The sequence below is a fragment of the Grus americana genome, chromosome Z (assembly GCF_028858705.1).
Source record: "Grus americana isolate bGruAme1 chromosome Z, bGruAme1.mat, whole genome shotgun sequence".
Taxonomy (NCBI): Eukaryota; Metazoa; Chordata; class Aves; order Gruiformes; family Gruidae; genus Grus; species Grus americana.
Window position 1 is genome coordinate 63,607,563 of NC_072891.1, and position 60,948 is coordinate 63,668,510.

General features: G+C 41.6%; 1 protein-coding gene across 1 annotated transcript; it reads left to right on the forward strand.

The window, feature by feature from the left end:
* Nucleotides 1-22,314: 22,314 nt before the first annotated feature.
* Nucleotides 22,315-60,678, forward strand: WDR36 (WD repeat domain 36). Its single transcript, XM_054810948.1, has 23 exons — nt 22,315-22,494; nt 23,652-23,679; nt 27,537-27,637; nt 28,138-28,255; nt 29,153-29,285; nt 30,958-31,012; nt 31,846-31,978; nt 34,499-34,674; nt 35,227-35,347; nt 40,469-40,534; nt 41,487-41,570; nt 42,949-43,103; nt 44,263-44,377; nt 45,642-45,807; nt 46,094-46,202; nt 46,985-47,064; nt 51,506-51,613; nt 52,813-52,910; nt 54,412-54,554; nt 55,203-55,319; nt 55,550-55,631; nt 57,885-58,072; nt 59,701-60,678. Exons 1-23 carry the CDS (start codon nt 22,348-22,350, stop codon nt 59,848-59,850), a joined length of 2,673 nt encoding a protein of 890 aa, XP_054666923.1. The 5' UTR covers nt 22,315-22,347; the 3' UTR covers nt 59,851-60,678.
* Nucleotides 60,679-60,948: the final 270 nt, after the last annotated feature.

The window sequence follows — 60,948 nt, forward strand, 5'->3', positions numbered from 1 at the left end:
TTCCAATATTTGGCATGATATACTTGGATGTCTGTCTCAACATAGGAATGGGAGAATGTCTAAATGTTTAACAATTGTGCTTTCTCTCCCCTACAGCTACATTCAGGCCAGTGGTTGCTCAGGCACATGGTTTTTTTCTTCAAAGTTAAAAACTAAATGAAGGCTGCTTTACCTGTGAAGTTCTCATTTGATTTATTTTAAAATATTTGAAGGGGCTCTAAAGGTCAAGCTTATAATGTTCATCTTAGTGTGATCAGATGACCAACTCAGGTAGCACTGTTTTATGCCTGCCACTGAGAGAATAATTAGATTGCCTGGTATTAAGTACTACCTAAAGGCAGTCCATGAAATCAAACTCCCTGTCTTGAAGCTCAGATTCCCCTAGATTTTTAACGCTGACCTGGAGGTGTGCTCAGAAGCACGACGCTGGGGAAGCTGTGGTAAGAACCTGCCACCACTCCAAAACTGGAAAGCGGAATCAAAATTCTCCACTGTTCTTGGGGTGGCCTGATTTATTAGGCTTACACAAAATGCAGTTGAACAGAGCTGGCTAATTAGGCCAGCATTCATGCTGGAGGAGTGCAGAGAAAGAAGCAGCAGCAGATGGTGTTTGAATGTGCTGTTCATGTGAAAGGACCTGTGTGATTTACCCTACTCAGCCCAAAAGAGGTTGAACACTTTGGTCCCCCTCAAATAGGACATTGTCTTCGCCCTAAGGCTTCCATAGGACTTGTTCCTGAAAGGTCTCCATCCCATTCTTGGCCATTTAGGCAGGCAGCTCAAGCACTTTTGCTCTCTCTGCCAGAGTGAAGAACAAGTTTTTTAGGCTGTGTTGTAATCAGGACTAAGATGAAAACTATCAAAATCAGAAAGACATTAACTAGTATGTCACAAACTCAAAAGAAGTCACCATTTTCATGGTCTGCAGAGTTTCAAAATCACAGAATCACAGAATGGTTGAGGCTGCCAGGGACCTCTGGATGCCATCTGGTCCAACCTCCCTGCTCCAGCATGGCCACCTAGAGCCCATTGCCCAGGACTGTGTTCAGAAGGCTTTTGAATATCTTCAAGTATCTTCTGCCTCCCTGGACCCTGGTTTAAAGGTGTGATGAGAAAACTTCCTATCCTCATATGGCCCTCAGATTATTATCTATTATTGATTTTTCATGTAGGAAGTGATAAGGTTGCAGTAAGGAGTTCAAGAGCAATCAAAAGAGACTTCAGGGCCTTAGGATGTTAAGGGATCAGGAGCACAAGTAGTGTTCTCCTCTATCCTTCCAGTTGCAGGGAATGATGAGGGAAGAAACAGGAAGACCCAGCAGACCTGGGTCCATGACTGGTGTCACCTGCAGAATGTTACTTTTTTAATCATGGCTTGGTTTACACAAGCCCAGGCCAGCTGGCAACAAATAGGATACACCTGCCTCAAAAAGGCAAAAGGATTTTTGCAGTTAGCAGGGCTCATTGTGAAAGTTTTAATCTAGATTTGAAGGGGGAAAGGGATATAGCCAGGCTCATTAGAAATAAGCCTGGAGGTGGCATGCAATGTTAGAGGGATTGTGTGCGAGTGAGGTCCTCTGATGTGCTTCACGATGTGCTGAGTACACTGGAGCACATTTGAAATGTCCCTGTACTAATGGGTGCAGCAACCTAGCTATCTCAGTGGAGGTAGGGGATGGAGATCCACATGGCAGCAAAGGCATAAGGGTTGTTGATGTGTTAGAAACCGCAGAAACACCTGAAAACAGTCACACAGGAATTAGGGCTTCTTCCCAAAAAAAGGGGATGGGATCAATAGCCCAACTGAAGCACATCTACACCAATGCATGCAGCATGGGCAACAAACAGGAGGAGATGGAAGCCATTGTGCAGCTGGGAAACTATGATGTAATTGCAGTCACGGAAATATGGTGGGATGGCTCACACAACTGGAGTGCTGCAATGGATGGTTATAAACTCTTTGGAAGGGATAGACAAGGAAGGAGAGGTGATGGGGTGACACTGTGTGTTAGGTAGTGGTTTTACTGTTTAGAGCTTGAAGATGGTGATGGGTAAGGGGGAAAGACCAACACAGCAGATATCACAGTCGGAGTCCCTAACATACAGGGCTACCCTACTCTCCTTCCTAGATTGTTTCCTCTCCACTATATTGTAATTCCAGCAGACATGGTAAGTTAAGTCCCCCACAAGAACAAGGGCTCACATTCGTGAGACTTCCCAGCTGCCTATAGAATATTTCATCTGTCTCTTCATCTTGGTTGGCCTGTTTAGGGGCTTGGTGGGCAAAGTCCCTTGGGATTCAATCCTGAAGGGCAATGGAGTCTAGGAAGGCTGGGCGTTCTTCAAGAATATCTTAAAGACACAGAAGCAGGCCGTCCCCCCGTGCTAAAAGACGACCCAGCAGGGAAGAAACCGGCCTGGCTGAACAGAGAGCTTTGGCTGGAACTCAGGAAAAAAAAGAGAGTTTATGACCTTTGGGAGACAGCCAGCTCAGGGGGACTACAAGGATGTTGTGACGTTATGCAGGGAGAAAATTGGAAGGGCCAAAGCCCCACTAAACTTAATTTGGATACTGCCATAAAAGACAATTAAAAATGTTTCTATAAATACATTAGCATCTCCATCCTTTGATAGATGTGAGGGGAAACAGTGACAAAAGATGAGGAAAAGGCTGAGGTACTTCATGACTTCTTTGCCTCAGTCTTTAACAGTAAGACCAACTATTCTTGGGTTACCCAGCCCATTGCACTGGAAGACAGAGACTGGGAGCAGAATGAAGCCCCCATAATCCAAGGGGAAATGGTCAGCGACCTGCTACACCACTTAGACACACACAAGTCTGTGGGGCCAGATAGGATCCACTCAAGGGTACTGAGGGACCTAGAGGAAGTGCTCACCAAGGCACATTCTATCATTTATTAGTAGTTCTGGCTAACTGGGGAGGTCCAGTTGACTGGAAATTAGCAAATGTGATGCCCATCTACAAGAAAGGCCAGAAGGAGGATTCGGGGAACTACAGGCCTGTCAGTCTGACCTTGGTGCCAGGGAAGGTTATGGAGCAGATCATCTTGAGTGCCATCATGCAGCATGTACAAGACAACCAAGTGGTCATCCAGTATGCATTTATGAAAGGCAAGTCCTGCTTGACTAGCCTGATCTTCTGTAAGAAGATGACCTACTTAGTGAATGAGGGAAAGGCTGTGGATGCTGCCTACCTGCACTTCAGTAAAGTATTTGATACCATTTCCCACAGCATTCTCCTGGAGAAACTGGCTGCTTATGGCTTGGATGGGCATACTCTTCGCTGAGTGAAAAAATTGCTGGATGACCATGCCCAAAGTATGGTGATGAATGGATTTAAATCCAGTTGGTGGCTGGTCACAAGTGGTGTCCCAAGGGCTCAGTATTGGGGCCAGTTCTCTTTAGTATCTTTATCAATGATCTAGACGAGGGGATCGAGTGCACCCTTGTGCAAACTCAGTAAGTTTGCAGATGACATCATCTTGTGCAGGAATAATGATCCACTTGAGGGTAGGAAGGCTCTACAGAGGGATGTGGACAGGCTGAATTGATGGGTCGAGGCCAACTGTATGAGATTCAACAAGGCTCAGTGCTGGGTCCTGCACTTGGGTCACAACAACCCTATGCAGGGCTTGGGGAGTGGTTGGAAAGCTGCCTGGTGGAAAAGGACCTGGGGGTGTTGGTCAACAGCTGGCTGTTGGTAAACAGCCAGCAGTGTGCCCAGGTGGCCAAGAAGATCAATAACATCCTGGGTTGTATCAGAAACAGTGACCTCCTGTGACCAGCAGGACCAGGGAAGTGATTGTCCCCCTGTACTTGGTACTGGTGAGACCACACCTCAAATACTTTTTTCATTTTTGGGCCCCTCACTACAAGAAAGACATTGAGGTGCTAGAGTATGTCCAAAGAAGGGCAGTGAAGCTGGTGAAGGGTCTAGAGCACAAGTCTTATGAGCAGCGGCAGAGGGAACTGGGGTTGTTTAGTTTGGAGAAAAGGAGGCTGAGGCTGAGTGACCATATCACTCTCTGCAAGTACCTGAAAGGAGGCTGTAGCCAGGTGGGCGTTGGTCTCTTCTCCCAAGTTACAAGTGATGGGACAAGAGGAAATGGCCCCAAGTTGCACCAGGGGAGGTTTAGATTGGGTATTAGGAAAAATTTCTTCATGGAAAGGGTTGTCAAGCACTGGAACAGGCTTCCCAGGGAAGTGGTTGAGTCACCATCCCTGGAGGTATTTAAAACACATGTAGATGTGGTGCTTAGGGGCATGGTTTAGTGGTGGACTTGGCAGTGTTAGGTTTATGGTTGGACTCAATAATCTTAAGAGTATTTTTCAACCTAAATGATTCTATGATTCTAAGTATGGACACTTCAGCACATCCCTGGCAACCTGTTCCAGTGCTCAGTCACCCTTACATTGAAAAAGCACTTCTGGATATCCAGAGAGAACCTCCTGTGTTTCAGCGTGCGCCCATTGCCTCTGGTCCTGTCACTTGGCACAAATGGAAAGAGCCTGGCTTTGTCCTCTTTGTACCCTTCCTTCAGGTATGTATATATATTGATGAGATCCTCCTGAGCCTTCTCTTCTCCAGGCTGGAGAGTCTCAACTCACTCAACCTCTCCTCCTAGGAGAGATGCTCCAATCCCTTCATCACTTTTGTGGCCCTTCACTGGACTCTTTCCAGTATGTCCACGTTTGTCTTGTACTGGGGAGCCCAGCACTGAACACAGTACTCCAGGTGCGGCCTCATCAGTACTGAGAAGAGGGGAAGGATCACCTCCCTGACCTTCTGGCAACACTCATTCTAAGGCAGCCTAGGATACCCTGTGCCTGTGCCACAAGGGCATATTTTTGATAGTGTGTTTGACATGCCTCACTAACATGCTAATGTTTTTATTCAGTTTGTGTCCTAGAAACGAACCATGCAGACATTTCATGCTTCCTCAAGAACTTCAAGAAAGTCTACATGAAGTGGTTATTAAAACACTAGACACTTCCAGACAATGAATCTACATGCTGATGAACTGGCAAAACTTTAATAAGACTAACCCTGACATTTGCGTTAAGAACATGAGAAATGATGTCTTGGGACTCATGAGCCATCTGACTTCTCCAAGCGTTAATTGCAGAAAGAAGATAAATCTAATTACATATCATAGCTGAGAGGAAACCTGTGTTTATTTTTTTTTCAGATTTCAGCAAATAGTTCAAAGAAAATTGTTGTGTGCAAAGTATGATGCTGGGATGCTGAGACAGATCAGTGTCAAAATCCTTTTGGAGGGCTATGTGATATGTCATGGAACATAAAGCTTTTCCTCCTATCAGCCCAGAAAAGAAAGAAGTACTTTCCAATGCATGTGATGGAAGATGATTGCTATGAACCCTGAGAATCCAGGTTTCTGTTCAAAACATAGGTTAGAAAGGAGAGGTTTTTTCTTGCCCATGGATTTGTTGGAGCTTTAGAAACATTAAATGTGGTTTGAAAGCCTGAGAACCATGCAGACATGGGAAAGTAGTTTAGATAAATGCAATGCTGACCAGAAAAGGCCACAAGAAAAGATGAACAAACTTGAGAAGAAGCTGGAATAAAGCACTCTAAAGGAGGAACAGCAAACCAAAGTATCAAAGTTTGAGAGTAAAACAGTTGGCCCTCTTTAATTGCATTAGACTTTATTAATTAAACAGATGCCAATTACCGAAAGAGTCATCATATTTGTAAAATTCACAAGAATTTATAACATTCACAAAACTATCAGGTACAAACAATTAGGTCAGCTATGCAAAAATGGTTTAGAAAAGATTCGAAATGGTTTGAAAATTAGGTTTTTGACACTGACCTCTCAATGCATGGTCACACAGTGACCATGAAATGGTGGAGTTCAAGATCCTCAGGGCAGTGAGGAAGGTGCGCAGCAAGCTCACTACCCTGGACATCAGGAGAGCAGACTTTGGCCTCTTCAGGGACCTGCTCAGTAGAATGGGACAAAGCCCTGGAGGGAAGAGGGGCCCAAGACAGCTGGCTAGTATTCAAGGATCACCTCCTCCAAGCTCAGGAGCGATGCATCCCAACAAAGAGGAAGTCATGCAAAAACACCAAGAGGCCCCCATGGATGAACCAGAAGCTCCTGGGCAAAGTCAAACAAAAAAAAGGAAGTCTACAGAGGGTGGAAGCAAGGGCAGGTAGCCTGGGAGGAATACAGAGAAACTGTCCGAGCAGCCAGGGATCAGCTTAGGAAAGCCAAAGCCCTCATAGAATTAAATCTGGCCAGATTCATTAAGGAAAACACGAAAAGTTTCTATAGGTATATCAGTGATAAAAGGAGGACGAGGGAAAATGTGGACCCCCTCCGGAATGAAACAGGAGACCTGGTTACCCAGGATATGGAGAAGGCTGAGGCACTCAACAACTGTTTTGCCTCAGTCCTCACTGGCAAGTGCTTGAGCCGCACTGCCCAGGTCACAGAAGGCAAAGGCAGGGACTGGGAGAATGAAGAACCTCCCACCGCAGGAGAAGATCAGGTTCGAGAATATCCAAAGAACCTGAAGGTGCACAGGTCTCTGGGACCTGATGAGATGCATCCATGGGTCCCGAGGGAACCAGCAGATGAAGTGGCCAAGCCACTCTCCATCACAATTGAGAAGTCGTGGCGCAGTCTGGCGAAGTTCTCGCTGACTGGAAAAGGGGAAACATAACCCCCATTTTTAAAAAGGGAAAAAAGGAAGACCCCGGGAACTAGAACGGCCAGTCTCATCTCTGTGCCTGGCAAGCTCATGGAGCAGATCCTCCTGGAAACTATGCTCAGGCACATGGATAATAAGGAGGTGACTGGTGACAGCCAACATGGCTTCACTAAGGGCAAATTGTGCCTAACAAATTTGCTGGCCTTCTGTGACAGGGTTACAGTGTTGGTGGACAAGGGAGGAGTAACAGACGTCATCTACCTGGGCTTGTGGAAAGCATTTGACATTGTCCTGCATGACATCCTTGTCTCTAAATTGGAGAGACATGGATTCGATGGATGGACCACTCGGTGGATAAGGAATTGGCTGGATGGTCACACTCAAAGAGTTGTGGTCAACAGCCTGATGTCCAAGTAGAGACCAGTGACAAATGGCGTTCCTCAGAGGTCAGTACTGAGACCGACACTGTTTAACATCTTTGTCAGTGACATGGACAATGGGATCGAGGGCACCCTCAGCAAGTTTGCCAACGTCACCAAGCTGTGTGGTGTGGTCGACACGCTGGAGGGAAGGGATGCCATCCAGAGGGACCTTGACAGGCTGGAGAGGTGGGCCCTTGCGAACTGCATGAAGTTCAACAAAGCCAAGTGCAAGGTCCTGCACGTGGGTCGGTGCGACCCCAAGCACAACTACAGGCTGGGTGGAAAATTTATTGAGAGCAGCCCTGAGGAGAAGGACTTGGGGGTATTGATTGATGAGAAGCTCAACATGAGCCAGCAGTGTGCGCTTGCAGCCCAGAAAGCCAACCATGTCCTGGGCTGCAGCAAAAGAAGTGTGACCAGCAGGTCGAGGGAGGTAATTCTGCCCCTCTACTCTGCTCAGGAGACCCCACCTGGAGTACTGTGTCCAGCTCTGGGGGTCCCAGTACAAGAAGGACATGGAGCTGTTGGAGAGAGTCCAGAGGAGAGCCACAAGATGGTCAAAGGGCTGGAGCACCTCTTCTATGAGGACAGGCTGAGAGAGTTGGGGTTGTGCAGCCTGGAGAAGAGAAGGCTCCAGGGAGACATAATTGTGGCCTCTCAGTACCTAAAGGGGCCTACAGGAAAGCTGGAGAGGGACTGTTTATCAGGGAGTGTAGTGACAGGACAAGGGGTAATGGGTTTAAGCTAAAAGAGGGGAGATTTAGATTAGATGTTAGGAAGAAATTCTTTACTGTGAGGGTGGTGAGGCACTGGAACAGGTTGCCCAGAGAGGTTGTGGATGCCCCATGCCTGGAAGTGTTCAAGGCCAGGTTGGATGGGGCTTTGGGCAACGTGGTCTAGTGGAGGGTGTCCCTGCCCAGAGCAGGGGGGTTGGTAGTAGATGACCTCTGAGGTCCCTTCCAACCCAAACCATTCTGTGATTCTATGATTCAATAATTCTTATGCAGAGGTTCTCCGTGTCTGGACATTTGTACCTGTCATTTTGGGAAAGTTGTGTGCAAAACTTGGCCCTCTGGAATTTGTATGAAATGCCAGAGTTTATGCTACTTGAGGTAATAACTGGACTTAAATACAGTTAATACATAATGTATTAAATACCAGGAAAGTTGTTTTATGAATGAAGTCTATAGCTATTTTCTCCACAGCCATAAATGAATGAAATACATTAGAAGGAGATGATTCACACTGAGAAAATTGTTCTAGTGCTGAAGACAAAGTATGACATCATCAGCACTCAGCAAGTGAGGGGGAAAAGTATTTAAAATCCACTTTACATCTGTTTTGGGGAGCTTTAGCTATCAACATTCATGTGTACCTGAACCAGACTGTTATTAAATTTCTGAAAATTTCTCACAATTGGAAAATATTGAGAAGAAAAAAAAGATCATAAAAAATTCTGTAAGGGAAGATTATAAGGGAGAGAATGACTAACAACAGATTTCAATAACTACAGAAATGGTTTCAAAACAAAATCTACTGTGCAAGTACAAAGGAGAGAATGTATGTCTATTAATAAAAGAATATTGAAGCTGTGCATGGCTTCCTAGCTTTCCAGGCACTTTTGAAATAGAGTTTTTATAGGGTCCATTCATAATGTCTGCTCCTACTGCAAAACCTTCGCACAGGGTCTCAATAGCTGCTTTAATGTCTCAAACTGTTTTTGATTTTACCATTTCAAAAACTGAAAATAGTCTTGACAATTACTCTTAGCTTAGTACTTGCATTTCTAAAGGGAATTGAGCAGGATGATTTCCAAAGTTTCAGGTTGGTAGAAATAGCGCACCAGAACACGAAATCTAAATCTGCACATAGTTATGGTTCCAAAAAATTTCAGACCTGCAAACCATTAGGAATGTCAACTTCATAGTTCAACACAAAGAAGATGGACACAATTGGGATAAGGTGTGATATTAAAATGAGCGTGTAGTCATTTCTGCCACAGAGCTGGTTCTTAGTGCAAAACCAGAGGGAGACCTGCTTGAGCATCTTTCTCTGAGGTTCAAGAGAAGAAAATGAAGTTCTGAGGCGACCAGAAAACTAGTGGGTTCAGGCTGGTGTTCTGACCCCTGTCATGACATAAAAGCGGAAGCACAAGCACTTCTTTCCTTCTTTCTACAACTTCTTTCCATAGCCTCCAGGAAAATGAGATTGTGCATACATTCCTTGGAAGTAAATAGAACTGCACAAAAGGAGTAAATAATTTGTGCCATCTATATTTCTTCTCCTAAGAGAAACACATCTTACCATTCAGGCAGTTGTTATTATATAAATGAGAAATATTGCCTTTCAATATGCAAAATATCTGGTTTAAACATTTCTTGGCATTTAACATCTAAATGTTTTCATATAAATAAGTTATATACTGTTTAGCTCCAGCAGAAGGATAATAACTCGTAAACTAAGAAATTAGAAAACACTCATAATAATGGCTTGTTGTCATAGTTTAACTCCAGCCAGTAACAGCACCACACAGCTGCTCACTCACCCCTCCCCCTGCAAGGGGGTGGGAGGAGAATGAAAAAAAAAAAAAAAAATCATGGGTTGAGGTAAAGACAGCTTAATTGGATAACAAAGGAAGAGAATAATAGTAATTACAGTAATAACAGTAACAACAATAATAACAAGAATATAAGTAATGCACAAATGTAATTGCTCACCACATGCAAAAGCCAAAAAAACCAACCCAATGCCCAGTCTGCTTCCGAGCAGCGATCCTGCCTCCTGACTAGCTTCTCCAATTATATATAGAGCATGATGTTATATGGTATGGAATATCCCTTTGTGCACCTGGCTAAGTCTTTGACTTAGTGCAGACACAACAACTACCTAGCAACAACTGAAAACATCAGTGTTATCAACATTATTCTCATACTAAATCCAAAACACAGCACTGTACCAGCTACTAGAAAGAAAATTAACTCTATCTCAGCGGAAACCAGGACACTCATCCTTCAAAAAACTTAACTTTCTAAAAAATGTGTTTATCTGAAAAGTTTATCACATCTAAATTACCTAATGCCTCATTGGTTTATATACATATACATATGTATGTATTTTACTGGTAAGAATGTACTTAAATGTATACTCTGCAGTCTGTTTTTCCCAGTAAAATATGTTACTTTCTAGACATTTATTAACATTTCTAGTATCTCCTGTTTTGCAGTTATTAAATCTGTACGCTGTACTTCTATTTATTAATGTTTCCTTTGCACTATTTTGCCATATACAACGTGATCCTAAACTTTGCATTAATCTTTCCAAAGACTATTGTCGCAAATCTTTCTGCCTATCTGTCAGTAGCTCTCTATTTTAAGACCATTTGTGCATATAGAATATAACGAGATCAGGGTGAATTTCAGTTTCTGTTATCTTTTTTATTATTATTTTATTTTTATTTGGGTTTTTTTGAATAGGAAAAGAGTATTTTGAACTGAAAAGGCAAAAGACCTGTTGTCAATCAATCTCTGACCAAGCTATTCTTGTGTGAATGCTTGTGTGGCACACACTGAAGTCTGGCACACGGCGTGTGAAGTACCCGCTTGATGTGGAGTCTCAGACAGCAGGGTCCCTTCCAGTTCCACAAACTATGGTTTTGCTGCTTCTCCATTTTCTTACCACAGTTTGAAATCAGAGTGCGGTTCTTTTAAAACAATGCTGGAGTTGAAAGCAGCAGGTTTGGTTGGTTGGTTTTACACAAATGTCAATGCCAGAGGGTTTTATGTTCTTTTTGGAACAGCCCTTGAAAGTGTGATTAAGATATTGATTGCCAACTTATAAATAGTTATAACTTTAAAATGCCTAAGTGAGTTGGCTCCAGCTGCTCATAATTTTCATCAAGAGACATCAAACAGAGATACACTTGCATGAATAAGCAGGCATTTCCCAGTAGCAACCTTTCTGAACCTGCTCATCCAGGCTGTAAGAACAATGTCCCCCAGTTTAGTTTAACCCACCAGACCCCACTCCCACCTGCAGCAGGGACTGGTTCCCAGTTTCCTCTTAGTCCTTGCTGCCTATGAGCCGGCGTAGAGCAGCTGCAGTCGAACAAATATTTGGCTTTTAATTCACTTCAGGTCAGGGCCCTACTATCCAAGGGCAATTCCCAGTAAAGGCATCCCGCATCTCCTGTGCCACGGGGAAGGAGACAGAAAAAATCCCCATGGTTTTCCTTTCCTCTAGCTACGACCTCCCCCTTTCCCACTTCATTTTGAGCAAAACAGCTCCCTCACTGTGACAGCAGAGGATGCAGGTTTACTCAGTGGTAAATCACACGGGTGTTTTTGTTACGTGGCCACCTGTCAGGCTGCATGCAGGCAGTCAGTACTGTCCTGCCACATGGCTCCCATCATGCTTCCCATGAGTCTCCAGGGATGAGGTTTCTGTCTCTCTGCAAGGAAGAATCTTCTCCCTAGCACCGCTTAAGCACAGCTCTAAATTCAAATTCTCCTTTTCCCGTCTGTCTTACTTACTTCACATCCTGCTTTGAATGCTGGGCAGTTGTCAAGACTACGCGCAGGCCTGAGCTCAGGGTTCCACCCCCTCTGCCAAATTAAACTTGTCTTGGGTTCAAGCTCTGTTTCAGTGCCTCTACCAAATGCTGTTTTCTAATCGCACAGAACTCAGGTGGGATACATTTTTCTCCAGTCAAGCCACGACTGCAATCGATCCACGCAAGCAGCAGGTCTGAACTGGTGCTACCCAGCACTTGGGAATGCGTGTGAAAGCCACAGCATCCCCTACTTTCTGCCCTTTACCCAGCCTGGCTTGTGCCAGATGGCACGAGCAGAAACGTGAGAGGAAAGTTAAGGACAGGAGATGGGAGACGTTTGGGTTGTCTGAAAGCAGATTTTCGGAGAGAGCAAGCGGGGGTGGCAGCAGGGCTGAGAGAGCACATGGCTGCCTGCAGCCAGGCTGCAGCATGGGGAGCAGCTTGGGGCCAGCAGGCAGGGACTGTGCGGCGATGTGGTGGGTGCCCAGGGATCAAAAGGAACATGAAACTTCAAACAGGACATAATATGTGAATAAGGTGAAATGAATATGGACATTTTACTCAGACTCCAGCTTTGTTAGCCTCACAGAAGCTACAGGTCACCTTACCCAATGTAATACTTGAATGACTTTTGGGATGGACATATCTTGGAGGAAGCTACCAGGTCAGCTAGTGACGGAAGTACCAGCAGGAGGGGTTTTTTCTGGCAGGAGGCAAAAGCTCCATTTCCAGGCTCCTGTCCCCCCGGAGTGATACCAAAGAAGCCACCAGCTCTGGAAGGCAGGCAGCAGCTCCCCGCATCACTGCTCTGGGCTCAAGGGTGGGTGGGAAATGCTGCTGCTGTCCCCAGGTGCAGGACAGGTAGCTTGCCTCTCTCTGCTGTTGGGCTGGTGAGGGAGGGAGCCATGAACACAGGAACAAAGAGATGAACCGCTGTGCTTTCAGTGCAGATATTCCTCCAACTCTCTCAGGCTGACACATAGGGCAGTACAAAACAGTGTCCTGTAAGGCGCTGACATGTGCTGTAGCTTTCCTGGACTGTCTTGAGATCATGGGTCGTTTGCAGCACCAGATGCAGGTCTAAGGCCATGAGATGCAAGTCCTTGACATTATTTGGGATGTTACTAAGGAAGACTTCTGGGTAGAGGGCTTCCTATAGCGAGTGAATATCCTTGGGATATGCAACAGCTGAGCAGCAGCATTGAGGATTGCAGTTCTGAGTGAAGGTACTTTAAACCAGAAGTAAAGTGAGAGTTAGACATCCTCTCAGTTCTAGTTAGCAGGAATTTCCATTTGCTTTCCCTGAGGCTGTACTACATCTATCCATTGTGCTACTTGGCAATCTTTGCTGGCAAAATACAATTCAGCATTATTTACATAGAGCAGATTTCTGGCACATTGCTCTTTTTGAGAGTAGGGGGAGATAAAATTCAGGTAAATGCCAGGTTTCTTTAATAAAAAGGAAAGCATATTGGGTATGAAACTGGTCAGGTGATTACAAAGAAGCTTAATTCTGATCATTTCTGCAGCCCTAGAAATACAACATCTTAATCCTGTTTTGATCTGAACCTTCCAGTACTGGCTAGACCTGCTCCAAACTTCTACCAAATCAGCACAAACTCACAAGCTTGTCAAAACTGCACTTCAGTCAGAAATACCAAGATAGGAAACTGTTTTGTAGCAAGCTGTTTGTAATGTTTAGGTTATGTTGCTCCCTGTAGTGAATGTGATATCTCAGTATTATTACTGCTTAATTTAGAGCTTATCTTCTCATTCAGTCACAGGTCATATAAATAATTTACTTACTTTGCTAATACCTGTGAGAAAAAAATCTTAGAAATTTATCTTTTTCTTTACAGTATCCTCCAATAATGTCAAATTCATAGCAGTGTTTGATTATATTCTCGTTAAACATTGTGCAACTGAAATGTTCAGAAATGTTTTATAAAATTGTCATTGCATAAAGTTAAAGTAAGCAACAAAAGTGTGTGGAGGAGGAAATACAGGAGAAGGAACAGGCTACTGTTGGGTTTTTTTAAAGATTATCAGTTGTGTATCAGAAAAATGAAATGTTATTTGGTAATCAACATTTGCAGTTGGATGTATATCATTCTTCAGCTTCTCCAGAAGTTGTGGATCCAGTGGCTGATCAAGGACAAGGATGTCCTTTCAGTTTCACTGCTTTCAACAGCAGTGAGACTGACTTTCTCAAGAATTCAGAGTTTTTAATTCACCTTGCTGAATAAGGGCCTCAGGGTTTCTCCCTTGACAAACCACTTCAATAATCCAATGGGGTTTCTGCCGAAATAACTACTGGATGAGACAAACCCTAGATATTTGGTGAAATATTTCAAACGTAGGGAACTGATGTTTCCTGATCTTTGCTGGTTGGAAAATTTTTGATCAACCTAGCTACGTGTGGTGGCTTCAAAGTTAGAGTTTGAAGGAAAAATGATTGAGGAGTAAAAATCAGCTGAGTTTCCTAGCCCTGCTTCGGTGATTTAAAAAGTGTTTCTCATGTGATTAGGCATACCCAGTTGTAATGATAGCCAGCAGATATCCAATTCTGATGCAGCACACTGAAAGTTATTTTGTTATCAAGCTGAAGTGATGTCTTTCATTTGTTCAGATTTTGCATGCACGCTAGACTTGGTCAAAGTACTTCCGTATGCTTATTTTTAATTTCTCCTTAAACCCTACATTTCAAAGCATAGGGACAGTAAGTCACAGTGTAAGTATATTAAATTTGAGAGAAGAATAGCAGTGTTAAACTGGAATACTACTGAAAGGAAGGGGTAAAAAAGATGGCAGCACTGTTGTAATGACCATTCATTAACTCAGGAAATGCAAGCTACATTTCATTGAAAGTTAAACATGTTAATAAGGTGTGAACATGCAAGACTAAAATACCTGAACAGACTTAACTCCAGTGAGCTGAGAATCCACAAAATCATGACATGGTTAGAATTCTCATATTTTAGCATTGTGAACCAGAGTAGATGCAACTAATGTCTTATAACTTCTCATGGGACGTCAAAAGATGAGGAGTAGGAGAAAGCAAGGGAGGAGTTTGACAGCAGGTAGAATCTTCTCTACCTAGGAAAGGTAAAAGCTTAAAAATAAGCATTGAAGGGTAGACTTGGAAAATGGTTGGGACTGGATAAGAATAGAAGGGTAAAAGGCTCAGAGGCTGTCATTGGGTATGTGGAGGCAGAAGATGCTTGGACAGATGAAATGGAGATGGCAAGAGAGCAGGGGATGGCAGTGGGTAAGACAGTAGAGACAAATGTGTTTAACCCACAGACCACAATCCCTTAAGCAATCCCTTAAGGGCCATAACATTAACCGCAAGTGTGCTGAGTCTTTGCAGTCTTCTTCTGACAATGAATCATTATGACTTCTCCTGGGAATGTGTATTTTCTTCCCCCTAGCAACTGAGAGTAACAGATCTCCACTGCTATGATTAGTCAGCCTGGATGGAAAGGATCTCATCTGAGAGTGCGGATCCTGACAAAGCAAGGTGGCTGTCAGTCTGGCTCATGGTGCTGAAGCTTCTCTTCCTTCCTAAAGAGCCAGGAAGTTAATTTTAGAAACAAATCATCCTGAGAATGATGTTAAGATCTGTATGAAGTTCTTAAAAGAAAGGATGCGCCAGCTGTTGATGTTCTGGGACATAGATGCCTTGGTGTTCAAACCTGTGTTTTCCTGTGTGCCATGTACAAGCCACCAGCACTGGGAGGTTTGGGAGAAAGGTATTCTGTATTCATCTCAGGACCCACATGCGTGCTGATGTGCTGATGGACTAGTCAGCAGCTACCCAAATAAATAGCATCATCATGGCCTATTAGATCAAAAGGGTTAGATTTTTTTTCAAAAAATGCAGCCATACTCCTGTGTTTTGCTGACATGTCTTTTGATCTCTGGGGGAAGCCAAGGAGTACCAAAGGCAACAACTGCTATACTCTCTCTGAGCTGTTTTGTTCATTACCAGCCACCACCCAACCTCAGGTGCTCCTGACACACCTCTTCCAAGTGGCATGTGGAGGTCATCACCAGCATCTGGCTGCTGCTTGCGTTCAAGAAGGTAAGCTCCTAAACACACGTAGGGACAACCAGCCAGGCCTATGTGTCTGTGACCAGGAAGAGCAGGGTCCAGGCATCAGATAGAAATGTGGAAAAAATGTGGCCAACCCTTTGAATTTCCATCATGTAGGAAATAGTTACTTAAAAACAAACAAAACAAACAAACCCCACAAAACCCCACAACACAAAACCAACATAATTTGCTAAAATACAACTGTTTTAATGAAAACATATGAAAAAATGTGAGGTTATTGAGCTTTTACCCCCATACTCTGCATGAAGGGTATCTCTAATGTCATCTTGATCTTTGCTTAAGTACAAGTTTCTTGATGGTGACATTCACACACCCAAGCTGCTACAGGCAAGGCATTTTTGTTTAGCTGGCTGGGTGCTGTCACCAGTGATTAGAGGATGCTAGGCACCACAGAAGTGTGCAGTGCCTTCTGCACCTGGGGCCAGCAGGGAACTCTTCAGTCGCAGCCTGATCCATCAAAATGGAAACCTGAGCAGTGTTTGCCCAGGCAGATGGAGGATCTCCTGTGCATGTGGCTGCTGGGAAGGGTGGGCAGGTCAGAGACAGGTTGTGTGCATCTGCCTTGCCCCGGGGTAGCCTGTGCTGGGCACTTGGGTGTTGACGTGCACTAAGCATGTCCTCAAACACCAACTCACTTCCTTCCCACCTCCCCAGCTTCCCTCAGGTAATCACTGTCTCCCCCCACCTGTCCTTTCCAAGTACATAATTTCATAATTTAAGAAATTCCCAAATCCTACATATCCAAACTATAATTATGTTAAACATCCTGGATATGACGGCATTTCCGTAGCAGTGAGGTATTTTAGGAAGTAATATATTGCTTGTGTACAAAACAAAAAACACATAAGTTTTGCCTTTCAGCTACATGTACCAAGATGTAACAATCAAAAATTGGCTCAGCAAATACAAGTCAAACTGGCAAATTATAATGCCGGTAATATAATCATATTGACCAGAAATGTCTACATAAGTCAGTGACTTCTTGTTGGCTTTGAACTCCTCCTCTCATGGTGAGGGCTGGCAGCAGTCCCACCCACACAGATATCATCTTGACCTGCAGCAAAATAGCAACAGCTATTTCTCAATCCCATCTTTCTGCTGCTCAAGCACGGTCACAAATGCAAGGTCTTCAAAGCCACCAGGCAGCAGGGACTGGGGAAGAAAGTAGGTGTGCTGTAAATATAAAGCTCCATCAGAAAAATGCCTCTTGTCATGAGTTATTTCTCTTAATGGAAACCACTTCCAAATCCCTTAAATTTGGCCAACCACTCAGGTCAAAAGCTGCTGTCAGAAGTGAGGCCTCAGCATTTTTATGGCTGGAGCAAGTAAAAGTTCAAAGTTTTGAATTGCTGTAGTTATAAAAATGGACAGATTTTTCTAAATTCCTCTTCCCCTCCCTCTCCCCTGCCTCTCTGGTACATATGCCAGTAATTGAACCTGTATTTCTGAAGAAGTTAGAATAGAAAACAAACTTTAAAACATATTAATCAAAATTTGCCATTTCTGAGGTTACTGCTGGGTGAAAATTAGAGACTAGCAGAGTTGACACAGACACTGTTTATTCATAAAACTTTTCACATACAAAAATGTTAAAGAAAAAGTGAATTCCTTTTTTCTTAATAATCTTTCATTTGAACTAACTTACAAGCATGTTTTGAATGTCAAATTGTCTTTTATAGCCATATACATTTTTTGCTTCATTTAAAAAACACATTTTTCATTTGCTGATCTAATTATATTGCCAGTGTCTGCTGCAACTTTGTTCTACTGTTAACGTCAGAGACACAACTTTGGAAATAAAAGCATTTGCATATTAACAGTGATGGAAAAGAATTTCAACCCAGTGTTATTTGCATTAAAACAAGTTGTACCCTTTACCTATACACAGGATTACTGTGCCATGTTCAGTAAGAACAAATAAACACCCTTATTTAACTAATCACAGGGATGTTGTGTCCCTTCAGTAAAGACAAATGAACAATGGACAGTAAAAAATAACATGATCCCGATCCTGAATTCCTTCTTTAGTTCGGTATTACATTGAATTCATACCAGGAACAGGCTTTTCATCAGTTATGCTGCTGGTTTTCAGGAGTACAATAAAACTCACCTAAAGTGATTCCCTTTATGCTAGGGTGCACCTTTGTTTATACAGCTGTCAGACAAGAAAAACAAAGCTATTTAGAAGAATTGTATTTTTATTAACTTACTAACTTTTATGAAGCCCATTAGCAACTTCAGACAAAAAGCCCTGCGGGAAGATGGAGACGTAAGGCTTTGCAAGTAAAGAAAACCCCAACAGCTTCTGCAATGTGAGAACAAGACATCCTTTAGGAAACCGGGATTTTGTTGGTTTGTTTGGCAACACTGTGAGAATGATGAAGGGAAGCACCCTGATAAGACTCTCTCAAGTGCTAAGGGATACCCGAGCTCAGCTAAAGCTCAGTGCACCTGCTCTGCAACTGCATCTCAGCGCAATAGCTTTTAAAGCATCGATTTTAAAACGTCGGGTTTGACTAGAATTAGATTTATATATACACACACATACACAGAGTCACAGGACTAACGCCACACTTGGAACCAGCGACTGTGAGCTCTCAGCGGCGAAGCCCGAGAAACGCCGCGCCCCGTTCCGCGCCTCCCGAGCCAGGCCGGGACCGGGGCCGGGCCCCTCCCGCCGTCCCGCTCCGAGACCCGGGTAGGGCGGCAGGCAGCACCCGGCTAGGCTGCGGGATGGACGGCGGGAAGAAAAAAAGACACAGAGAAGGGAGAGATCCGGAAGGGCGGCGGGGAGGGAACCCACTCAAGCGGGCAGGCAGGCAGTATTAACTGATCTGCTTTGGCTCGTCCCCAGCTCAGCTGGCCAAAAAAGCCCTTTCTGCCGCGGCGGTGGCAGTCCTCCTGGGCTTCCCTAATGACTCATTGCCGGAGAAGCATTCCCCGAAAACGAACACGAACTTTCTCTTAAAGTGAGCTGAGGCTGGGCTTAAAGCCTCCGCAGCCGTGCCCGCGGCGGGACGGGAGGCGCGGCTAGGTGCGGCTGGGCTCGGCTCGGCTCCGCAGTGCGAGCCCCGCGCCCCTGCCCCGCCACGTTCCGGGGGCCGCGATGCCCCGGCTGGGGCTTTCGCAGCGGCTCCCGGGGCACTTTCCGTGAAACACTTTCGCGGGACCAGGGAATACCTGGTGGTGACCGTGACAGCGGCGTCGGTGCTGGCCACTCTCGGAGAAAGGGGTCCAGGGGCTCCTCGGGGCGAGGGAGGCAGCCTCCCCCGGCACTCCGGGCATCCTGGTCACCATTGTCCGGGGCAGCCTGGCCCCCGACGTCCCAGGCATCCTGGTCCCCAGTGTCCGGGACTGCCGGTTACCCTGTCAGCTAGGCTGCATCCGCGGCAGAGCAAGTGCCCCTCGGCTGCGCTTCCCGCAGCCGGCGCGAGCGAAGGGGATGACCGGGAAAAGGGATTTGGAAGGTAAAACGTTCACTTTCGAGAGGGAAAAAACCAAACAAAAAACCAACCCCCCAAAAACAAACAAACAAACAAAAAGCTGTAGGCAGCACAGGGAAATGACCACTACCCTCCATCTGTTCCCGCGCTAGCGCGTTGAAATGATGCACTAGAAATGCCCTGCGACCTCAGTACGGAGAGTATGAGCGTCCACCTCGGGCAGTACGTCCGCAGGTGCCCTGAAGCGTTTTATCTCGCCCTTGAGAGAAAATCACGTGTTACTGCGGTAGTCCACGCTGAAAGTGGACGCCGCGCAGTTATGGGGAGGTGTATTCACACTTGTCTCAAGCAAGATTGGCTGTTGTGGAGTGTTTTGGTTTGGTTTGGTTTGGGTTTGGATGCTGCGTTTGATTATTATTATTCATTATCCCGGTTTTCTTTTCGAATCAGTGACACAACTTCAAGTTTGAATAATTATTATTTACAGTTCTGGAAAGAGATGCATGAGACGTCCAAATGAGCCCCGGTTATGGAATTGGAAACCTTCATTTCCGTAGGCGTACAGGTACATATATGAAGCCAGCAACGATCTGAAGCCCAGCAGGAGAAAAACAACGTGTAAAGACACCATGGATAATCACAAGGGTAACCAACCAGTTTCTCTACTGCTCCCGAAGCACCGGCATCCCTCTATTCAGATCTCCGTGCCTTGTCGGGTCACGTAGCGGTGCAGGAGAATTAACCTTTGGCTTTTTCTTACACAGTCTTTTGTGGCTTGATCATCTTTCTTCAGATCGCCGACTTACCGCGAGGATCCACCTACAATTTCAGCCTCTGTAACCACGACAAGATACAAGAGGATCTCCTAAACGTTTTGGATCCACTCATGACCTTTAAAAAAGAGGTTGGTGGTTTCTCTGGTGGCATCGGAGGGAAACTGTCGGGACGGCACTGCCTCCACGATTTTACCCTTGACCGCCGGCAGCTACTTTCTGAAAAATCTCGATTAGCAAGCCGGGAGTTGGCTAGTTTAGTAAACCGGTGCCTGTGAAACAGGACGGGGAAGTTATCTCCTACTCTCCTCCGGCGACCTTCCTAAAAGGTGCTTCGCTGAAGCTGGGACTGGCAGGGACGGAGAGCAGGAGCCCGGGCGGCTGCTGCCAGAGCGCTACCTGACTCTTCCCGGCGCCTTGCAGACCCGTAGGACTGAAAGTCGCTTGTGTAATGCTTCACCGACGCTGAAGATGGTTTCACGGTTGCAAAGGTGATAAGTGGTTTAGAAGCTACGCGGATGGTTCACACGCGCAGCCGGCGCTTAGCGGAAAGATCAGGTGGCGGCTTTCGGGGCGGCGCACGGTACGAGCAGCCCTGCCGCTGGCTCGGGCGGAGCCGCCCGGAGCAGCCCAGCACCGGCTGCTCTGCTCCGCGCCGCCGCCGCCCGACTCCCGCAGCTGCCCGCACTCTGCGCGGCCCCGGGGGGGGTGCGGCAGCGCGCCGGGACGGTAGGGACGCTTATAACGGTGTGTCCGAGGCGGGCTGGCAGCCGGCGACAGTAACGCCAAAGGCCGTGGCTTTAACGAGCATCCCCTGTTGTTGTTTCCCTCCAGGAGCTACAACTCGATTTTCACACCTGCGAGGACGCGCCCTCCCCGCCGGCGGGCCTGCAGCAGTCCGAGGTTCGCCCGGGTGCACGCATCTCCCGGCGGCTAGGTGGCATTCCCTTTCCATGGGGAAAAAAAAAAAAAAAAAAAAAAAAAAAAAGAGAGTGGGAGGGAGGGAGAAAGGGGACAAGGGAGGAAAGAGAGGGAGAAAGGAGGGAAAGAGGGGAAAAGAAGGAAAGGGAAAAAACGGGGGGAAAGGGAGAAAAAGGGGGGAAAACGGGGAGAAGGGGGAGGGGGATGGGGAGCGAAGGGAGACGGGGGGGTGGGCAACCTATTTAAAGGATGCGTGGGGAGGTGCTAAAGGGAAAGGGCGTTGAGGGCTGACGGCTCCGGCGGGGCCGGGGTCGTGGCCCGGAGGCGTGACCGACCGTCTGCCCGCAGGGCTCCCGGCAGGCGGAGCGGGCGGGCCGGCTGCTGGAGTGCGTCCTGGAGAGGGCGCGGGGCTGTGGCGAGCGGCCGCCGCCGGTGTGGCACAGCACCCTCTCCGTCGTGCAGCGGCACTGCCCCGGCTACCGGCCGCCACAGGTGGGTGCGGGGCCGGGGCGGGGAGGCAGTCCTGCCGCGGGGAGGCCCGGGACCGGTGCCGGGAGCTCCGAGACGCTAACGCGTGTGCGGTGGCAGGGCGCCGCCGCCGGGAAGGCGCGCCGAGGTCCGTGCGACGAGAGCAAGGCCCGGGAGCTGATGGCGGTGTGGAGAAGCTACATCAATTTGGGATAGGTGGCTTTTGGGGGGTGTGGCTTTTTATTGTTTCCCTTCCACCGGACTTTGCTGAGTATTTATTGTCTGTCGTGCAGTCATCGCAACTCAGTCATCCTGCGGGTTGCCTTTTTTACATATAATTTATTAAAAATCAATCAAACAAACACCACCTTCGGCAGTACAGCGGTTGTTGGTTCGGGTAGCCTCTAACGGCGGCAGCGCAGCCCACCGGGATGTGCCGTCGGAGGCCGCTTCACCGAGCGCCCTGCTGCCTTGCTGCGTGCCTCTGCGGCGGGGCTGCCCCGCACCCAGAGCCTGAGCCGGGTCCGGTGCTTTGTGAGGGGAACGGGGCGGGGGGAGGAGAAGAATAAAAGGAAAAAAACGAGCAGTCGTGGCTGTGGGGAGTATTTGTAGAGGCGTTGGCGGGTGACGGTCCCCTGCGTGCCCTGACGGCCGCCGCGGGGCCCTCGGGCGGTCTTCGCTTGGTACCGCGCCCGCCGGGTTGGCGGCGCTGGCGCTCCCCTCCGCGCCTCACCGGGCAAACCCCCGTCAGGAGCGGGGGCTCAGGGGCAGGATCCCCGCCGGGTGAGCGCGGTGCCGCCGGAGTGCGTCGCCCCGGTAGCGGAACTGAGACGGCTGCGGGGACCGCTTTCGGCGGCGCACGCCGGGGTGGTGGGGGGGAGGAGTGCCGGGCGGGCTGGCCGGAAGCGGGAGGGGGGACGCTTCCTGCGGCGGACGGCAAGCGCGTGCGGGAACGATGGCGCGTGAGGGTGGTGGGCTGTTCGCCGGTTTCCGCGTGCTTGGCCGTTTCAGCGGCCACGTCCCACACGTCCTGCGCTACCACGGCCGCCACCGCGAGTTCTACCTGGCCACCGCCGTCGGGTGCAGCATCCACACCTACAATGTGAGTACACGGACCCCCAGTGCCCTCTCTCCTTTCCCCGGCCTTCTTCCCCGCCGGGCGGCCGGGCTGCCTCGCCGCTCTCTGGCGTGTGGCCTTGGGGAGGCCGGGGCCGCGCGAGGCGACCCGTACAGGCGTGGAACAGAGCTGGGCCGCCGCCTCTTCCTCTTCCCTCCGCTCCAGGGCCTCGCTATCGTGAGGCGGTAGCGTGTGAGGAGGGCCGCGGCGCCCCGGTACCAGGCCTCGGCGGCGCGCGGGGTGGCGCGCCGGCGGGTGGCTGGCAGGCAGGCAGGCAGGCAGCGGGTGAAACAGGCCGGATCGGGCGTGTTTAGCTGTGCGAGCAGCCCGGGCGGGTGCAGCACAGCCCATCCATTGGGCACGGGATCCTAGGTGTTGAAGCTTTCCCGTCGTTGCTGGATAAACCAAGGCTCACCAGTTTGACTAGTTGCGGTTTAGCATTTGAAGGGGTACAATTTTGGGGGGCAATCCATTAGATCGTATTAAAACTTCTCCTGTACAGAAACTGGAGAGCATAATTCAGTTCTGCGAGATGAAAGCTTGTGATATTGACTCGCCTCTTGCTGTGTGATAAAAGCATTTTCAGCGTATAGAAAACAGTAACAAAACAGAACTGAATCAAGTGATTATAGTGAGCAGCAGAATGCAGACAGCATAGATCTTCTGTGCTTTTATGGTAGTCTTTTAGTGCTCACTCCTGTCAGTCCTATCCATAGACTTCAAACTAAAATAGTAATGATCATCACTGAGCAAATTCTCTGTGAACAGAGATAAGATAATAACATACTGTGGTTGTAGTGGAAATAAAATAGCAGAGATGATGCGAAAACAAATTTGGCCAAGCTCTGCAAAGTGTCTAAACACATATTTAGTTTCCTGTGCATGAGGCTAAAGTATATTAAGCAGCATAACTTATTGTTGCTGCATGGTTGTCTTTTGGCAAATACATTGTCCCATTCCTTTTGACCTGCTGCCTGTGGGCTTTCCTGTAGATACTGTTGTAAACTAAGATGAATAAATTTTTTGTCTTGTGAGGCATACAAATTTCTTATCTAGGTTGGTTCCTAGAACTTTGAATTTATGTTTATAGCAAATCATTGCAACCAATCACTAAAAATGCCTTTTCAATACTTTCATTGCAGGTGAAGAAGCTTGGTATTGTTGCTGTGAGTAAGTATGCAGAGATTGTTCATTCCTGGGTTGTTTTTTTTTTTAACACATCTGACATCTGAACTTGACTCAAAAATTGAAAATTAATTGGATATATTAATATTTACACTGAAATATGTTGAAAGGAGTCTCAGAAATATCAGCTATCAGTTTGGAAATAAGACTGCTATTGCAACTGTAACTTAGTTCTCTTAGGGATATACCTTGTGAACCTCCTATTCTTTTCATCTTGATCTTCCAAGAACACCCCTAGGCCTTAAGGAGTGAGCAGTGAATAAAGGTGTTAATTCCAGATACCTTTTTTTGTTGGTTTTGTGGTTACTAGAAGGCTGTGTTATAGGAGAAAAATAATTACAGGAACAGAACAGGTGTGGATGGGACTAAAACTCTTCAGGGAATGTTAAAAATTGGCTGGACCGCTGGATACAAAGGATATAGATTGATGATTTGACATCCAGTTGGCAGTTGTTAGCAAAGCGTAGCACCGTAGGTGTCAACGGCAGGGCCCATGTTGTTCAGCACCTTTACCAGCAGCCTGGTGATGAGGCAGCATGCACTCTCAGTAAAAATTTGCAGACGATACTATGTTAGGAGGAGTAGCTGACACCCATAATGGCAAAGCTTCAGTCCGGGGAGGTGTTGCAAAATGCTCCGCCTGGGCCAACAGAAACCTCGCCAAGTTCAGCAAGGGCAACTGCAGAATCTTGCACCTGGGACAGAACAAGCCGGGAACTGACTGGCTGTGTAGCATCCTGCTGAAAAGGAGCTGGGGCTCTGCTGGTGCCAGGTTGAATGTGGACCAACAATGCAGTAACTGTGAATAAGGCAGGCTGTGTACTAAGCTACGTTAGGAATGTGGCCAGCAGATCAGGGAAAGTTGTTATTCTCCCGTACTTCATGCTGGTGAGGCCATACCTGGACTGCGATAGCCAGTTCGTGTGGTTCTCCCCCTCCCATCGCTCCCCTTTCTCTTTCAGGAGGGATGCCGAGGAACTGGGGAGTGTCAGGGGCCTACAGCACACAGTATGAGAAGAGACGTTGAAGTAACTGGATTTGTTTAGTCTTGTGAAGGGAAAAATATGGGGTGACCCAGAGGCAGCCTGTTACCTGAAGGGCAGTTATGAACATGGCAGAGCTGAACTTGTGGTGGGAATGGTAGGCAGAGTAACAAGGGGCAACAGCAATAGATTGCTGCTTGAGAGGGTCACAGTGGTGGTTAGGAAAAATGGCCCTGACTAAGAGGCAACTGTAGTAGAGTGTAGAGCTTGAGCGACTTCCCTAGAAATTTTCAAGACTCAGCTGGGCATAGCTGCAGTTAACCGGATCTGGGTTAACTGGTCATAATCCATCTTTGGGAGAAACTGGGTGGGAGGATGAACTAGATGATTTCCAAAGGTCCCTTCCAACCAACATTTAGATGATTGAGTGAGATGCACGCTGTCTTAAAAAGTAGTTCTTTTACTTCTGTATACCACAAAGTTTTTACACAGACCTCATAAAGCAAAATACTTTTCATTGACAGAGCACCAATAAACTTGAGAATAAATAACTGTCACACAACCAGGACTTGATTTAGAAGATCGGCAGTTAATGGTTACAGCTGTAAGCACATTAATGTAACTTCTGTTTTCAGCTTACAAAGTTCTAAAAACATTGCGTATTCTGTGAAATCCTTTTCAGTGGGCTACATCTTCTTACAGACATAATCATGGAGGCTTTTTGAGAAACTGAGATCTTTAGCTACAAAATTTGTTTGAAAAATAAACAATGTGCCTCTTATAGAATCATAGAATGTCCTGAGTTGGAAGGACCCATAAGGATCATCGAGTCCAACTCCTGGCTCCACACAGGACCAGCCGAATCAGAGCATATGACTGAGAGCGTTATCCAGATGCTTCTTGAACTCAGTCAAGCTTGGTGCTGTGACCCCTTCCCTGGGGAGCCTGTTCCAGTGCCCGACCACCCTCTCAGTGAAGAACCTTTTCCTGATATCCAACCTAAACCTCCCCCGTCGCAGCTTCATTCTGTTCCCTCGGGTTCTATCACTGGTCACCAGAGGGAGGAGATCAGCGCCTGCCCCCTCGCTCCCCCTCGTGAGGAAGCTGTAGGCCCCGATGAGGTCTGCCCTCAGTCTCCTCTTCTCTAGGCTGAACAAACCAAAGGACTTCAGCTTCTCCTCATATGTGTTCCCCTCTAGACCCTTCACCATCTTTGTTGCCCTCCTTTGGACACTCTCCAATAGTTTTATGTCCTTTTTGTACTGTGGCGCCCAAAACTGCATGCAGTACTCGAGGTGAGGCCGTGCCAGCACAGTGTAGAGTGGGATAATTGCTTTCCTAGGTGGGCTAGCAATGCCGTGCTTGATGCACCCCAGGATACAGTTGGCCTTCCTGGCAGCCTGGGCACCCTGTTGACTCCTGTTCGACTTGCTGTCGACCAAGACCCCCACGTCCCTTTCAGCATCGCCCAGTCTGTATGTATAGCCAGGGTTGCCCCTTCCCAGGTGCAGAATCTGGCACTTGCCCTTGTTAAACCTCATGCGGTTGGTGATTGCCCAGTTCTCCAATCTGTCCAGATGTCTCTGCAAGGCCTCTCCACCCTCGATGGAATCAACAGCTCCTCCCAGTTTGGTGTCATCTGCAAACTTGCTCATGACACCTTCTAGCCCTACATCCAAGTCATTTATGAAAACATCAAAAAGAACTGGCCCTAAAATTCTAACATAAACTCTCTGTTCAGTGTTGTTGGTTTATGGATGTTATGTGGTTTGTGCTCTGAACTTTTTAATTGAGGTGTGTGTAAAACTCTTGGCATAAGCAGACTTGCACACAGCTCATGTGGAGTACCAGGTATCTGTAACCTGACTGTAGGTCTAAGTCACTTCAGAGGTGCTATCAGAAGATGTCTAACATGTTCCAACAAATGGAACCTCTCATGAAATGCAACCCTTTTTCTTAGTTTAGTTCTTCCCATCGAAGCTGTGCTGCTGTACAGCAAAAGGTACAGGATTCTTTGGGTCTGATAGTAATGCATAATACAAAACAACATTGTGAGGAAGACTGCTGTGTGATCATGTAAGTTTGTATCATAGGCGCAGTCCCACAGTGACTGATTTTTTAGCTGGTGTGTCTCTGTACAATAGTTAAGTGCTGTGATTTGCATTTTTATGTTTCCCTAGATTGAGAGTATTTTTCTTTAGAGTATTTTTTTCAGTTTTCTACCATTTGGGACCACACCAGCAGCTTCTCAGTGTGGTCTGGAGCTTTGACTCTCTGACCATTTGAGGTAGTGAAGTAGCAGATGACAATAGTAGATACTCTTTCTGAACCAGTCACAAGGTGGGGAGTGGGGTGTATTCTTAGAGCAGTAAATTCCTGGTGTTTTCAGCTGTAATCAGGGAACGGATACAGGAGTGGGTCACTAGCTTCCAGGCCTGCAGAGTGGCTTAACCTAACAGGCATCGCTAATGCTGAGACTTTAATTTATCATCTGTTTCCAGTCCAGCTGGCTGTGGGGCTCTGACAGTCCACAGAAGTGTTATGTTGGGATAACTTCTTTATAAGCTCTCATGAAGCTAATATGTGCCTTTACTTACAGTGATAATTGAGTAGAGTAGTAGTAAGTGTTTTTCAAAAGAACCACCTTGTGATCTATCAATCTGATGTTACGTATGTTGTTGTTACTGATGTGATGTTATTTATGGCAATATTTGCATTCATCTGAAATGTGTGCATTTCTCTTAAGAAGTTCAACAGGAGAGCTTTCTTGGGTCATAATGGTAAACAAATACACTGTTAGGCTTTCTCTTTTGTTATGAACCTGAAACTTCCTGAACTTTTCTTCTGTTTGATTAACAGGTAATGCTTTGCCACAAGACATTACATGTTTGGCAGCAGACCGCATGTTGATATTTGCTTCATACGACAATATTCTCCATGCTTTTGCCAGGAACAAAGAGGTTTTTATTAGTTTACTTGTTGCTTAGTAGTACAAAACAGTTGTGTAGTGTTGTGTTTTCAAGAGAGTTAATTTTCTACAAATGTCTATTTCTATAGATGTTCAGTACCTTCCATTTTAGGGAAACAAAAACTGTAGAAGGAGAAACAAAAAGCTTAAAATAGGAGAATGTGAGAGTAAATTCTGTAATGGCTGACCTGTGTTTAATGTGTTTAATGTATTCATTATAATAAGTAGTTACTTAAAGATATGAAATAAATTGTTAATTCACATAAATTAAATAAAATTAACTAAATATTTTTAATTATTTAGTGTAAAATATTTTTGCCAACAGTTTTAAATATCAGAGAAAATTGCGTATCTTCCACTTAGTTGTGTGGCCTTTCCTGTATTTTATGTAAACTTGTTGCTGACATATGTTAGCTGTCCTCAAGTATTATGTTAGCATGATATGCTATCTGAACAGCTTATATTGAAAACATTTCTATTTTGAAATTATAGGTGGTTCATACCTATGAAGGTCACAAGGCAAGGATACACCTTCTGCAGCCTTTTGGTGATCATGTCATCTCTGTGGATGTTGATAATGTTCTTATTGTTTGGGATATACAGTCAGAAGGTGAGAGACACTTTAATTTTGTTACTATTTTGTAGGATAGCATTGTTAAACATTCAGTAATTTGAAAAAAGGATTTTTTTAAATGCACCTGTTCAGAAGTATTTTATTCTTAAAAAAAGAAAAAAATCCTTAAATGATGGTGCTACTTAAATGGTAATCTGAAGTTCTAATCCTGTAATAATTTTTCATGAATGGATCCTGCACCACATGCACAGTTAAAACCCAGTAAGGTTCCATATAGTTGTAGAGAGATATGCTTATATGGAAAGTGCATTTTAGTGTTTCATTTTCTGGTAAAGACTGGTACAGCAGCTTTGGCACCATCTCTGAAATCCTGTAGTTTCTTGATATTTACGAGTCTGGGTAAGACTAAATTCTTAGGAATAATCTTTTGATTGTGTCAGCATCTTTTAATGCCATTGTAAAGTGCCTTATGACATGGTGCTTCGGTGGCCTGATGTTTTTTTCTTCAGAAAGCATTCTTATTGGTGTGCCCAATGTCATTCCCTGGATGTGAGGACTTGAAAGTGGCTGCAAACAGACTTTAGAGATTTGAAGTTGCTATAACAAACAAAAGGCATGCTAATCAGATGAGGTGTTTTGCTCAGGCAGGAGCAGGAATCCTTCAGAAAGATAGAAATCACTACAGTTTTGCCAGCATTGTTGTGCTAGGTAGGCTTATAGGGAAAAAATATACCTTCAAGCCAACAGATGTTATAACGTAAACAAGTTTAGCCTGTCCTGTTACGCATTAGCTAATGCTTTAATGTGAGAAACACCGGTTGTGGGATTTGTACAGAGTAAGCATCAATTCTGCCTTTACGTTTGCCAAGGGATGGCAAGCCTTCAGATTTGTAGAGGTAGCCACGCTAACACTGTTTCTTACTTTTTTTGCAGAGGAATATCTTCAAGTGGATTTTGATAAGGCCACTTTTGCAGTTTCTGCAGTTCTGCATCCCAGCACCTATTTGAATAAAATTCTCCTTGGGAGTGAACAAGGGAGCTTGCAGCTATGGAATATAAGATCCAAGTAAGAGTTTTAATAACTTGGATATACTTCATGCTCCAAGTAGTTTCATATGCAACAAATAATACTTCTAAGTACAGTAGTTTTTGAACATGGAATCTTTTACTGCGTCCTCTGGCACAAGTTTTCACTTGGTCTATCTCCAGGAACAAAGAATGCTGCTGCTCCCTGAATGCTGATGCCTTTCAAGCTGCGTGTTGTTTACTCTCCCTGCAAAATACCAGGGATTGTTCAGGAATTTTCTTTTATTACTTTTTTTTTATTATTTGTTGGAATCACGTACCTTTCCCATGAAAATAATTAAAATAGTAGTAAATGCATGTTTAGGCCTTCTGCCCCCCTTCTTCCAAGCTTAATTTTTTGGTTGTTGTGGGTCCAAGGAAGTACTGGCAGGTAACGTGGAGGTAATTACTAGCATTTGATTCTTGTACTCAGATAAGAGATGTGTAGACCTGTAGTTGTCTCTGAGCATGTCCCAGTAGAGCACCATCCATAATGGCAATATTTCATGCGTACCATGATCAGCTGCTTTTCTACTCTCAAAAGTTACAGTGAGCTTCCCTACATGTTAACGTACATACTGCAAATAGGTGTTAACTAAGTTTGCATAGTTCAGTGTTTTAGTCTCATAACTACTGTATACTTTCAGTGATATCATTGCTAATTTTTTTGTTTCATATTCTAATGTTTTGGAGATGCCGTATATGCTGTATAAATCGGGAAATAAGAATAACCTAAAATACAGAAAAGTAAATGTCTCTACTCATAGTACTCTTATGTCTCTTCAATGCCTGTCAGTATCTGAGATGTAATACATCCTAGATGACAAAAAGTCTTCCTTAGATGGCTCTGTTTCTCTTTTAATTATGTAAAAACTTATGGGACTTTTGTTGCTCTTTTAGCAATGTTGTTGGGTTATGCAATTTTTGGTTTTGACTGTTTGTTCCCTACATAGATTATTTTGTAGATAGGTATGGGCACAATTAGACAAAAAAAATAAATTGGAAGAACCGAGGGGAAAGTTTGATGGTGTCTGGCAAGAAAGCAAAGTGAGAGGTGGTAACACATGGCTGCTAGTAGTCTTTCAAGAATGACAACCTATATCTGTGGTGATGGATTAGTTTTTTTAATCACGTCTGTTCTTAAATACTGTCTTTAATTTCACCCTTAGTAAGTACTGCATGACTGCCTTCTCAGTGAACAGTCCTGCTTCACAGTTTGATTGTTCCCATTTCTAAAAGAAACAAGACGGGGTGTGCTTGTAGTATGTATTAGTGTCATAATTTAGGGAAGTTACTCTGCAAATGGAGGATTTGTTTTTGTTAGAAGCTGGACCAAGACTGGCTTTTTATGTTGATGTTAGGAATTCTGAAGAGCTGTGCCAGAGCAACCGGTGTAGAAGGGGTCTTCCTCCCTATTTGTTGTATGTAATTATGTCACCTTTGAGATATTAATGCATGACACAAACTTTTTTAATAAAAATTAACCATCAGTTTTACTCTTAACCTTATTTATTAGTATCACAGGTTTTGGGTTTTTTTTTTTCCTTTTAACTGATTTATAAGGAGAGAAAACTGTCATACTTTTCTGTGTAAGTGCATATAAAACATCCATTTTACTGTGGAAAATCCCCAAGGGTTAATTGATTTATGTTTTTTGATTGTTTATTTTCCAGCAAACTCTTATACTCGTTTCCAGGATGGCAGTTAGCAGTCACAGCTCTTGAACAAGTTAGTATTTTTGATATCTTATTTTCTTACATAACTGGTCAAGAACAGCAGGCAAAATGTTATTGTTTAAAATTACAGCAATAAAGATGACTTGTATTCTGTCTAGGTAATTTAATAACCATCACTTGAGCATTTTAGACATTGAAGAGAAGTAGACTTGAAGGCTTCTTATCTGCCCTTCATCTGGTCCTAGTTTTGTTTCATTTAGCATCTTAGCTGTTTTGTGTTCATCACGGTTGTAGCCTTTATTCACTGAATGATGTAATGAATTCACAGAAACCATTTGTTTACAAGATGCATGTGTATCATGTAACTTCTGTTACACTGGTAGCTTTTTGCTAAATTTATTTTGCTTTGGAGGTTAATAAAATATAGATTTTGCTGATTCAAGAAAAGATTTTGTAATTGTATTTGCTATATTTTTGTAGATGCAAAAATTAATTCAAACTTATTGGTAGTATTGATGACAGCTTTGCAAATGGTCTGGAGTTGTCTTGGATAAAACTTGGAAATATGGGGGGGGTGGCAAGGTGTATAATGGGCTTCTAGAACTCTTGAAAACTTCAAGTGAGGTGTTAAAGGAGTTCCAGCTTCTGGAAACAGAATTGTTTCATGCAATGGAGACTAAGCGCAAAATCTTGCATCTCTCATTTTTTCTTTATATTTATCAGATGTTCAGTTGTGCATTAAGGTAATATAGAGAGAAGGATCTCATGCGAGATGCCTTATTTGTTTCTTTACTATAGATCCATTGTCTTGTACATGTTGGTATTAGTAGTGTAGCAAAAAGCTTTTCCTTTTTCATTTTAGTTGCTATTCAATTTTTCTTGCAGGCTCCAGCAGTGGATGTTGTTGCAGTCGGTCTTGTATCTGGTCATATCATTGTACATAACATTAAGTTTGATGAAACTCTGATGAAATTTCAACAAGACTGGGGTCCCATCACAGCAATATCTTTTCGTACAGGTAAGCCTTAGCATTTTTAGTGAAAATATGTATAACATCACGAAAACTAAGTGGAAGGTAGGAAAATATGTTTTGATAAAGCATTTCAGAATTGAAATTTGGGCTGAGAGTTTTAGTTTTCAAAGGCTGCAGATAATCTAGAAAAGTTACCAGTAGGTAAGGGGGATCATGCATCTTCATCATACTGGCTGTTTTACAGCATTTTCTTGTGTACTGACTCAGTGCGCAGGAAGTGTGGCATACAGTACTCCTTTTTCAAAGAAAAGTGAGACAGTTTATGCTTACAGTGTGCCAAGAGCTAGCACAGTACACAGTTATCAGAGTTAGTGCAGAGTAATCAGTACACTGTAAGTTAGTATCCAGACCTACTTGTCAGTAGTGTGTCTTCCCCCTCTGTAATAAAGTTAGAATGTTAATAGTTGGGTGACTACTGAATGGCTGTTACTGGGAACACTGCTTATATTCACAGCTTTTTTTTTTTGTCTAAGCAGCATGTACTAATTACTAAAGCTAGTTACTTTAATTTGGATCCTGCCTACAGAGCTGTTGATACTGAATCTAATCTCTCATTTGAATAGACAAACTAGCAAATCTTAACAGAATATAGATTCATGCAGACCCTGTTGAGGAAGAATGCTACTGGAGGGACTTCTGAGAAGTGGAAAGAGTGCCTTGTTGTGTCAGCCATTTAGCTCAAAATGTTACTGCAGTTAAATAACTTCCATTGCCTGCTTGAATGTGTGGCTTTCAGATGTTCTCTAACCTCTCTATTTTCCTGTCTTTATAGGTAGGAAATTTAGTGTGAATATAATCTGATTGTTTTGAACTCATGCACTCATTTTAGTCTTTGAGTAAAGTGCTCTTCATTTAAATTAAAATGAGCTCAGCAAATGTCCATATCTGTGAAGCTTTACTAAAGAAGAAAATCATTGAATGAATCATAGAATCATAGAATGGTTTGGGTTGGAAGGGACCTCAGAGGTCATCTAGTTCCAATACCCCTGCCATGGGGAAGGGACACCCTCCACTAGACCACGTTGCCCAAAGCCCCATCCAACCTGGCCTTGAACACTTCCAGGCATGGGGCATCCACAACCTCTCTGGGCAACCTGTTCCAGTGCCTCACCACCCTCAAAGTGAAGAATTTCTTCCTAACATCTAATCTAAATCTCCCCTCTTTTAGCTTAAACCCATTACCCCTTGTCCTCTCACTACACTCCCTGATAAACAGTCCCTCTCCAGCTTTCCTGTAGGCCCCTTTAGGTACTGAGAGGCCACAATTAGGTCTCCCCGGAGCCTTCTCTTCTCCAGGCTGAACAATCCCAACTCTCTCAGCCTGTCCTCATAGCAGAGGTGCTCCAGCCCTCTGATCAACTTTGTGGCCCTCCTCTGGACTCGCTCCAACAGCTCCATGTCTTTCTTGTAGTGGGGATGCCAGAGCTGGACGCAGTACTCTAGGTGGGGTCTCTTGAGAGCAGAGGGGCAGAATCACCTCCCTTGACCTGCTGGTCACTCTTTTTTTGCTGCAGCCCAGGACATGGTTGGCTTTCTGGTCTGCAAGCGCACACTGCTGGCTCATGCTGAGCTTTTCATCAATCAACACCCCCAAGTCCTTCTCCTCAGAGCTGCTCTCAATAAATTCTCCACCCAGCCTGTAGTTGTGCTTGGAATTGCACCAACCCACATGCAGGACCTTGCATGTGGCCTTGTTGAACTTCATGAGGTTTGCATGGGCCTACCTCTCCAGCCTGTCAAGGTCCCTCTGGATGGCCCTAGGCCTGTTTGGTATAGTTATTTATGATGTGTGTAATTGCAAATTGGAAACTGGCTTTTTCTTTTTATGGGAGCAAAAAGATTAGTTACCAATTATGCAGGATATGTGGTGGAATTTTTCTTCATACGATAAGTTTTAAAACTTACTTGAATATTTGTAGGATGTTTTTAGAAGTTAGTATGATGTGTTTATCTACTTAGTATTAGACAGGATAGAGTAAATAGAACGAAATTAGAAATTCTGTGAATTAAGCTTTTAATTATTGCTTAGAATGATTGAATAAACATGCAGTCAACCTGTGGAATTTATTTCTGCAAGCTCTTGAGCCAAAGACTTAAGATTTTAATAAAGGACTGATAACTTCTGGAGTGGTGATACAGTAGCTCTCACATCCTGAAGTGTGAAGGCTAATAAGTTTGGGGAAGAATCTGGGGTGTAGAGCAACTTTTGAAAATGGTGCAGGTACAGTATCTCTTGTGCTTTCAAGAAAAACCTCTAGCATCTGCTGCTGGATTTAGATATATTTATTGTTACCTGATACGAAAAAAAATCCTGGTTTTATTATCAGTGATCTTTCTTTTCTGTTTGAAATACTACAATATTTCAGTTAAAACATATCTTATTTTTAGAATCAGCTTGAGATTTTTTTCTTGTGATTGTAGCCTTTTCTTCCATCAGTTTTAAGATGTGAGAAATCAATAAGGATGAGCTGAATGTCAATAAGGAAACTTTTTTTTTTTGAGCAGATGGACACCCAGTAATGGCAGCTGGTAGCCCAATTGGACACATTGCTTTGTGGGATCTAGAAGAGAAGAAACTAATGTGTCAGATGCAAGATGCCCATTCCACAGCAATAGCTGGTATGTCGTTTGTCCCTGGAGAGCCGCTTCTTATAACTAATGGTGCTGATAACGCTATACGGGTAAGTTACAATAGATGCTGCTATCTGCTGTTACTTTTTTTTTTCTCTTGTAGTCCTCCAAAGTGTAAATGTTTCATTTGGATTGAAGTAGCATTTTTCAAATGAAACAAGTACAACAAAACTCAAGTTACCAAAGTTGCTGGCTCTCAGTTGATCTGTAGTGGGGCAGATTAAGGATTTGCTACCATGATGTCATTGCTTCATGTATTGCTTCATTATCTCCTTGAAGAACAAAGCTTTGGATTCACTTTTCCAGACCCACACTTTATATCCTGATGCACTATCTTAAATCTTGATCTATTTTTATAATGTTCTGGATCATCAGCAGTTGCTGTTGATAAAAGTCCTGTGTGCTACCTGTCCTCTGATGGCATTAGCCTTTAGTGGAGGGGCAGAATGAACAGTGGGAAACAATCAGCTGCCGTGGTGGAAACTTCTAGAATTTTAGGATCAAAATGAAAGCTGGCTAAACCTGTTCCACTGCCAAGAGGTGTAATTGTTGGCAGGGCAATGTTTATCAGCTTCATTTTTCTCCTTTTTTGGGGGAGGCAGGTGTGGATTTTTGATGGACCTGGTGGTACAGGACGTGTATTGAGAAGCCGAATGGGACATAGTGCACCACCAACAAAAATCAGATACCATGGGCAAAATGGAGAGCAAATTCTTAGTGCAGGTATGAATTCTCATTCTTATTCAGTCTGATTTCCTGCTATGATAAAGAAAACATGCAGAGCTAAGTGTCTTTGTTTTATTAATACAATAGATTATATTTTATGAGTTATGTATGTGTATTTATGAAACATAGCAAGTGATTAGTGTAGACTGTATCATTTATTACTGTATCAAACTGTTTCATGGTTTCCCTAGAGGAACATTTATCAGCGGGTAGGCTGAAAAGTAGTTAAAAGCAGAAAAGCTTATGAGCTGCTTTTGTCATCTGTATTATATGCTTGATGAATAGAAGTTCTTCAGTTACGTCCTAAGGAACTATAAGCTGGTCAAAATGAAAGCCTGCAACAACTAGGGAAATTCTATTGTGACAGGGAAAAAATAAGCAGCTTTATGCACTTAGTAACTTAGAGGAGCCACTCCATTTTTCCCACTAGTTGGAGCGAGCTTTGTGGGTTGCAATGTCTTTGTAATTTCTTACAGCTCAATTGTGTTTGTAATACATATTCCCAAGGTCGCTTGTTACCAAGATACTAATCTAAAAATGTAAAAATATGTAAGTGACTACCCTTCCTTAGAAACTAGCATATTTAAAAATCTATAAATAGACCCCTTAGGAAATTCAGTACTAGATCAGATTGTTTTGTAGCCCAGAACACTTCAGTAATGGAATAATAGAGACTCTTCACCTCATCTTTAATTACTCTGAAGTAATCATAGAATCATAGAATGGTTTGGGTTGGAAGGGAGGGTTTATAGAGGGTTTATTTATTGTATTACCATACATTTTGCCTAAAAATTACAAGCATGTCTCTCATTGTCCTATAGTGGATTGATTCACTCCCAGCCTGTAATTTTAATCATGATTTAAATTCAGTAGGAAGAAAAATTTAATTTAATGTTGACTTTGTTTTTTAGTTGTCCCTTACAGTTGCTTTATTGAACAGTATTTCTCAGTTACTGGTAAAGATTGTGGTAAAAGGATGGTTTCGAAATTAAAACCAGTGTTTGTGGTAAATTTTCTAGCCATTGTCTACTGTGTGCAAAAGGTATCGGTGTAACTGATACATGTTCTGGTATTTATGGGTTTAGTGTTTGTATATTTTATGTTGAAAGTGATGAATCATGGAATGGTTTGGAAAGGACCTCAAAGGTCATCTAGTTCCAACCCCCCTGCTGTGGGCAGGGACACCCTCCACTAGACCACGTTGCCCAAAGCCCCATCCAACCTGGCCTTGAACACTTCCAGGCATGGGGCATCCACAACCTCTCTGGGCAACCTGTTCCAGTGCCTCACCACCCTCAAAGTGAAGAATTTCTTCCTAACATCTAATCTAAATCTCCCCTCTTTTAGCTTAAACCCATTACCCCTTGTCCTCTCACTACACTCCCTGATGAACAGTCCCTCTCCAGCTTTCCTGTAGGCCCCTTTAGGTACTGAGAGGCCACAATTATGTCTCCCCGGAGCCTTCTCTTCTCCAGGCTGAACAATCCCAACTCTCTCAGCCTGTCCTCATAGAAGAGGTGCTCCAGCCCTCTGATCAACTTTGTGGCCCTCCTCTGGACTCGCTCCAACAGCTCCATGTCTTTCTTGTAGTGGGGATGCCAGAGCTGGACGCAGTACTCTAGGTGGGGTCTCCTGAGAGCAGAGGGGCAGAATCACATCCCTTGACCTGCTGGTCCTTCTCCTCAGGGCTGCTCTCAATCTGTTCTCTGCCGAGCCTGTAGTTGTGCTTGGGATTGCGCCGACCCACGTGCAGGACTTTGCACTTGGCTTTGTTGAACTTCATGCAGTTCGCAGGGGCCTACCTCTCCAGCCTGTCAAGGTCACTCTGGATGGCATCCCTTCCCTCCAGCATGTCAACCGCACCACACAGCTTGGTGTCGTTGGCAAACTTGCTGAAGGTGCACTTGTCCATGTCACCAACAAAGATGTTAAACTGTGTCGGTCCTGGTACTGACCCCCGAGGAATGCCACTCATCGCTGATCTCCACTAGGACATTGAGCCATTGACCACAGCTCTGAGTTCAACCATCCAGCCAATTCCTTATCCATCCATCGAATCCATGTCTCTCCAATTTAGAGACAAGGATGTCATGCAGGACAACGTCAAATGCTTTCCACAAGCCCAGGTAGATGACGTCTGTTACTCCTCCCTTGTCCACCAACACTGTAACCCTGTCACAGAAGGCCAGTAAATTTGTTAGGCACAATTTGCCCTTAGTGAAGCCATGTTGGCTGTCACCAGTCACCTCCTTATTATCCATGTGCCTGAGCATAGTTTCCAGGAGGATCTGCTCCATGAGCTTGCCAGGCACAGAGATGAGACTGACCGTTCTAGTTCCCGGGGTCTTCCTTTTTTCCCTTTTTAAAAATGGGGGTTATGTTTCCCCTTTTCCAGTCAGCGGGAACTTCGCCAGACTGCGCCACGACTTCTCAATTGTGATGGAGAGTGGCTTGGCCACTTCATCTGCTGGTTCCCTCGGGACCCATGGATGCATCTCATCAGGTCCCAGAGACCTGTGCACCTTCAGGTTCTTTGGATATTCTCGAACCTGATCTTCTCCTGCGGTGGGAGGTTCTTCATTCTCCCAGTCCCTGCCTTTGCCTTCTGTGACCTGGGCAGTGCGGCTCAAGCACTTGCCAGTGAGGACTGAGGCAAAACAGTTGTTGAGTGCCTCAGCCTTCTCCATATCCTGGGTAACCAGGTCTCCTGTTTCATTCCGGAGGGGGTCCACATTTTCCCTCGTCCTCCTTTTATCACTGACATACCTATAGAAACTTTTCGTGTTTTCCTTAATGAATCTGGCCAGATTTAATTCTATGAGGGCTTTGGCTTTCCTAAGCTGATCCCTGGCTGCTCGGACAGTTTCTCTGTATTCCTCCCAGGCTACCTGCCCTTGCTTCCACCCTCTGTAGACTTCCTTTTTTTTGTTTGACTTTGCCCAGGAGCTTCTGGTTCATCCATGGGGGCCTCTTGGTGTTTTTGCATGACTTCCTCTTTGTTGGGATGCATCGCTCCTGAGCTTGGAGGAGGTGATCCTTGAATACTAGCCAGCTGTCTTGGGCCCCTCTTCCCTCCAGGGCTTTGTCCCATTCTACTGAGCAGGTCCCTGAAGAGGCCAAAGTCTGCTCTCCTTAAATCCAGCCAAGGCTGCCCTTGAGCTTCACATTCCCCAGCAGCCCCTCCTTGTTGGTGAGAACAAGGTCCAGAATGGCACCTCTTGTCATTGGCTCCGTTATCACTTGGAACAGGAATTTATCATCAGCGCATTCCAGGAACTTCCTCAATTGCTTGTGCCCTGCTGTGTTGCCCCTCCAACAGATAGTGGGGGTGGTTGAAGTCCCCCATGAGGACCAGGGCTTGTGTACATGAGGCTGCTCCTATCTGCCTGTAGAGGGCCTCATCTGCTCAGTCTCCCTGGTCAGGTGGCCTGTGGCAGACCCCCTCTATGATGTCCCCTGCCCTCCCTTTAATCGTAACCCATAAGCTCTTGGTCGACTCCTGATCCATTCCCAGGAGAGCTCCATGCACTCCAGCTGGTCATTGACATAGAAGGTGACACCCCCTCCTCAGCTCCCCTGCGTGTCCTTCCTAAAGAGCCTGTATCATTCCATCCCAACACGCCAGTTATAGCAGCCATCCCACCACGTCTCCGTGATGCCAGTAAGATCATAGCGCTGCAACCAAAATTGTCTTCATGGGCAACATTTGAAAACATTGCACTAAATTTTGATGAATATTACACCTAATACAGCACAGCAATACACTGCTAAACTCACCTGTGATAAAATCTCTTACTGGTCGTCCAGCTAGTAACTTGGATTCAAGAACTAGTTACTTGACAGTAATTCCGCTCACACCAGATGAACCACAATAACAATCAAGAGTTGTTAACAGATCCTCACATTTGCTTTTGCACCTTACTGCTTTGTTAATTGTACTGAAACATATGGAGAGGGCAGAGAGGCAACCGCTAAATTGAAAAGGGTCTCAAGCTTTGAGATCTAATTATCTGCAGCGTAAGGAGACTGACTCTACATTCCTTTCTGAATCAGTGGTAAAACTTTCTTCAAGAGAAATGTAGCAATGCTGTGGGGTGCCATTCAAGTGCTACTGGTTTCCTTAGAATGGGCATCTCCACAGATTAACTTCTTAAAATTTGACTGTTGTCACTGGCTTTCATCCTGCTTAATATTTCTCCTTGTTCCCAGAATATACATCTTGCCTTCTGTATCATAGCAACAAGGAGAGGTTGCTTGCATACTGTAATTGCTCCATTGTTTTTCAGATTATTTAAGTTCACTTTAATTTTCTGTTTCCTTAGTTGTTTGGCCTAATAAAATGTTTTGTGATTCTTCTGATTTTTAAAAATCATCTCAGTGCCTTTAATTTTACATGCATTATGCAATTTCATTTTCTGTTAGTTTCTGGTTCTGCCTTGTCCACATCTCTCCCACAAAGTTGACCTGTTTGCTGGTTTCAAATTTGAGCCTTTCTACCCCTCTATTAAATTAAATTAAATTCCTATCAGATCTGTGAACATTGGTCACTGGGTAGAGGAGTGTCCTCGTTTACAGGAAAGATGGACAACTCTGCCTTTACCATTTTTGTTTGGATTAGCTTATTTGCTAACCTAGGCGTAGGTCTTAACCAGCCAGAGGTGTGTTGGTTAAGCAAAGGATAAAGAAAGGAATACTGTAGTTGGTGAGGGCGTATATGGGGTCATGGGAAAGCTTTGGAAGTATTATGGAGGTATTTGAAGGATGTAACAGTTTATTCGAAGTTTTAATCATAGAAAGCTGGGAACAGCTAGATATTGTGATGGAGAAAGGAGGGGTGACAGAGGAGTTGAACATGGAGATGATGTCTGTAAAAGACGTGTCGTTCTGATCATGTATGGGGCAAAGTAGTAGGAATGGAATATTGGCCATAGAAAATTAGGCTCCATTAGTTCCGCTGCTTATAGCGTATCTGTTTTTTCTAGGACCAGGATTTTTAGTAAATGCTTTATTATGATGTTTGAGGTTTCTTAGTGCTTCTGGTTTTCTTGCTCAATAGCTTATGAGTAAACAGAAAGTTGATTTTTTGCTCTTCACTGCTCTCTGCTAATATTTTGTCAGGTCAAGATGGAACATTGCAGTCTTTTTCAACAGTGCATGAAAAGTTCAATAAAAGTTTAGGACGTGGTAAGTATTTCAGTGAAATTACAAATGTTGGTGAAAAAAGCCCTGAAAAGTATTCATGTAAACAGGAGCTAAAAACATTAGGTAGGCCTTATTTTCACTTTAACCCTTGTATGAAAGCTATTCAGCTCAGTTGTTCTGCAATCTCAGTCCTTGCTGATGTATATGAAGATTTGTTTGTACTTAAGTAATTTCTGTAGCCTGACAGTGTATGTTATTTCACTGTGGGAAATGTTGGGCATGATTTTTGTATTAAGAATATGTAAAGCAGTAGCTGATATTTCAGCATGTGTAATTACAACTTTTTACCCCGTTCCCCTTCTATTCAGTTGACTAAATTATTAGTTATTTAATATTTCTTGACTTTGATTTAATGTAGAGTTTAATTTAAAAAACGTATCTTCCACACAATGCCGTGATTAAGGGACACTCTCTTGTAGAGTTCAGAGGCTCAGAAAGACTAAAAAAATTTTAATTTTATAGGAACATCTATATATCAATATATATGTATTTAGATAGATTTGAATAAACAGATGTAGATTAATTGATTATATATATCCTTTGGGCATAAATTTGAAATTTCTGACTCTTTGGTTGTTGTAAGGGTTGGGTGTTATATATTGCTTTATATAGCCACGTCTGTACGGCCATGGTTTTAGTTGTGATGGGGGAACTTATGCCTCAGGATGTCAGCACAAGATCCTGGAACAAATGGGTTGAGTAGTACATCTGTGTATGTAACAAGCTATCGATTTGTTCAGCACCACATGAATTTTGACAGGAACTCTATTAATATTCTTAGCTCTTCAAACACTAGGTTAACAGCAGCACTACGTTAATGTAAGCTGAATTTTTCTAAGTTTAATAGGAACTTTACATTTACTAAATAGTACTTTTTAAATCATTATTCTCACATCTAGCCATGAGATTGAGACACTTAACTTCTTTTTTTAAGGTTCAATTAACAAAAAGAAATCAAAAAGGAAAGGTCTTAAGCTTGATACGATGGCACTTCCACCAATTACAGTCTTTGCTTCAGGTAAGTAGTCTTTGAGATACATTACAGAGCTCATCATGTCTTCATTTTTTCTTATAACCCTCAAGACACTACTTTTTTGAAAGCCTATGATGTATCAAGATGAGATTATTGAAATTCTGTGTCCCTTCATGAGCTGTTGAGTGACAGTTTAAAATTATATTTGTAAACATTTCTGTTATTTCAAAAAAGAGCATTTTGTTTCAAACGTATTTTTGTTTAACTGGCTCTTGGCTTGAAAATCTGTATCACAGGAGCCAGAATTTTCTGGTGTACATATTATTCCAGGTTGGAGAACCAGCAGTTAGAGGCAATGATCTTTGTTAGCTGAGGAAATCTTAGTTAAAGTGGTTGATTTTGATTCTGCAGTTGCTTTAGTTGAGCCACTTTTCAAAGTCAAATTTCACCTACTCTGTTCATTTGTAATTCAGTGTGCAAATAGTGAACCTAATTTCTTGAAGCAGAAGTGCAATTATCTTTGCTTCATGAAAATGTGTTTCTTTAAATTAATGATCTCTTCAAACTTGAAGTCTGTTTTGTCTTGTGTAGCTATTCTTTTGTTTTCCAAGGATGGTTGATTGTCTCATATGTTGAAAGGTTTTGATTTACAATTTTGTGTAGCCATTTGACTACATATGGTATTTATATTTGCAGACTTCTGTGATACAGACTATCTGTACATAATTGTTGCAATGACCTTAAATGTGTTTGAAGACATAAGTAAACATGTATATAAATACATTTTAATTAGAGTTGTTTCTTTTTTGCTATATTGTTCTTGTTTGGTGAAGTGAACCAGTTTATTTCTGGTTGTATTATTCTTTGAAGTTCTAGAAATACCAAATACCAATCTCTCAATTGTTCTTAATTTACAAATTTCAGGGGGAAAAAAGCAAACTTGCTCATTATTTAGATCATATCTTATTTGACTACAAAGTTTGGATACTGAGCGGAAAAATCTTTTGCTATTGGAAGCAGACTTAGCTCTTAAACCCTTCTTTAAGTGGTTAATCTAATGGCTTCTGCTGTTTCAGCAGCTGTAGAAACAATTAAGAGACTCAGGTGGAAATGTGTACAGATTAAGCGGTTTATACCATTTAAATTTAAATATGCTTTTCAAACTGCATAGATGCAAATAGACAAAGACATGAAGTATAACATACCAAAAAAATGCTTGTGGTTTTGTTAGCATTTTAGTTACACTAGCATATGCACAGTGGTTTGCCAGGTGGTTTTTCTGAATGGTGGCCTTTCGACTGTCCAATAACAACACTAAATATGAACTGTTCTGCCTATAGTATTTCAAAGTAGCCAGGATATCGGAAGAGCTTATTTGACTTTAGAATGATTGTTTCTAAAAGGAGTATGTGTTACATTGCAGAAGTGGCACATCAGAGTGACTGGGATAGTATCGTTGCCTGCCATCAGGGGTATATAACCTGTACAACCTGGAACTATCAGAAAACTTCCATGGGAGCTCATAAACTGAGGCCAGAAGAATTTAGTAAACACAAACCTATTGATATGTATGCAACAGTAAGTTTATTTAGGATAATGTTTCTTCAGCGTTACAGTATATGCTATTTTGTTTTCTGTTTGTACAGAAGCGATATTTAGAATGAAAAAGCACTATCTAGACGTGTTTTAGTTGCTTTGCAAAGTGCTTTCTGCCAGCTCTGTGTGTCCTACTAGCTGTTTTGTAATGCATATGGTCTTAAGAAAAAATGCTGCGTATGCATTTTTTCCTTAAACATCCAGACTTAAGTGCAGATTTTATTTTCTGAGTCACATAGGTGATTGGTGTTTACTTTTAATCTGTCATACTGATGTAGAGTTAACTATATGCCTGTGATGATAAACTTGCTCTGTGAATGCAAATTGCTGAAGATACTTTTTTTTTGTCAATACAGAAAAATGTATTTGCAAATTGCAGGCAAGATATTACCTCTAAAATGCTTTACAACTTGAGCTGGACACAGTGAAAATCAAACACTCAATGAAAGAGAGATAAATGTTTACTGAGGCTTACGAGCTTGCAAGAAAAGTAGTTACCATGGCATGCTTTATGTGGTAGGCGTTCATACTACTACTGTATCTTGTGATAAATTGTTTTTCTGACCTTAAGCTTAGTAGAGTGGTAGACAAGATCAGTTGAGTTTTAAATACCTGATTTCTTTTTAACTGCTGGATTCTTTGGACCATATCTTTCCAAAGACATCTAGGCCATTGTTTCTTTGTTTCTTATTTTTTAAACTCTGTACGAGCTTACCCTATTTTTGGTGCCATTGGCAATACAGGCATTGAAAGAGGCATGCAGTCGGCATGCTTGGACTTCATCTTAGGGATTGAATTTGTGGATGTCTTGACTACATAGGTTAGTCATTTAGGTTACAGTGTTGATATTATTAGTTGTGACTTCTGATGCATGTCACTAAGTATATCATTATCCTTCATAAGCATTCACTGCCGTATTGATCACTTCTGATTATTTGCTTATTCTAAGAGCTCCTCTCTACTTTTTTGACATGTAATCTGTTGTTTGTTCTGTGCAGTTTCCTTGAAGAAGTATAATAAAAACGTATTAGTATTTTGTATTCCTACATAACATATCTTTTAACAACTTTGCTAACTAGATAAACACTTAAAGAATTGTTTTCATAGGTGTTGTGTGGGTTTTTTTTTTTCCCCTTGAAAGGCAGTTGACATTACCTCATGTGGGAACTTTGCTGTAATTGGGCTGTCAACTGGACAGGTAGATGTGTATAACATGCAGTCTGGCATTCACAGAGGTCGTTATGGCAAAGAAAGAGGTAAGAACAGCTACACTTTTAAAATATTGACTCTTAACAGAACAACAACAACCTGGTGTTCTGTCATCTCAGAAATTTAACATAGCTTCTGATTGGAATTTGTGAATCTTTTCAGTTTCTCCAGTTACCCTAAACTGTCCTATCTTGCACCGTAATCAGAAGTAGTTTGAAACCTACTCTGAAGGACAGGATCCATGCTAGTTTTAACAGCTCTGATGTGAGCATATGTTTGGTTTTAATTAACACAAAAGTGTCAGTTACCAAAATGATTAGCACTAAAATGATATCCTCTGGCCTCAGCTCTTTTTGAGATAATCACATTTCCAGTACTTGGCTTCTTGTAGGATTCTATCTCTAGGATGAATTTTCCCATCTGTTTTGTGCTCCCTGCTTAAAAATGAAAGAATACTTTATGTGCATGAGAAATTGAAATCATAAGCAAGTCTATTTCTCTGCATATGCTGTTATTTTCAGTTACCCAGCCTCACACTTACGACTTAGTGACACTGTTCAGACTTTTAAGTTTAATGGTTGCGTACTTATATATTTCATGTTATATATCCTCGTGTATGTTTGCTCTTGCTTTTTAAGTCTGCAATTTATAATAGGGCCCTTGTGATCTGATTTCTTTTTGTTGTAGAAACAAGGAAAGAGTCCTAATGAACCCTTAAATCTTACTGGGTTTCTAAAAGCCATCTAGCGTAGGAAACATGAAGTGGTCTCCTAATACATCATTTCTTGATAATGGGATGAATTTTAGAAGTTTGGTTACTGGCCAGGAGCCCTAGGCACAGATGAAGAAATAAAATTGATCCAAAACCAGAGGAGCTATGCCTTATCTTTACACTGCAGTGTAAAGTAGCCTAGGAAAACTCCCAGACTTTGTGCCAGAATTTAAGCTATAAATTCTGTTTGGAATGATTTGGGGCCCCTGGAGGCATTCCATTAGTGGTTCGAAAGTGCCTCAAATCTCACATTCAAAAAAAGCCCCCCAAATTGAAAGCAGAAATAAAAGCTAATATTTGGCTCCAATTACTTACAACTTTTCTGTTGTATTCTAGGTGCTTACTTGAAAGCAATTTCATTTCTGCACTGATAAACTACTACTATTTACTATTCAAGCAGTCTCGTCAGGTGGCTTTAGAATTGTTTGTCATACACTTACTGCTCCATTTAGTGTAGTTAGGCGAAGACATACAGAATAGCGTTGGGCATTCTGCTGTTTAAATTCTGAAATACAACTTTGTTTTCCCTTGATTTGCAGCACATGAGGGGGCCATTAGGGGGGTAGCAGTGGATGGATTAAACCAGCTGGTCATTACAGCTGGTAGTGAAGGATTAATTAAATTTTGGAAATTCAAAACTAAAGATCTAGTTTACTCCACTGAGCTTTCTTCTTCTCCAAGTGGAATTCTGCTTCACAGAGACAGGTAAGAAATTGAAGCTATGTCATGTGCATATTGTTTTGCTGTAAGTACGTAGTCTAGAGTGGCAACCAAGTATTTTAATAAAGTTTAGGTTTCCGATGCTTTGAAATATAACTGACTACTAGTTGATAAAACAAAATGACAAGGCATTTTATTAGACTGAAGGAATGTAATACTATTTATCTGAGATTATCTCAGGATAAAAGATTTTTGCATCAATGTTAAGATGTTGGTTTTATTTTTTTGTCTCTGAGTATTCACTATCATATGTGCTAATGATTCTTGGCAGTGGTATTCTGGGAATTGCCTTTGATGACTTCAGTGTTAGTGTTTTGGATACAGAAACCAGGAAGATTGTCAGGATGTTCTCAGGACACCATGGACGGATTAATGACATGGTAATTGTTAACTTATTTTCTGTAACAGGTGACATATACAAATACCTAATTCATTTTAAAGATGGTGGATTTATCTGCATGTATTAAGTCACTGAGTATTATGTTCAGCTGTGAATAGTAAAGTTGTTTTTCAGCTCTACAGCAGTTTTGGCCATATTAGCTTTGAAGTTAAAATGTATAGTGTTTGAATAGCCATATATTTTTAGTGTGCTTTGGGATTTTACTATGACTTTGCAACAAGCTAATTTTGGGTTTAACAAAATAAAGCATTAGGAATAATAAAAACCATACTGAGGAGCAAAATTGTGCAACGGTCGTAACTGTGTATGTTGAAAAGATGAGCCAGGTAAATAAAAGGTGTGAGCAGATCTGAGATTATGCAACAGACTGATAATTCCTTATTTTACATCTTGTGTAATAGTGCTTTGTAGTGTTCTTTGAAATAGTTCTTAGCTTCTGATTTAATTCTAAGTACTAGTAAGTAAGTATTTGATTTCTTCAGTTTTATGCTCAGTGGCTTTCATCATTAGTGTAAAAGCGAGGACCAAAGGTGCCTTTACTAACAGCCAGATGTATCATGTGTCCTATATTTAAACCTGTTCTGAAATAGCTTCCATTTTTGTCCTTTTCTTACTTTCAGTAAGGTGGTATCAGTTTTGTTTTATGACCAGACCATTTCATCCTGGTGTTAGGGAGCAATCTAACCTTTAACCGTGTAAAACAGGACCTCCTGTCGGGACTGACTTCTCAGTTGTGCCATTAAATTGACTATTTTATTTTAGACTTTCAGTCCTGACGGTCGTTGGCTAATAACTTCATCAATGGACTGTACCATTAAGACTTGGGACCTTCCCTCTGGATGGTGAGTCAGTTTAAAAGCTGAAATTTATTATAATCTCTTTTCTGTCTGTTAAGTGGTAAAAAGTGTTCTTAATTGTCTGTCACTGACCTGTACTGTGTAATATTCAAAGTTGCACATGGCATACCCAGTATTTTGGTTGCATGTGATGCTAGCAATATGTGCCTTTTTCTGAGTATGCAAAATAACGATGTCCTCAAGATCTAATGATGAAACCTGGAGTTTTCATGTAGTCTGAATGAATGTGAATTTGTTCCTTGTCTGGAAGCAGCACTATAATCTATATGGCAAGAGATTGCTTAAGGTGAATTGCTCTGTAATACGCTGAAGTATTCATATAATCATAGAATGATTTGAGTTAGAATTGACCTTCAAAGATCTAGTCCAGCCTACCTGCCATGGGACATCATTCACCAGACGAGGTTGCCCAAAGCCCCATCCAGCCTGGCCTTGAACGTTTCCAGTGATGTGACATCCAAAACTTCTCTGGGCAACCTGTTCCAGTGTCTCACCACTTTCACTGTAAAAAATTTCTTGCTTATATCCAATCTAAACCTACTCCCTTTCAGTTCGATATTGTTCCCTCTTGTCCTGTCACTACAAGCCCTGTTAAAGTCTCTCTCAGCCTTTCTTATAAGCCCCCTTTAAGTATTGAAAAGCCACAGGAAGGTCTCCCCGAAACCTATTCTCCAGGGCCGACAACCCCAACTCTCTCAGCCTTTCTTCGTAGGAAACGTCTTCCAGCCCTCTGATGATTTTCCTGGTCCTGCTCTAAGTTCATGTCTGTCTTGTACTGGAGGCCCCAGAGTTGGATGCAGTGCTCCAGTTTTGTAAATAGAAGCCTGTTCTCGCTTACATTCATTTTAGCAACTCAGTAAGGCTTTACTTCAGTTATGTTTTTCATTTGTGCATGCTTGCAACTGCCAAAAATACTCTTTTATGATCCACTGTGAGTAGTCTTCTCCCAGAATGAAATTTGGCCAAGAAGTACAGAAGTACCCACAAAAAGTTCAGGAGCCCAGAAAAAACAGGCTGAAAAGTAACTTTGAGTTCTGCCAGCGCATTCTTTTAGCAACACATCAGATAGATTTTTAATAATTTAAAGTAGTGCTATGCAGTGTGCAGCTCTGGTCATGCCTGGGACTGAATGATTTCATTTGGATTGATTACTTTTGATGGGGTTTGGTAAATAATTTTATATACTGTAACAGTTATCATTTTACTACAAAAAGTGTGTTGAATGTCAACAAACAATTGACCTATCCTTACATGATGAATGACACTATTGTGAAATGGGACAGGATGGACAGTAACTGTCTTCTTTCCTGTATAAATGGGAGGGAAGTTAACACTGGACTTCCACTTTCCTTTCCAAAATGATACGCCCACAAAACAATGTACCATTAATGATAAAACTTCAGAAATGTTACTTATGTCTTTCATTTCTTTAATGGCATAACACTTTGCAGTAATTATCCATTCATACTGTTTTATAAAAGTAATCTAGCAGTAGTTCTTGTTTGCATATAACACATAAGTAAATATTTTGTCTCTTCTGTCTAAGTAACTGTAAGAAATTCTGGTCAAGCTGAAGTCTAGGCAGGTACATGACAAACCTTTTTTTTGTAATTAGATTAAATTGTTTTTCCAGAATTTAAAGGAAAGGTTTTCCTATAACTATAGGCACAGAAGTGTACTGAAAAGGAAGAAAAGCCAAAGTGCTTGATTTACTTTTAATGTGGTATATTTGCTCATAAATAAAGAACCAGATTATAAACATTCTAAAGACTCAGGTTTGATACTGTCCTTATGAAAGGATGAAAAACATGTTTTTAGATGATTAAGTCCAACGTTACAGAAAATACCAACTGACTTTAATAGATGTCATACCATTGAATTATTGAACATCTGTTTTTACTTGGGAATACTGCTTAACTGTCCTTAGATAATGGAAGTGTTCCTAGTGCATGTTTTTTATGTAGGGCTTTTTGAGAATTGGGAAAAAAATTACCAATTTGTGTTAAAAGCAGAAACCTTGGCATTACGCACATTCTTCTTTCTGCAGTGCAGCATAGACAAATTAAGGAATCAAGGATACAAGCTGACTGTTTATAGTTTGGATGGAATACTTGATACAGAATGGTGCAAGAAACGTGCTGGTATTGTGAGCTTAGCAATTTTATACTTTCCATTGTCTCACTTTTGCAGTTAGGCGGGAAGTGTAAAGGTGAATGCCTTCAGCATCAGCCCCCAGGCAGGATTTATTTAGCAATTACCGTACATTTTGCCTAAAAATTACAAGCATGTCTCTCATTGTCCTATAGTGGATTGATTCACTCCCAGCCTGTAATTTTAATCATGATTTAAATTCAGTAGGAAGAAAAATTTAATTTAATGTTGACTTTGTTTTTTAGTTGTCCCTTACAGTTGCTTTATTGAACAGTATTTCTCAGTTACTGGTAAAGATTGTGGTAAAAGGATGGTTTCGAAATTAAAACCAGTGTTTGTGGTAAATTTTCTAGCCATTGTCTACTGTGTGCAAAAGGTATCGGTGTAACTGATACATGTTCTGGTATTTATGGGTTTAGTGTTTGTATATTTTATGTTGAAAGTGATGAATCATGGAATGGTTTGGAAAGGACCTCAAAGGTCATCTAGTTCCAACCCCCCTGCTGTGGGCAGGGACACCCTCCACTAGACCACGTTGCCCAAAGCCCCATCCAACCTGGCCTTGAACACTTCCAGGCATGGGGCATCCACAACCTCTCTGGGCAACCTGTTCCAGTGCCTCACCACCCTCAAAGTGAAGAATTTCTTCCTAACATCTAATCTAAATCTCCCCTCTTTTAGCTTAAACCCATTACCCCTTGTCCTCTCACTACACTCCCTGATGAACAGTCCCTCTCCAGCTTTCCTGTAGGCCCCTTTAGGTACTGAGAGGCCACAATTATGTCTCCCCGGAGCCTTCTCTTCTCCAGGCTGAACAATCCCAACTCTCTCAGCCTGTCCTCATAGAAGAGGTGCTCCAGCCCTCTGATCAACTTTGTGGCCCTCCTCTGGACTCGCTCCAACAGCTCCATGTCTTTCTTGTAGTGGGGATGCCAGAGCTGGACGCAGTACTCTAGGTGGGGTCTCCTGAGAGCAGAGGGGCAGAATCACCTCCCTCGACCTGCTGGTCACACTTTTTTTGCTGCAGCCCAGGACATGGTTGGCTTTCTGGTCTGCAAGCGCACACTGCTGGCTCATGCTGAGCTTTTCATCAATCAACACCCCCAAGTCCTTCTCCTCAGAGCTGCTCTCAATAAATTCTCTGCCCAGCCAGATGTGGCTATTACTTGATCACTTTTTGCTTGCAATGTACGTCTTGCGTGCAGAAGGAAGAAAGTATTCCATTCAGGGAAAAAATGGCTTTTATTTTTAACATGGTTTGTGAAACCATCACAGGAGTACTCAGTGCTTCAGAAAATACATACCCACAAGATTTTACATTTTAAACTGCTTTTTTACATCAATATTTTTTCTATGATTAGTGAACAGAACAGGGTGGTAGAACTAGCTGCTCTCGTCACTTATCAATTTGATTTTAGTGTGTAAGCAAGAACAAAGTATTCAAGCTCTCTATTTGTTCTTTTTGTTTCTCTCAGTGAACTAGTTCTCAAACTCAACTACTTCTTAAAATTTGAAATAACTGAAATTTACACCGCAAGAAATGACAAGCAGTACTATGAACCCAGGCTTGAGTGGAGTCTGCTAGGGTGTGCATCATCCAGGACTTCCAGCATCATCCAGAAGTCAAAAGTGGCTTATTGTTAAAATAGTCACATACTACTGAATGCTTTAATTTTCTTTCTATATGGTATTTTTCAGTTTTCTGCAATAGTGAAAGGAATGATGAAGGAATGCTATATCAGGCTGAAGATAGAGTAGTGTCAAAACAAACTTGCAGATAGTCAAATTTTGCAGTGTACAGTTCATTCTCTACTTCAGGAACATTAGATCCTAGTGTTAACCAGGTGTATATGAAGTATCTTGAGAGAGGGAATTGACAAATAAAAGCAGAGCATTAAAAGATGACGTCAGAGCAGCATGGGGCTGATGGGAACTACGAAATTTATGGCCACTAAAAAGGTTAGTGTTAGGTGTAAGGAGTTGAATGTGGGCAGATAGTTGATCATGTTTTCCACAGAATGTGGATGTCTAAGGAGGTAGCACAAATATACCAGCTGTAGCTTGTTTTAGAGAATTTTACAGAGGTGAATGGTCTGTTGCACACTGCCATTCATTTGCTAAGTTTATATGTTGTATTCGAATACTTCTGATATGATAATTTGTATATGTACTTCCAGTGTCTTGCTTGCATTCAGTTGCATTTGTGCTGTAATTCATATATGCATAAACAAGTTCATCTTGCTGAGAATTTCTCTGTTGTGTTTTCTCTCTTTAGCCTCATAGATTGTTTTTTGGTAGACTCCGCAGCTGTGAGCCTTACTATGTCTCCTACAGGAGATTTTCTAGCTTCCACACATGTGGATGACCTTGGAATTTATTTGTGGTGAGTATATAATATAAGTATTTCTACACAGAATTTCAGATGGGAAGAAATCTTTTAATCATCATTATCACAAATAAAGAATTGTTCTGCAAAGTGTCATCTCCAGGCTTTTCTCTTCTCTGGTTCTAATTAAGACAGGTATTCTGTATTGTTGTGATTCATAAATCTTGAAATCTCTTGCAGTTACGATATTTATTCTGATAATTAAATTATCTCTTTTTTTTAAATGTTTCTTTCTTATTCTAAAGAATTCCTGTTACAGCATTCTTAGTTTTTCTTTGAGTCTACCAGGGTTTTTTTACCCCTTTTGAAAGTGCTCCTGTAGTGTTACTTTCTGAAGGGCTTTTCTTTGTGTCCTGGTATACATTGTTGTCTATAATGTCGCCTTCTGAGTAGAATTTAGAAGTTGTGATTATTTGTGTTTGTTAATGATAGATCAGCACAGATTTAAAATGTGGTTTAGTTCAATTTTTCCTGATACGGCTTTAAAGCAAATGACTAGTGAGGTGCAGTACTGAAGTAACACACCTTTTAAGTGTTGGGGCTTTTTTTGTTGGTTTTTTTTTTTGTTGGTTTGTTTGGTTTGGTTTGGGGTTTTTTTTTGATACACAGATCTTTCAGCTTACATTGGTTGCCTGTAGTTTTGCCTGAGGAGTGTTCAATTGTTAGACTTTCCTATGCTTAAGTAAAAGTGCTTCATTGTGAATAATGACAAATGTTTTTACCTAAACCTGGTTTATGTTGACAGAAAAAAATCATTTGCCTGAATGACTTGTGTGCATGTTCCAAACCTCAAGAAAATTTGCTAAAAGTACTAATCTGAAATTCTGTGAAAGCAGGATGAATCATTTATATTTGCATAACATATTGTACATATTAAGTACAAAGCAAGCTTTTTAGGCATTTTTGCAATTTCAAGTAAATACAGTATCTGGCAATGAAGTAATCATACTTCATAATGCCATACGTATTGAATGTTCTTGGCAATAATACTTAAGCCTTTATGCTTCAGACTTTCAGATTATGTATATCACTACATTTCATTTCTTGTTTATCTTGTAGATGAGGAAAACTAATCTTGAATAGAAGCTGGTGAATTGCCGTAGAGCAGTAGTATTAGACTGCAGTAAAAATTATGTCTAAAATACTTGTTCCTATTGACTGAAAATTGTTTTTAAAATGTTTGTCTTGTTTTTCAGGTCAAACCGTTCTCTGTATTCACTTGTCTCTTTACGGCCCCTTCCGGCAGATTATGAACCTTCTGTAGAGACACTCCCTAGCACCTGCCCTGTGCAAGGTAACGTTGAGATGAAAGAGTATTTTATTTTCAGTTTGGTATTATATTTCAAATGGAAGATGGTTTCCTTCCTCAGTGAAAACTCATTGTGTCTTAGCATTTGTTTCTCTGAACTGCTATTGCTTCTGCCATTTTTGGCATACCTACTCATACACTAATATTATTTACTACAATCTAGTCATGTTTCTGTGTTCAGATGTAAAGAATTACACTGTGATGATCTCCACATCTTCAAGGAGATTTTTGTAGGTAATAAAAACATCTGTGCTATTTGCTGACTTTCTTTAATCCCAGACTTGTGTCATACCTTCCATTTTGACATCTGTGAGACTAGTTTGAAATTAATGTTACTGTTTGACAGAAGGAAGAGGATCGTTCTTTGTTCCACTTCCCTCAATGACTTTTTTTTGTCTGCCTGTATGCCATGGTAGTTTCACTGCTGCATACTGGCTTGTTGGCAAGAGAATTGGGTTCAGCTGATTTGCCGTGTACCTGTGCTAGATTCCCAGTGAAAGAAAGACCTAAATTGCGTTTTTGATACATTTAAAAGAAATAGTTGTGCTTCCGAAGGCCTCTAGGTGGAGATCTTGCCTGCCCAAGTTTAGCAGTGCCTACATTCAGGTCTATCTGGAGAAGAAACACCTAGCTATTGACCACATAAAAGAGCAAGGAATGTAACATGATGCTGACTGCTTTATTAAGAACATACTTATTTTAGATACTTAAATTAAGGAGACAAGATTTCATTCCAAAACTTTGAATGTTTTAATCCTGTAAACTGATTCTGGCTGAATGCTTTAATTCACTTTCTGTCTTCAGCAAATGTAAAGTTCCTGTTTAGATGCTCAGAGTTTTAATGGTTTACATTTCTTGGTTGTTTTAGGCTTTTCTATCACATTTATGGTTTCAGCCATGTAATATTTTGCAAAAAGGAAGGGAAAGTAGAGGTGTTTGGTCAAGACCACATAGGAAGTCTAGAGAAAACCTCATGACAGACTGCTTTTCTTTTGTTGTGTGATATTGTGCTTTAATGTTGAGATTTTCTTAATTTTTATGAGCCACTTCAGTCATACCTATGAGCATGTTGTGAATATTGTGCATATTTAAATGCAAAGATTTTACAGATTTGTAACTTGGAACTAAAATTTCTTGTATATATTTTAAAACAGTTTAACAACGTTTTTAAAGTAATCCATTTTTTTTCCTTTAGTAGATGATAAAATTGCTTTTATATCATCTCAGCCAAAGTGGATAAATCTTGTTAGTTTTTAAAATCTTGTTTATCCAATTCTGCATTTTAGCTATAATTGCAATTTAAATTTAATATTTCATAGGTTTAATAAAGATTGCTTCTGTAGCTTTTCAGCTATATGTTAGCACCCATATATATAGCTGTTATGCATATGTTTTTCAAAAAATGCAAAAGAAATAATATTGTTTTGATTTTTAAAAAGATAAATGTAAAGTAGATGTGTTCATAAAAGATGTCTGTTCTTGAAAGATGTGGATGTGACAGGAGCTGAAGAAACGTGTGATGAAATGATAGAATATGTTTCACCTGAGCAATTGGGAGAACAGCTGGTGACACTTTCCTCGTTACCGGAATCAAGGTGGAAAAATCTACTCAGTCTTGATGTTATCAAGGTAATAATATTAGGCACACCGTTGTTGATCTACTGTAGTATTTGAATTATAATTTTTAAGAAGAAGCTAAAATAAGGACTGTTTCTCTTGTAATGTAAAACAGTTATATTAACCATTCTCTTGGATGTTCAAGAAATCTTGAGGAGCAACTGTTTCATAACTTTTGCCATTACCATTTCTGCAACATGCAAAATAGCTGTCTGAAGGCAGATGTTTCCATGTCAATGCAACTAAAGGTGCTTGTAAAACTCTTCTAGGTTATGCCTCCAAATCACTGTCAGACATTCCCATAATCAGAAAAAGAAGGAATGTGCAAGAAATAGTAGTATACAGCCATAAATATTTGCCCTTGTTCTATGAGCTGCATTTACCCAATCATAAAATTTGATCCCATTTTTCAGATATTTTTCAGGATTTTGCAGTAGAAGACTATATGGTGCTTTTCACAATTTCTGGGATTTGGGAGACGGGCTGTTTTTCTTCTAAAGAGTACCTTCATATTTAGTGCTAAAACATTTTACCTATATATTTACTTCTCAGTTAGTCCTTAGAGTTTTCATAGTATTTCAAAAATAAAACTTTTGACAAAGAAAATTCACACATGTTCTTACTATGATGCTGATTTTAATTCATATATCTATTTAACAGAAAAAAAATAAACCAAAAGAGCCACCAAAAGTTCCCAAGTCAGCCCCTTTCTTCATCCCAACACTTCCTGGTCTTATACCCCGCTACATTGCTCCAGAGGAGGAAAATGATACACAGGTAAAAACAGGAATCAATATAATAGTGTGTCTAGTGTATTTTAAAAGAAAATCTTAAATGTTTTTTAGTTCTGAGTGAAATCTTGCTAATAACTTTACCAGTTTTAACATATTTACATTAATGCTTGCTTTCTTAAAGTCTTTTATTCTGTCAGTAAGAGAAGAATCTAATTGAGATGTAAAAATATGTTTGCATATTCATGTACACGTTCTCATATTTTCATGGTCTAGTCAAAGGTAGTAAACCTTGGAGTACTGGCACAGAAATCTGATTTCTACATTCATCTTGAAGAAGCCCTGAGCACGAATGAATGTAAGTTAAGAAGACATTCCACTAAAAATGTAAATGATAATGATATTTTGATACACGTTTGATTTCTGATGCCAGAATTGTAACGTGTGCAAGGAAAAAAATATGCATAGTACAGTAGCAAAGCCAAAGAGGATGACCTGTTATGTATAAAGCTGACTAATACATACATAGGCAGTCTAGATCAAAGACACATTGGTACTCCAGCTTGCCTGCAGCATGGAGCCCAGTTCTGGTTAAAACCCATATAGAGAAAGAAGGTAACATGCCTAAGATTGTTAGACTTTTTTTGAGATTGTAATGATGTCACCCAGAAAAGGTGCTATGTATTATTTGTGGGGTACGAAAGGAAGGGAATGATCTGGTGAGAAATAGTTGTTGATTCACTGAAACATGAAAAACATAATTTGCCTAGCAAGTTCTATTTTCAAGGGCTACTTCACTAAATGTTTAGCAGACTCAGAGCTTTAACTGACTGCTTTATAATTTAAAGCTAAAGAAGAAATGATATAAAAGAAGCTGTTGGGTTTCTTTTGACATTCAATTCATTTTGAAATACAGTCACTTAAATTGCCTGTAGAATGCACTTGCTGTTTTCCCTGTTTAACTTGTGCTGCTGCAGAATCGTTGAAATTTAGATTTTTGGAAATTATTGCTAATACAGCTGCCTTGGAAATGTAAATGGACAGTCACTGGTAGCTTGTCCACCAGGCAGTTCTGCTGGGAATTTTTCTACCCCTTCTTAAACACTTTTGAGACGACCAGCTTACCCAACTGCACTTAAAACATTTTGTGTGCAGAACTTTATTATCTGTCTCAAACAAGGTGTGTTTTTATGCTATGTTTTTGGTATTTCAGTTGATAGTATTCTATTAAGCTGCTTCAGAGCTGCTCAGAGAAGAGTAAAACATCGGGTAATGAGTATTTAAAAACCTAACCAAGCACCTAGAGGCTGGCTGTACCAGACAGTGAGTGCACTTCATGCTGTGTTGCAGTGGTGGTCCTGTGGGCTTCCCTCAGGCCACCTCTCTGCTGTAAGGCAGGTGTGCTCCAGGGTCTGTGCTGTAATCCCAATCCAGGGAGCCAGCTGATCCTGACTGGAAACTACTGGCTTCCTGAGTGTAATGTGGCTCTGTGCTTGCTTGTTTGCAGGCATCTTTTCTGAAGGTGACTAGGCTATGCAAATAAATAGTGTTATACTACAAGCCATCCTGGCTTACCATGGGGATGGAGACAGTGTTTCGTACCTCACATCAGAACTGTGGAACATAGATTGAGCTGACCACTTTTTCCATGTTGAATGTGTAACACCTTCATACAGTGTTCCATTCTTGGGTTTTTTTTAATGTCACAGCACAAAAATGAGTAAATGCATCTGTTTAGTACTGTTAATATCACAGTTACTTTTAAAACTAGCTAATGATTTTCACAGGAATCAAATACAGATGGAAATGGATTTATACCACCTAAGGAATATTAGCCAATGCCTGATACCATTAGTTACCATGATAGAAGAGTATAAGTAGTTGATCTTCTTAGCAAAAGAAATATTAATTAGAAGACATTTTTAAAAATGGTTTTACCTACAGCTGTATTTGCAACCATACACATTTTTATTTCTACATTTTTAAAGCAAGTAGATAGAATTCTCTAAGATAGGTAGGATTGTAGAAATCCTGAGGAAGAGCATTTATGAAGAGGAGGAGAGTTTGTAAATTGCATGTATTTCTACCAGGGAAAGGATTTTCAACACCCCAGAACCTCCCAGGTCCCAGGAAAAACAGGAGAAATTTACATAACAAAAGTAGTAATTACCTTAGATACAGCAGGTGATCCTCAATTTAGCTTAATGTCTATAAGAGTAAACACTGTAAAGATTCCTAGTCTCTTCTAGGATATATTTTCAGTAACAGCTTGGAGTCCCAAGTATATATATGTTCTTTTTGCCAAGAGATGTAAAATGACAGTGTTACATGATAGTAGTACAAAAGTTCTACTTGCATTTTTTAAGGTGAACTTAGAAATAAAATGCAACTGTTTTATTAGAGATGCAGTTCTTTGTAGTATGTGAGGGGGCAGTAAATTAAAGGCAGGATGGCATTTTGTGGAAAACAAAAAAGGTAGGGAAACAGTAGGAACTTGAAACATAACAGTTACTGCTTAAGAATTTTTGAATAAACCTGTACCCGTGAAGGATTTGTAATATTCTTTTCTGTGAATGTTAGTGATAATGTATACCTCAATGCTTTAACACAGATACAGCTCCACTTAACTTACTGAAAAGCTTGGGACCATCTAATATTGAGATAGAACTAAGGGGTTTGGCTCCTGAAGGTGGTGGCTCAATGGAGGTAATGATAAGCTTTTTGAAAATGATTGGGAGGATGGTGAACAAGAAGTACAACTTTGAACTTGCTCAGGCGTACCTTGCGCTATTTTTAAAGGTAACCATTTTCTTATAAAATTTTATGTTGTCCAGTAAAAGGATGTAAATTGTTTGCTTGAAACAATTTTTATTGGGGATGGTTTTAAAATGACTAATGAATGTATTTGATAATTTGACATCTCATCTGCTCACAGTCAAGCAAAACTTGCAAAAAAACAGATATCGTGAAGAGGACCATGCAAGACAGGTTTTCTTCTTACATTCATTACTTAGAATTGTTTCTATTTTTGTAACTTACGTAACTACTTAGTGGTCATTAATTGCTAAGCTAAGCTATGCCGTGTCTGAAGTAAGAAAAGAATTCAATGCATAATGTCACTAGACATTGCAAGCCTGACTTTTACTTTCCATGTCAGTGGGCTGCCTTTCTTCTGTTACCAAGCATCACAGAGGTAATGAAATTATTACCAAGTTATTGTGAGAGAAAGTGGTTATGGAGAAGATGGAAACCCTTTTGATATACAAATGCTTACCTTGTCAAGATACTCTGATTTATGATACCGCGTGAAAGCAATTATTTACAGTTTACTAAGGAAAAGTTGTTAGAAACATTCAGACACATGTAATACTGTCTATTGAACTATTTCTTAATAGCAGTATTGCAGGGATTGGTTTTAAAGATAGAGCGTAATACTGGACAAATATGACTTGCTGTTTTCCTTTTGTTGGGGTTAAATAGAATGTGTGGGGCAGCTTCCACAAGAACTAGTGCAGACAAATAGGAGTGGGTGTGTAGAGTGAAACACTCAGGGATGAGGTCTTGGTATTCATTCCCCAGTGACCTTTTTATCATGTCTATTGATTACTAGTCTGTTTGTTATTAATCTGATCATGTGGACTGGATATGATTAATAGTTGCAATATTAGATAATAGAATTTGTCTTTCTGTTTAGTTTCATACAAAAGAAATTTAGCTCTTGCAAGGTAGATTAGGGACGGCTAGGTAATTTGCCTCAGAAATGTACTCCTGATCTGAACTACAGTAGAATAATACAAACTCACCCTGTGACCAGTGTGTTATGTTGTAGGTTCCAAGTAAAACAGCTCTGAGCTAAGCAAAACTCCTAGATTTAAGTTGTAGCCAGGAAAATAACTATTCCATCCATTAACTGGTAATAATGTATTGCCTCTCTACAAGATTGAGAGGTTTCTTTATGCTTTACCAAGGTTACTGTTTATTACATAGAGAGACATCATCTTCCTGTATTGATATAGAGTGTGCTGGCAACACTCTTCTTGCTTTATGCAACACAAATAATTAAAGTAATAATCCTGATTGACCTCAGGCCATCTGTTTAGCCTTTCTAGCCTAAAGAGGAATTTGTGAAAGAGGAGAAAGTTACCCTCTAGAGAAGTGATAAGGATGGATTCAGCAGCAGCAGATGATCTAGTAAAGCGATAACATATATAAGACATTTTGCTGCCTTATTCCATCTAATACATATGTGGGAGTAAAAGACTAGCAAAAGGGAGACAACATTAGATGGAGGTAATTAATTGAAGAAGAGTCCATCCCTTACTTGGGACATTCCTGAAAGCAAAGTATGGGAATTGAATGAGAAAACTGATCTTTTAATTTTTTTATTATCTCTATTTGTTTTGGTAACTGCTTGTTTTCATTTTCAGTTACATCTTAAGATTCTGTCATCAGAACCAAACCTATTGGAAGAAGTATCCAGATTGTTAACGCAACTTGAGGAAACTTGGATTCATTTGCAGACTCTCTTCAATCAGAATCTCTGTGTGTTAACATATATGAAAAGTGCTTTGCTGTAAAATACTAAGGGTTTTGTCTGCATAAAATTCCCTTGAAATAATAGTACAATTTGTTACCAAAAATACTAGATTCCAAGAATTATACTGTGTGATGCTATATTTTATGCATCTGTGTATGGTACAGTATTTTAGAACGTGCATAACTGAGTATTTTTATTCACTTAACATGTGCAACTTAAATATTCATGTTGCATTAGTTGTGCTATCAATGAACAGACAGTTGGACTGCTGTAAGTAATGTAGCTAGTCATCTTATGCTTTCATGACCAGAAGTGTAAATCAGAATGAAGAAATTACTTGGAAAAAAAAAAGAAGTGGGAATGTAATTTCTGTGCAGGAGACCAAAACCTATATTGTGCTTAATAATTATTGTTGACACAAAAATAAAACAAAACGTCTGAATTATTAACAATTTATTAACATCAGTTTAAAGCAAAAGAATATGAAGATTGCATTCCTCTGCAATCAGAGTGCTTTTCTTATAAAGTTAGTAAAAATTGATTTTCTTCTCAGTTTGGCAAGCCATGTTCACTATTTTGCCTCAGACAACTATTTCTGAAAGCAAAGATTTCTAGCTGCACTACAAATGATGGAACTTGAAAAAAAAAACACCAAAATAAACCAAAAAACCCACCCATTTTTTATAACCAGTTTTCTTGCTCCAATTTTGGAGGCTCAGTTTCTTAAGAAAATTTGGATTCTTTTCTTAAGGAGATAAAGATTACTGGAATAAAAACTTTGAGTAGTATGGAATTTTTAATTGAATCAGATGTTATTTTTATGAATTGATATTTAGGTTTCAAATAATAAAGTTTGGTCAGAGTTTGGGAACTCATGAATGAGATTATCTTGAAACTTAAACTTTGCTGTTCGAGAGCACTGCCTCCCAGCAGAAGAATGTCCTGAACATGGCCTTTGCTGTATTTCACATGCTCCAGCTACAGACACAGACTAACAGAGTAAATAATACAAACATAGGCAATTTTAATGAGAAAACTTGAAAGATGGGGTCATTGCATTTGGCATAAAACTGAAACAACAGTGTAGTTCTGGTTTTCTATAGATGTGATTTTTTTTTTTAATGCCATCACTTTATGG

What these genes read in the sequence shown, in the direction of transcription:
- WDR36 (XM_054810948.1), top strand. Translation starts at nt 22,348, where the DNA reads ATGGCGCGTGAGGGTGGTGGGCTGTTCGCCGGTTTCCGCGTGCTTGGC. An exon ending in AGAGCAAATTCTTAGTGCAG is followed by an intron (nt 35,348 to 40,468) that starts GTATGAATTCTC and finishes ATATTTTGTCAG; the next exon opens with GTCAAGATGGAACATTGCAG. An exon ending in TAGCACCTGCCCTGTGCAAG is followed by an intron (nt 52,911 to 54,411) that starts GTAACGTTGAGA and finishes TGTTCTTGAAAG; the next exon opens with ATGTGGATGTGACAGGAGCT.